Genomic DNA, 60948 nt, shown 5'->3' on the forward strand with positions numbered 1-60948 from the left:
GGATTTTGCTTTAAAAAACAAAGCAAACAAAACAAAACAAAACAAAACAAACAACCCCCTAGAAAACTGAAGAAGATAACCTTTCAGAGTGTTTTGTACAACATGCAGTTTTTCATGTAGCCCTATGTACTTTCTATTTGATGCCTTAATTATTGCTATTAGAAAAGCTATTAGAAGGAAGGAAAAATACTTTGCTTTCTTTTCCAACATAGACTGTGCTAATATTTAGCATTCATCCCACTGTTCTGGTACTGTTATCACATTAACACTTAGAGATCCCAAGCAAGGTCAATGCCTTTGTCTGTCAGCCTTTGTACAGTCAAGAGACAGTCCTTGCCCCAAAGACCTTAAAATATAAATAGATAAGACAGACAAAGGGAGAAAGAAAGGGAACATTTCTATCATCATCACAGATAGGAAACAGGGAGATAAAATGGTTTGCTGGAGGTCAGTGACACAGAGGTGGGGAAAAAACACTCTCAAGTCTCTGTCAAGCGTCTTTAACCATGAAGCTGTCCAAAAAAAGTCTGTATTTCCTCCAGTGTTTCATTTAGGTCCCTGCAGAGATGCCCAGAAAAGGAGGCTGTAAGGAATCAGTGCAGACATTCAGAGAGGTTTAGTTTCCAAGAGGAACTTCTGAAAGGGTTGTGGCAGAAACAGCAGAAATTTCACCAAAGCTGGGTCCCAAAGCAGATACCCAAATTGGCGAGTCTGGACTCCACTACTCAGAACACACAAGTCGAGAAAAGCAGCCCAGAGCTGCTCCTCATTGTCCATATTAACAGAAAAAAATGGGAAGTGGTGGTCAAGACGTCACTCTCCAAGAAATAAGAGCAAGAAAAATGTAGGGCAGGATGAGATGAGGCAAGAGTTTAAATTGATCTGCCTTCAGTGCGCCAATGATAGCACAAGGATATGCCTGGTTTAGTTCCACATTCCCAATAAAGACTGACACATTAAAAAGACAGTGGGACCTATTTTGGGCAGAATTGCAAAAAGAGAAGGACCAAGTTCATGGCTACCCTTTACACTGCTATACAAAGTCAGAGAAAAAAAAAACAAAGGGAGAAAAAAACCCACTAGGCTTTATGGTACAAGACATTCTGTAGAGGATTTGCACTTCAGCTCCATTCAGCGACTGGTGCCTGCCTTGTCATGTGAGATTTCCCATCCTTTATTCATTTTTCTCCTTGTGTCATGATGTCAGAGAAAGAGCCCTCCCCTTTCTCCCTCCCAGCCTTTATTTCCTTGAGAATCTGGGGGCAGCTGGCTCTGTGATTAGCTGTGCACAGGGTGGTGGCTCTTTTCCCTGTCTCTGACATGCCAAGCAGGTAATGTTAGAAGCCTTATGTTGAAACAGAGTTGAAGAGTCTGTTTAGTTAACCTAGGTTAAGTTCTGCTGTTTCTCTCTGCTTTCTCTGCCTTCCTCCCAACATAACTGGTCAAGGGAATTTGCATTTTTGGGGTTTTTTTGTCTTCACAGCGTTGTTGGTGTTAGACTACAGCAGGGACATCTATAGTGACACATAAACTAAGCAGCAGTGCAGGAAAAAACAAGTCACATCTGTTTCACCAAAATCTTTTAGTGTAGGGTTTGTGCTCAGCCTTGTTGCAAGACTCTGTGCAGGCACTGGTTACGGAGATTCATTTTGGCATCAGAGTGCAAGAGAGCCTCCTGCTCCACACAGCTGCAAGAAAAGCTGGTCCCAGCTCGGCTCCGGGTTTTTCTCTGGCTACAACCAGCAGTGCTGGGCTTTGTCTCAGCCTGGATGAGTGAAGGGGTAAGGGCAGGTCTGTGCCAGGCTGTGCCTGTCGGACCACAGGCTGCTCCATGGATGTAACTCTGCCAGTTATTCAGCCCCAGTGAGCCTGCGCTCGGCTTTCCAGGGACACTGCAGAGCCGTGGGCATCCTCTGCTTCCCAGACCCTTCCTGACAAGCACAGGACTGAACACAAGAAAATCTGAGAAATCAGGGGGTTTAGAGAAATAAGCACAGCACCAAAATGAGAAACCCTGCCTGCTCCACACTGCGCACTATCACTTTGCCCATTCCTAATGCAACTCTTAGAATATTTTCTTGTCTTTTCCCCCTCCTTCCTCACATCTATTACTCTCCCCTCCACACTTCCCACAAACAGGAATGTCTTTCAACCCCTCCTCTAATTTTTCTCCACAAACACACAGAGCCTGCTGATCAGGACAGGGAGCAGAGGTTCTTCCTAATTGCACTGGTCAGGAAGATAGTTCATATTGCAGGAGCAGCACTCGCAGGGACCCCTCAGTCCCTGTCCTGCCTGCAGACCCACACCTGTCCTTTGTCACAGCTGGGCCACCCAGATCTGGAATCTAATCCCAGGAGGACTGGAAGGGAGGTTATTTTATCTGTTTTCTCTTCGGAGAAAGGCAAACAGGATGGGCATTCATCGATCTTGAGAAAGAAACATTAGCCAAGTCAAACACACAGTGGGCTCTGAAGAAACAGGATGTCCAGGATGTTATGCCTGGATTCACCTTGGTACCTCCTCTTAAAATAAGGACAGACTTGGAGAAGAAATAATGAGATGTAAGCCCAGCATGAAGAAAATTTCCAAGAAGCATTGGCCACGTCTGTTCTATTTCAATGCAGACTCCCCACAAGAGAAAGGGAGCTGGGACTCACTGCTGGCAGCCACCACCATTAGCCCCAGGAACTCATCATCACCCGTCCTGATGTCCACTCAGCCTGAGTCCCACCTTCACCAGCAGTGCCTGGACCAAATCAGCCATTCACCACAACACCCTTGCAAGGCCCACTGAAAAAAGGTTTTCCTCTTACTTACTCTGTGGTTGTGCCCCTGGGAAGGTGGAGACGTGACTGGAGGAAGAGCCCACACATCTCCAGGTGCAGCCAGACATGGATCAGAGGTAGCCAAGACAAAGACACCTTGGCAGGAGATAGGAGCAGTGGCACAGTGACCTGTCCCCACAGCACACACAATTTTGTGGCAGGAGGGATGTAAGGACGGCACAGGCTCCCCAGAGGAGCTGTGGCTGTCCCAATCCTGGTTCAAGGCCAGGTTGTCTGGGGCTTGGAGACGACAGGGCAATGGAAGGTGTCCCTGCCATGGCAGGGATGGAACGAGGTCCTTCCTATGGCCTTACTATGATTCTATGAAAATGGGGCTGCCAAGAGACAAGCAAAGAGAGCTCCAATGAGCACAGTCAAAAGCCAGGCTCTGTGTTCAAGGTCATTACAGTCTTCTGGCTGGAGGTGTGGCATTTTGAAGTTTCTGTTGCTTCCCAGGTCTAATCAGCGCTGATGGTCCCACAAGGAGCTGTGGTCCTTCACCTTCAGCGAGGTTCTCTTGCCAGAGAACTGTGAAGAACAGAAGTATAATTAAAAAGCATTGGGGAGGCTTTTATGGAAATGGGTGATGGCTCTGTTTGAGCTGAAAGTCAAAGTTTTGTTTGATCTCATTTACCAGTAAGTAAATTTACTAGTTCAGAGAACTGACCACTGGCATGGACCTCACAAATTTATTTCCTTGTCAGTATTCTGGGGCTTGTATTACCTTCTGTAACAATAACACTGTAAAATTTGACCTGCACCAATGCTGAATTGAAGAGATTTCACAAAAGAGAGCGAACAGACCTAACCTGACCATCCAGGAACTGATTAAAATGAACACCCCTGAGATCAGTGTAATAAGATTTGACACTTGCAGGCTTGCCATGAGAGACCTGAGTTTGTGTACCAGCTTTCCTCCTTAAGCCCAGCCCTGCAGACCTCCACCCCCAGTCAGACCCCTCCGGACACTCCGGCAAGTGGGAAGCAACTCACATCCCATGCAGGTTTCCCTTGACCCAATCCACCTCCTGTTTCTGGTTAATATCTTTTAGCAACTACTTTTAATGCCAAAAACAAAGTTTTTCAGCTGATAGGAGATGTGCACATTTCTCGTGGGAAATGAGAATTTCTTTTAGAGTGCTTTTGCTGGAAGAACACATTCACTAAGTGGGGGTCTTCCCATTTCCCACTTTTCCTGAAGAACCAGTTCGTATTTCCTTTGGAAGTTTTTCTTCTCTCTGTAAAATACAGTTTGTTTTTAAGCTGGAAGCTTTAGTTGTTTTGGCTGAAGTGGCACGTTGTTACCTCTGGGGGTTTAACAGTGTAATTTTACTGTTTTGAAAAAGCGTTTGAGAGAAACTTACCTAAATGGGAGCTTTTACCACAGAAGGCCATTAAAAGTTTTGGAAGACTTTTGCCTAAGTAAAAATTGCTCTTAAATAATGCTATAGTCCTGCTCAGATTTAACTTCTCCCTGTTTATTTAATTTAGTTTCTGCAGTATGGTTGCTGGCAGGAAATTGGAGGCAATCCCAACCTCAGATTTATTAACACACCTTTCTTGAACATGCTACTAGAGATTTATGGCTGTCAGCTTTGACTTAGCAACATTTGAATGACAAACTCTTTCAAATGAAAGAGTTTTCAAAAATCTCTATCCAGGATCAGCACCTTGTAAATTTGCCTGTCACAACTAATTCTGTTTGTACTGTTCAAATTTATTCTGATATTCAAGTTTGTACTGAAAATGGAAACTTTATCTAAGCTATTATTGAGAAATATTATTTTAAAACAATGGGAAAAAATAAAGCAGCTTCATGGGGGCATTTCTGATTTTTAAATTTAAATTAAACAAGCCAGATTTGGAGGTTTACAGAAGATAAAAAATTTACACAGGAGATTCTCAGCACAGATCACCTCATAGTGATTTTCTATTTCCCACCAGCTCTAAAAGGCATTCAAACATAGCAGTAAAAAGAAAAGCTGTTTTAACTGAGCCCCCTTGCCCCCTTTTGCATCCCTGAGCATCTGAAGACCGTTGATTCCCAGGCAGAGAGAGCAAGCACAGGAGTCTGTGCTGGAAGACATGCTCTAAGAGGAGGGGCAGGGCAGGAGGCAGGAGTGGTGCTTTCATCCCAGGATGCTGTGGCAGAGGCTGGAGAGGTTCTGGGATACCCATGGAACACTGGCCCTCAAGTGCTGCCGGTGCTCTAATCCAGGGGTATTTGAAATTTCAATTATTTATGTGTTCATGCTGTGGGTTAATGCTGACTGACACTAAAACACTGCCTAGATTTAGCTTCATAAAATTTTTATCCCCACTATGAACTGCAAGTCTTTCTCCAATTTCATTTAAAGGAAACAGAGTATTGAAAAGCCTACTGAGGAATTCATGAGCAACTAACTACAACCTCACTTTTCCTCCTAGTCAAATCCTGGGACTTCATTACCATGGCAACATGTCATAATTTTAATTCCCTCCCTGATTGCCACTGCAGAGAAACCAATACATGTTCTTGCTCTCCTTGCAGCCTGCCATGCACTTTGTAGTGGTTGTAAAGGCTCATGGCATGTGCTTCCCAGGGCTCATGATCCAGAAAAGGATGCTGTGTCCTTTCTTTGGGTTAAACACCCAGAAAAAAATCAATAAAATTCAGCAAACCTGACTCAGGCAACTCAGGCAATGCCTGTGGTGTTCTGACCTCTGGGCATCTCAAACAGTCAGGCACAGCCCAGGGCAGTGGAAGCCTCTGGAAAGAACAAGTTCGCTATATGTTGTGGGGTTTTAGGAATTACACAAGAAGGAAGAGCAGCTTCCACCAGAGAGAACTGGAAAAGGGATGAGAGGTCTTTATGAGGACAAAGGGTCTCCAGCAATCATCAGTCCCTGGTTTGAAGTTTCACCTATTTTGGAAATCATCACACTCCAAAGCACTTACAGGATTATAATCTCCCTGCTGGAATCTGAAACGGGGCCTGAAACACTAACAGACTGATTATTATCTTAATTATTTGCCTAGTTTACATAAAATCACTTTTTTGAGGCTGAAAAGCCCCGTTCAGACTCAGAGCCCAACAGGGAACTCTGGCAGGGGGTCACAGATATTTGGTGCTGCCCCACACACAGAACATTGGTCGGTGAGCCCTGCAGGAATTCAGGTGAGACGGGCCAGGGCTGGACACAGCTGCTCCATCTCTTGGCATGATCCACGAACGCTCTGTCAACCCTCAGAGCTGATGTGCTGCAGCTCCCCAGCCCCTTGCCAGCCCCCTTCTCCTGGGCCGAGCTCCAGGGCTCCCCTCCCAGCGCACCCCAGCAAGGATGGACACAGTGGGTGTCCCTGCAATCGGCATTCCCTGGGAATTAGACCTCCCACGGCAGGAAATTCTGGGGTTTATTCCCACAAGCCTCCTATGTGCACCCGTGAGCAAGCAACCAGAGGGACAGAACCCATGGGTAAGCTTACCCATGCCTTCTAGAAAAAGCTTACCCACGGGTTCTTACCCATCACACAGAGGTAAAGGTACAAAGGATCTTCTGGAGCTTGGACCTGCCCTCTAAACTCACTTCAACTGCATTATTCATGTGTATTTATCATGCGTGTGCACATATCTAATATTCATTATATGTATATGTATTTATAATGCCCAATTTTGTTGCAGACATCTGGAGAGTCACAACTCATTTAAGCACAGAAAAAGCATGGGAGATTCACCTTTCTTTAAGGGCAGGAATAAAGAGATGAGCAGGTTGAAATAGTGGAATATATGCAGCTAAAAGCCAGCCTTTCCCCTCACCTCTAAAAATCCAGCCTTCCTTCTTGCTGAAGGGTTAAAATTTCTGAACAGAAACCACAGTGTTTTCCTTCTTTTTTTTTCTGAGCTTTTTTATTTAGTTACTCTTTCATGATTGTTTTTCTTAATCTAAAAAGTGATCTAAGTAATTATAATCATAAAATGGATGTGAGCAAAATGGGTACTGCGGGGTTTATAAAACACAAATTTCCCTTTTCTGGGAAATTTGGTCTCTCCTGCACTTAAGCCTCTCCAGCTCTGCCCAGACTCCTGAGGTGGCACGAACCCCGCAAGGCCTGTAAGGGCTGGAGAGGAAATCACTCCAATTTCCAGCTCTCCTCAGCAGATGCAGGATTGCTAACACAGCCCTGAGCACTGCCCGGGATGCTGCCCTCACTGCAGTGGGGAGGGATCCTCATCGAGCAGAAACCAATAAATGTCTAAGAAATGAGTTTGGCAGCGCTGAACATGCACAGAAACATCTTTGGTGGGGGAAAATCACTGAGCTGGTCTTGCTCAAAGCTCACCCACGACCACCAGGCTGAGTGTCCAACCTGCAGCAGGTAACACACACCCTGTAGGAATCAGCTCCTCAGCCAGCAATGGACCCCATTAGGTTTAGGCTTTTTAATTTTTTTTTAACTGTTTTCTGAAAACAACCCAAGAAAAACCTTCCTTGATGTTCACTAAGCTGTTACTGGCAAAATACCATGGATGTGAAAACAAGGAATCTTTCTTAAAGGTTGAATGTATCCAAAGTGCTCCAGCCTTTTCTTTTTTGCTATTCCTCTATTCATTTTTAAACTGATAACTACTCTCTGCATTTTAATTTATGCAGAAAAGGGGAATTCCACTGTGATTTAGGAATGGAAAACACCAGCTCTCAATCTGAGAGATCATGTAACCTCCATTAAAAAATAACTTTTATGTCCAAATTACTAGAAAATCCTCAGAGTGTGTCAGGTCTGAATGCTGTGTCCCCTGGCTCCAGAGAAGATTCTCACCCCATTGTGCAGTGGCAGGTAAGAAGCTCAAGCCTGGTTTTATGTTAAAATGTGGCATTACTACTGCAGTGTGTCAGCTCAGCACATGGAATCTGTGTACAGATTCCATGGGAGATGGCAGTGTTGGCAAATTAGGTATCCCAGGTCCTCTAGTGTCTGAAATGAGCTGCAGTACATCCCAAATAATTCAATTCCAGGTTACTCAGGGGTATGGACTAAAATCATCTCTACAGACCCTTCCAGAGCTGTTGTTCTGCCCAGAAAACCAGTGAGGATTTTTTTGAGAAGACTTTGCTTCATAGCTGCTTCCTGTCCACAGAGGGCTGGAGCAGCTCTGCTGGGAGGAGAGGCTGAGAGCATTGGGATTGCTCAGCCTGGAGAAGAGAAGGCTTTGGGGTGGCCTCATTGTGGCCTTCCAGCACCCGAAAGGAACCAACAGCAAAGATGGAGAGAGACTGTTTATAGGGCCAGGACAAGGGGGATGGTTTCACACTGACAGAGAGTAGGATTAGATGGGAAATTGGGAAGACATTTTCCCCTGGCAGGGTGGGCAGGCCCTGGCACAGGTGCCCAGAGCAGCTGGGGCTGCCCCTGGATCCCTGGCAGTGCCCAAGGCCAGGCTGGACACTGGGGCTGGGAGCAGCCTGGGACAGTGGGAGGTGTCCCTGCCATGGCAGGGGTGGCACTGGAGGGGGTTTTAGGTACCTTTCAACCCAAACCCTTCTGGGATTCTGTGGTTCACTGATGCTCAGGACGTGAAGATACAACCTTGAGCTGTCACGCAGCCTCCCCGCCATCAGAGCAGAGAAACAGCCAGCGCCAGAGAATGGTGCAGTTCACACTAAAGCAGAGGCCTGAGGTGGAGAAATTTTCCTCCTCCTAATATACAGAAAGCAGTGATTTAGAATGTACATCTACACAAAACCTCCACCTGCAGCACCAGGCAAGACAAGTCCCACCTTGACCTCATTCCGTTCAAGTTCACCTGCTGGGAAAACCCTGCAGGGTCTCCAGTATGAGTTTGCCTCTGTCCTGGCTCCAGGGCTGAGGATCAGCCTAGTCAGGTGCAGGACAAACAACCTCATCACAGGTGACAGCAGGACCCTCTCAGGAAAGTGTGGAGCTCTGTGGAGCTCTGGGAAGAACACAAGACACAGAGAAGCGCCGGAGCTAACAACAGCATGCCTGACCTCCACAGCAGCCTTATTGATCTTTGCGAAAGGCGTCAATGATCTGATGTTCTCCTCAAGATTTCTTCCCAAATCCATGGCCAGTTGCAGAGTATACAGTCATTTAGACCTTGGTGAAATTCTGGAAAGGCAGAGGCAGTATCAACAGCTCTGTGAAACAACGCGCATTACTGCACTAAATATAATTTTTTTTGATGTGCTGATTTTTTTGGCAACATGTGAAGCAGCAAAGTCAGTCAGAGCTTTCATTTCTCTAACCAGCTTTAAGGGATTTGTAACATTATACTTAGTTATTGGAGAACAGGAGGAAATTGTTTGTCTGATTACAAACCTGTTATTTATTGTGCACTAAGAGCACAATCACCTAATGCAGGATATATTATCCCAGTTTTAGGGAGGTAGAAGTGGAAATCAACAGTCCTGTCCCACCAAATGACATAAACCCACTCTGATCTCAGAAGTCACCTCTTGAATACTAAAGAGCTGGAACAGAAAGGCTTTTAAAGAATATAGTTTCCAATTAGGTCATTGGTTTCAAACAGAGGGTGTACTAAATTAGTAACATTTGGTGGCAAATTTCTTTGAAGTTCTCATTAATCTTGGTCTTGGATTTGAACTTTTCTTGGCAATATTCCTTATAGAATTTGGATCTCAGTTATGTCAAAACAACTGATTAGCCCCACAGTTTGAAGGCAGGAGGGATTAGGTAGGGCGGGTGTTAGATTTCATGAAAGGCCTATTTACCTACTCGTTTAGCATGACCAAATGGGAGGGCAGCCAGCAGGGGAGACGTGTTGGAAAGGTTCCAGCGCTCCTGTCTAATTAGGGATCTCCACAGCAAAGGGTAGCAATGGATTTGTGAGAGCAGCCACTGTTCATATGCAGCTGCCCACTGGGTCTGGGCAAGGGCTCAGGGCTTCCCTTGACCTGTGGTGGCTCTTCTGCATAATTGACTGCCCACTTCCTCAGCTCTTGGGAAAGTAGTGGGAAGGAAGAAATACTTTGAGGAACATCTTTAGGTGGTGTCCTTTCTTCTTGGTGAATGGCCTAAAGCAAACTTCCCCGCAAAATCAATTGAACTCTTTCCATCTATTCTAACACATTCAACACCAGGCTTCTGAATAGCTCAGAATCACCAAAACCAAGAATTCTTCGGAAACTCAATGGGAAGTTCTCATGTAGCCTCTGTCCAAGGTGCAGTAAGTTTGCTTCATACTTAATGAACCAAAGCCCAGAGGAGAAAACACACAGTGAGTGGTGAAACTCGAGAACCTCTCAATAGGACCTGCTACAACGAATCCGACCTGGGCACTCCATGCACATCTCCTTCCTGAGGCACCAATTAGCCAAAACACAAAGGCAGACGCCAGGAGGCCTTTCCTGGAAATCACAACCCAGCAGCAGAGACCTGATAAGGAGAATGCTCAAAATTGCATGAGAAAAAAGTGCTCTGTGTTACTGGAGCATGAGTGAGAGACAGGCTGCTGCCATCCCTGGGCTGCTGTCATCCCTGGGGACAGCTGACCCCAAGCCAGGACAGAGACCCAGCCCTGGAGGTGCAAGGCCAACGTTACTCACAGGTCAGCTGGATGCACCCAGGCTTGGCACAGCTTCAAGCCTCTGGTCACCTCCTGCAGCTGCTGCTCACTTTGAGGGCACCAGGGTGGGCAGGAACAGCATTTCTGGGTGGAAAAGCTGTATGAGGCACGAGCCAGCCTTCCCAGGGCCTGGGGGTTCCCTGGGAGCAGTGCTGCTCCTGCCTGGGCTGGGAAACTGCCCTGGAGAGGAAACTGCAACTGGTGCAGCAGCTGCAACACTTGGTAGGGAGGAATGACAACGCCAGTATAGTGCTCAGTCACAATAACATGCTATAAAAATGTTAAACTCATCTTTTCCTTGACAGGAAAAATCCCCAACCCTCAGGATTCTGCTTTAATTTGAGGAAATGATTGGTTCAGACCTCATTTTATGTAAATGTCTTGCTTCCATCCATAGACAGCCTATCTTAAACATTTCAGCAGTGATCAGAAAGTCTTCTCTTAGAACAAAATGCAGTTAGTATCTGGCCACAGCTTTTGCTCTCACCATCCCTGACATCCAGTTTTCAGCACAGATCCAGCCTCACTGGCTTTAGCAGGAACTCAACATCAATAATGTCTGTACATATGCAGAGGTGTTTGCAGGATCGTGGCCACAACATTAGCACAGAACTAACTTTAATAAGCCTAATTAGGGTCATTCTGCAATAGTGTGAAAAGTAGCACTGATACTTATTGGCTGGGGAGGGAGAAATCACAAGTACTTTCCCACAAATTGGTGACCTCAGGGTAGAACTTCAGAAATCTCTCCAATAAAACTGGAGCCACCGAAAACCAGGTTGGCTGCATTTAGACGAGCCATGGAAATACTTTTAAAAATTTTTTTCCAGCAAAACCTTTTGGCTCTGAACCACTTCTTCCACACTTTGGGGCTCAGTAATGTCCCTCAAATAATAACGTCAAAGCATGAAAGAAAATAACCAAGAGGAGGACAAAAAGTGTTTAAGAGCCATTTTTGAAGGATTAAATTCTAAAGAAGGGAATACTTTTATGGTGTTCAATAAAAGTCGCATAGGTAAAAAAAGAAGTGTCTTGTGGCACTTGTTGTCTTGCCATCTTCAGAAATATAAGCTGGAGGACAGGTGGCACAAATCCAGTTCATTCACCTTCTGGTTTTGGGACCTTGTTTTGCCACCATTAATGAAAGTTTTCTCAACAGAGTAGAGCCATTTCCTCTATTTTTTTCTCTTCCCTCTGGCACAGTGGACCTGCCCCATGATCCCAGAAAAGTCTGAGTATGAAGGGGCCTGCAGGAGCACCTTGTTCCATCCCCCTGTCGTGGCTGGGGATGCCTCCCACTAGACCAGGTTGCTCAATGCCCCTTCCAGGCTGTCCCCAAAACAAAGCAAGCAACCCAAACCCACAAAGTGCTCTGAGCTTTCCAGCACTGCCCTGCCTGGCCCCAGCACATGTCCAAAGCTTCAGCAAGTCCAAAGGCCATGAGCTGTCCCTGAGCACTCCAAGGAGGCACCAGCAGTGATTTGAAAGCTGGATGGTACCTGTGTGTCCTTTCTGGGGGTAGACCAGAACATTCTCTGACCCACGGGATGCTGCCAGTGCTTCCCTCATGTTGAGACAAGGGCCGGCAGCACATGTGCGCTCTGCAGGAGAGAGAAGGTGGGAGTTTTCCAGGGTAAAGCATTTCCTCTGGTTCATGTTCAATTAAAAATCATTTGGTGGCCGACAGCAGCTTCTCATCTGGCATATCGTGAAACCACTATTTTAACACAATTTACTGCCTTTTGGGGAAAGGAGGACTTAGTTATTGAGTAACTTCCCTGCTTGCCCTCAGGAAGGTCAGATCCTTTTGTTGCCTGCCAGAAGAGTGAGAGCTATAAACTACAGGAGGGAGAGAGTGTTGGGAGCTTGTACTTGGAGCAGGGCAGCTGGATAACCCTGCAGACAGCCCTACAGTGCAGGGAGGTCACACACGGAGGAGTGGGATGCTGTGGGACTGAGTCACCAGAGCAGGAACATCCAGCAGGGCAGGAGGGCAGCTCAGGGTGCCACAGCACAAAACCCAGGGGTTGGATGCGCCTTGGCGAGATTTAGATAAAACCTGCAGCTTAAAACCAACAGTTCAGTGGGAGTTCCAGCAGGAGCTGATCCCCATTAATTTCCCCTTGGTAGCCTGGTTTTTTTTCTGTTAAGAGATGGAAAATAGCACAGTAAGGTTCAGGTTTTCTCCCCCACAGCTACTGGCACCTCTGGAGCACAGTGTGGGACCAGCTTTGCTCCCAGGCTGTTGTCAGCAGCTGCCCCAGCTTGCAGGGTACTGTAAAGCTTGTATGGGCTCATAGCACTGCAGAAAACCCTGGGCTAAGCCAGGAAAATGAGATTAACTTAACAAGGAGCTTCCCCCTCCAAGAGAATATTAATTAATAAATTTTGGAATAAAAATTTTTAAAAGTTAGTAATATTATTTGTATGCTGCCTCATGTCCAATGTTTCATAGCTATTTATCTGTTGTTGTTTTTGACACCTCAGGCAGGTTCACGTGACACAGACAGTACAGGGACAGAGAAGCCAGCTGAACGCACCACTAATTGTTATACTGTTTTCCCATGAACCTCATTCAATTTCCAACCACGAGCTTAGGGAATAAAGGTCAAAAAATCCTCCAGGCTCAGAAAATTCACAAGAAAGAGAAGGAAACAACTTCCATTGTTGTTACACATTTGTTAACATTTCATTTCACAAGAAATCAATACAGCCCAAACATTTCTGCCAAAAGCACAAAGGAACAATGGTTCAAGGACTGCAGAACGTGGAGATTTTTTTTTTATCACTTCACCAAGGTATAAAACAAACACTTTCCCTCTGCCTCCCTGTTTATTTTGAAAAAATATTTGTCCAAGAAGAGCAGAAACTTATCTCCAGGAAGTTTGCTGAGGGAAGATAGTGGATGAACAGAGAATCAAGAAAAGCATTTTGAACAGTGCAGGCAGAGATGTCAAAGCAGCAGTTCTTCCCAACATCATCTTCACCTCAGTTTGCTTCCTCAGCCTGATAATCAGCATCTTATTATGCAGCCCCAGCATTTCTCTGCAATTTAAATTTAAACAAGGAGTCAGTAATGGTGTGTGATCTTCAAGGTCACTTCTGGAGAGTTGTCTTTAGCCCAGTGGTCATCAGCTATTTAGGACTAAAAATTACAATTTCACTAAAGCAAATTACATCCTGGATGTATAATACACTGCAGCAAATGCACTGGAAATTATCAGTGGAAGATCCAGCTTGGAATATCTTAGCTGTCATGTGCATGAAGGAGGTTTCTGGGATCAGGAAGCATTCCAGTGCAGGCCTCAGAGAAAGAACAGCCCCTTTTCATTTACCTCCAGGTACACAGATTTAGAATAGTAGCATTCTCTTCCTATTGTATCTGGATACATCAGCCTATTTAGAATGTATTTCCTTGGAGGTTCTTTACCTTGCAAAAAAAGAATTCATCTCTGCCACACAGAGGGGAATATTACATTCTGCACATCAAAAGATCCTTTAACCTGTCCTAAATTTCCATTCTTTCTTTTCCCATGCTCTTATCTGAAGAGAATATTCTCCTTCCTCCATTCAGTAACTGGCTCCTGACTGCTTTAGCCAGTAATTTCCTGGGGCTTTACAGCAATTCCTGTGATGAATAATGAAGTCACCAAGGCCAGGCTTTGACACCACAGAAGAAACAGGGTTTTTTGGGGAACAAATGGATTTATTTAGATTTAATCAATGTTGGTAAATGACACACCATGTGTACTTATGAAACTATCAGGAAGGAATTTCTCACCTCATAGTGAGGCTAACCAAGGTCTGGGAAAAGGAAGAATATTTAGCAATGCATATTGGAGTCAACTTGAAGAGAATGCTTGGAGGAATTGGTGGTCTTACTCCTGGTGGAAAGAAGGTGATCTAGATCTATGGGCCCACTGAAACACAGCAGCAAGATGGGGACAAGACTGTGAATGGAAGAGGAACGTATTTAAATTTAGCTGCCAGCAATTTTCAATGGGCAACTTTTGATGCCTTTCCCCACTTCATAAGGACATCATAAAGAATGACTTGCAAAATTATCATATTCTTAATTCCTATCAAAGTTCATATACTATCAGCTCTGCTTTGCACATAAATCTAACACATCCTAAGGCAGGGCTGTGTCCCTGACTTGACTGGAGGTGGCAGAACCAGCTCTGGAGCAGGGTGTGCTGCTGGGCTGGGTGAGCATCATTCAGGCTCCAGGGAGCCTCACACTGCTGCAGAGAAACCCATGCACAGTGTCTGAGCAGCATTCAGATTCTTGGGGCTTGCATTTATTAACATGCCAATTTCTTGGTTAAGATGAAGGGGGGGAGGAAATCTTTCAAACAAGCTTCTAAATGGGATTTTTTTTTTCCCCTCAGTAGAATGACAGCTTTTGTATGTTAAGTGTATTCCTTCTGGCTACACTGCACACACAAGGAAATTTTGAGCAGCATAATGCCATGTGTACAGGTTGCTGACTTAGAAAATACCTTCCCCCAAAACAAAGTCTACCATCAAGGACAAAACCCAAAACCTGAGCTAGCTGTGGTTAGCAGATTCCTCAGTCTTGCACAGCCTTGCATTTCACCCAGCTCCTCTTGGACTCCAGCAGCATGAACAGCTTGTCCTGTGAGTGTCCATCATGAACACATGGACTAGCAAACTTCAGAGTTACAAAAGGATTTTGTGCTCCCTTGGAGAGGGCGGCCAGGACCACAGTGGCTAGTGGACAGTATTTCTTTAGTTGTTTCTTTTCATATTGAGTACTGGAAGAGTGTAACAGCCACACAAGGCCTCCCTGGCTTCCAGTAGTGGGAAAGCTCCAAGGTTTACCAGCCATTTAAAAAAAAAAGTATCTGTCATTTTTCCAAAAGAGATATCATAACAGTTGGAAACATCACAGCTGCTCCCTCCAGAGAACTTTACCAGTTACACCTAAAACTACCTCAGGACTGAACCCTTGAGAGGCAACTGAGCAGCAGGAAACACACAGTTCAGGCATGTCACAGTGATTTAGACTATCTTGAAATGTCCCTAAATCTTCACGTGTTGCCCAGTTTTATGGTGTCAACTGCTCCAGCACTTCAGAAGACTCCAACACCCCAAGGCTGGGAACTGGACCAATGTGCTGAGAGCTCACAGACATGAGATTAAAACCTAAAACATTAAGACCCTTCTGGGGTTTGAGTTTTCCCCCATTTCCTCTCTCATTGGAATCAGGAAGTGCAAAGAAGCAATTGTGGAAATAAAACTCAGTTTCTTTTCAGAAAGTTACTTGAACTTTCAGAACCTTATGTTCATTCTCATTGAGGGCAAAGATCCAAGATAGTTATTCCTGTACTTAAACCAGGTTCAGTCATCCTTACTAATTAAGGGCACTAGATCAAAAATTAAATTTATTGTACCAGTAGCACAACCACAATGGATCTTCATAAAATTTAACCACACAGAGAAGTGGGTTGCCTGAGATCTGCCATTCAAGCAGGCTTTATTGCATTTAAATATAGAATCATAAAAAATAAATTAGGAATGGGGATGACCCTTTGTCTACCTAGAGGCCCAGGAAAGATGTTTGCCTCTGATACAGTTTGCAAATTAGCATTTTATAGGACCTGGGATGCTGCCTGACACACAAAATACTTTAAAATTCTGTAAATAATGTAAGTAAATTAACAAGAGATAGTGACTGCAATGAATAAAACATAAGTTAAGTACCTTTCCATTTCCTCTAAAGCCTAGAGGAAAAAAGTGACTAGATTCAGCTCTTTGGGGGAAAAAAATTGCAAGTACGTGTAATGTTTGGTAGGAGAACACACAGATAATTCAGAGAAACACTGAAAAGTCAGTCCGAAGCATCTTTCATATAACTGTGGAAAAGCCAGGGGCTTGTGGCAAAGTCCTTGGGTTGAGTTTTAGCCTTGTCCAACCCCCATCAAGAGCTTGGGAAAATCATCAGGGAAGAGTCTTTCACCTCTCTTTCTTCCCCTGCTCCCCCTTCCCTCAGCAGGTTCCTCAGAGGAGGCTGGTCATGGGCATAGCCTCAGGGGCTTTGTCCTTCCAGCATGGGCTACTGAGTCCTGTCAAAACCTACCCTGCTCTTTGCAAAGCAAGGCAGAGCCCAGAGAGCCAAGGAAGAGCAAGGAAGTCCAAGTCCAGAGCTGTGAATTGTGAATGTACATGAAGTGCATGACCCTCACCAGCCCCAAAGCCATTCCCACATCAGCACGGGGCTCTCCCTGCTTCCTTTAGCCCATCTGGAAGCCTAGGCACAGCCAAGATGTCCCAGCATGGCTCTGTCAGCAAGGTGGCATGTGGCTGTCACGTAGATTTGTCTGGGGACAGAAGTGAGCTTGGGCCTCCTTTAGATCAGCCATCATTGCCCAGTTCCTTGCACACCCTTTAAAACAGAGAAAAGTGCCACGAGGATTTGACAGGCCACTGGACAAGGAAATAAGCACATGCCCCAAATGGGAGCTCTGAGGTCAAAGGCATACAGCTGGTGAGGCATTTGGATGATAAATCCTCTATTTTTCTATTTACAGTTTGGAAGTGGCCTCAAAGCCCTAAGCTGACATCCCTGGCTAGGGCAGGGTGGGAATCCTGCAGCAGCATGCCGGCTTGAAGGCAAGAGTCTTATCAGATGGGCTGGGAATATGACAGCAAGAGCCTCTCCCAGGATGTTTTGGCTTGTGATCCAGGATGAACACCTGGAAGCCAAGAGGAGCCTGGAATAGATTAAGTGAGTTGGCCAGACTTTCTCATCTTGTTAACATGCTGCAGGCTTCATTTGTGCTTTGGGCAGGGATTCAGAGTGATTCTTTATTTGATTCAAACCAGATAGTCCATCACAAATCCCAGACTCCTGCTCCTATCAGCATCACCCAGACACTGTCCCTGCAGAAAATGGTCTTTGTGACAAGAACATCTGACAAAGTCAAACAGCACACACAGATTGGGGGTTGGTGGCAGACAAAACCTAGCACAATATCACACTTTGTCTCGCCTTTTCCACCTTTCTTCCCCCCTTTTCACTCCACTACATTCAGTTTCACTGCCCCAGACCACAGGAAGACCCAAACCATGGAAGTTCAGCTGCCAGCTCTAAAGGACAAAAACCACCAGTGCCTCCTTGGAGAGCCCAACCCATGGCCACACCACATGCCATGGCCAGGATGTGCTGGGACATTGTGTCCCACCTCCCCAGACAGCAGCTTCTGTTACTTTTCCTTCTGAGCAGCAATGTTTTTCTCTTAAATGCATGGAATAGACTCCAAGGTCTCAGAGAGGTCATGTTCCTGTAGCCATCTCTTGCCTTTAGGAGACGTGAGGCCAGGACAAGCTGGCCCAGGTGACACCAGTGAGGACACACACACACACACACACACACACACACACACACTGCCACAGCCCTCTCCGTGGACCCACATCCCCGTTTCACCCAGACTCAGAACTTTCTCTCAGGGAATACAGTGTCCCATAAAATTGAAATTAATTAAAATTTAGCTGAGCAGCAATATTAAACTAAGAAAATAGTAACGGGTGGGGACCCATGACAGCAACACCACAGGCATGAAAAAAGGTGTCTCTCTATTCTGTACCTAAACCAAGTGGTTCCTGGCCAGGCAAGTCCCAGTATGACTGTTTGCATTTACAGGTAGCTAATAAAAGTCAAATACTTCAAGAGAAAGGCAGCTTTTGCCCCTGCTCCTGCCACGGACCAAAAATCTCATCAGTCATTTCCACATGGGTCGTGCTGATGCTCCATGCAAGCATGAAATTCCTGACATCAGTTACCAATCCAAGAAAATGGGAGGATTTTATCAAGGACCATTGCTGCCAGGTCTGCCTGTGTGTAAGGCATTCCAGTGATGATAAAAATCAGTAGCTAAATGGTACAAAGTGGGGTGTATGGCTCTGCTGCTAGGAGAGAGTTTGGCTCATAGGTGAAGGAAATAGTTCTGACCTGCTTCCAGGGAAGCCCTCTTGCGCCTCTGCACAGCCAGCTGGAACCAGGAAAAATTAGGGTTCTATCCAAAATGTTGTCATTTATCTGTTTTATGATTTTGGGCAAGGTACAGCCCCATTTTTGCCTCAGTTTCTCTAATTCCATGTGAAAGTGAACCCAGCCAGCTTCTGAGAACTGCTTTAATGTTCATGAGGAAATAAAAGAAAAACACAACAACATTAAACCCTCCCCCAAACAAAAAAGAAAACTAAGCCAAAAAAGTCAAGCACAGGTTTTACAGACTCATCAGTATGAGGAACCAAGAACTCTTTTTTTTTTTTTTTTCCTTTGCAACAGCAGAAATCTATAAAGACGCTCACAGTCACTTGCAGCTGGTAATGGGAACACACAAAAAGTGTAGGTTTTCCTGTTTAATGATTTTGGTCAAAGTTGTCCCTGCCTAGGGGCTTTTCCCTTAGAAGACACAAGGATTTTAAGTTCATTGTTTTACAAGAAGACAGAATGGGTTTGTTGTTGTTAAAATCATTTTCCATTGAGAACTGCCCAAATAATTTCCCCTCTCTATCACCCTTCCCTGTTCCCCAGTCCTTGTACACCAGCACTATCAGTTCAGCTCTAGCTTTGCTTAAATGCCATTGAAAGACAGCAGGAAAACTCTGTCTGTCAGAATTATGTCTGCCAATGTTTTTGGAAAGTCCAGTTTTCTTGTTTTCTGTTGGATCAGGACAGCAGCTCACAGTCCACCAGACCAGGAAACCTGGGGCTGCTCCTGAGTTCTCAGTTCATCACTTGGCAGATGATTTGTATCCAGGGAAGCCTCTGCCATGATCATGATGCTTTTGTGGGAGACAGGGGGACCCAGTCAACCTCAGAGACAGAATCCCAGCGTGGTTTGGGTTGGAAGGGACCGTAATGACCATCTCATTCCACCTCTCTGCCATGAGCAGGGACACCTTCCACTAGACCAGATTGCTAAAATTTATGTGTTAATTGCTGGGCAGTGCTTTGAGGAAAATTGCCATTAAATTCAAACCAGAGCTGACTGTTTCAGGCTCAGGGACACTTGGACACTGGCTGGGCAGCCCAGGGGCTCCAAGGGAGGCAGAGCTCAAGGGGGCTGCTCAGCAAAGTCTTCCATAATTTGCTATTCCTGAGGCAGAGTCAGCCCAGCTTACACCCAGAGCTGCTCCTGGAGGGGATCCTGGCTTCAGAGGTATCTGAGAAGTGCCTGGTGCTGCAGAAGGGCTGCAGGAGCTGTGCTGCAAGCCTCAAGTCCAAGATGGTGCATAGGACAGAATTAATAGGTCTGCTCTGAAGAGGAAATTCTCCATTCTAGGGAAGCAGCTTTGCCTGATGAAAAATTAAAGAACCCCTGGCCTGGTGGTTTCCTCCTGGGGTGAGTTCAAGCAGCAGCCTGAAGAGAGAGGCAAACCTTTCCCCTTACATATTAACAGCAGATACACTGCTCATCTCAGAGAGATTCCTCAACAAACTGCCCTCTTTGTTCCCCTAAAATCCAGGGGATGTTCATCCCTTCCCCTCTCCAGAACAGAAACAACTAAAAGAGGAACAAATCTCAGTTAATTTTCATTTAATATTTTGCTGAGACACAATTCTCAGAGCTACACCACCCCAGACTGAGCCAACCCAGCATCTCCCTGATGCGGCATGAACATTTGCCACTCCGATTTTGGAGGGAAGAATTTAATGTGGGCATTTACTGCTGACTGACCAAGGTTTCTGTGTGGTTACTGAGAAGAGGAAGAGCTCCTTTGGGATTTCACCATTTCCCCAGGCTCAAGGGGATGGGAGCACTGCCCTCTTCATGACTCAGTTCTCCCAGGAGCAGGACAGGGAGGACAGGGACCTTGCCCAGCTGAGGGCACCCCACGAGCCGAGCAGGGGCTGTGCTCCCCAGCCCTCTGTCCCTTCCCAGTGGGAGACCCAGCTGATGTCTCTGCCATCCCAGCATGAGGAGAGGGCAGGGACAGAACTTGGCGCGAGGGTCTGACTGTCCCTGCTCCATTAACCACCACTCAGCCCCCGGGGGAACCCAGTGGGGCTCCAGCAAATGGGGCAGCAGCCACACCTGGGGGACGAGGGGGGCTTCATTCAAACACTGCAGCTCTGCCACCAAACAAAAACAAAGGCACGAGCCTTCCTTTTTCTTCTATTACCCACCTTAAGAAAATAAAACACAACACTGGTCAGCCAGTGCTGGATTCCTGTTTTTATGGAGCCCATCCTGCCATGCTATTGCTCCACAAGGACATTACTAATGCCATTTAGAGATTAGGTTAAAAACAAGCCCCAGCCACTCTGTAGGCAAGGGCTGTGTAGGAGTCATTCCAAAGGTGGTCCCAGCAAAACCTGATTCTGCCTGGCCACATGCTGGTGAGGCCAAAGCAGCAATCACTCTGTATCCTGGCTGTAAAATCAAATTAAATAAAAGATCCCATTTCACCAAGGGCCTAATACTAATTTGTGTAACATTTCCATTATACCGTGCTGCCTACAGAAAACATACACTAAAGCACTTTGACAATTTAACAGGGAACATTCCAATAGGAAACATTATTAGATTTTCCTATTAAGCTGCTTGGGGCACGTGCTCGCTTAATAGACGTTAATTACATTAGCAAGGCTGCAAATGCAGTCCTTGTGGAATCCAAGTGACTTTTACAAAATTGACTCAGTCCTGAAATTTCTGTAGGGACACAAGAAAAAACAAAAAACGGACAGAAAATTGGAACCAAGCCACTATGTCACCACTTTTTCAGCAGTGGCTTTAAAACACTTTAATGTACTGGCATGTTTTGCTTTCACATTTCCAGAGTGGAATTTTCACAAATTTCTCAGCTTGGCAAAATAATTGGAGACAGCTCATGATATTAGAATAGTGGATTTTTTTTTTTCTTGCCAGTGGAAAGAATGGTTGAAACAACAAAAAGGCTGAGTATTTCAGTTCAGTCTTTTTGTGAAAATATTTAATATTTCCTCAGCATGCACTTGTGCCCTATTACGTTCAATGGGGGCTTAAATACACACTTTGAGTTAACAAGGCATATCCTGATTAGCCTAAATCAAGATCAAATTACAGAGGATCGTGTACAAATCATCTCAGACAACATGCAAATGCAAGTGAAAGAGTAAACAGCTTACTCCCAACGGAATTACTCTTTTCGAGATCATTAACTCCGGCCTGAATGCGTCAGGGCCGACATTTAGGGCTCTGCTCCCACAGACAGCTCACCTCAGCCATCGTTTGGGAGCATTCCTAGATTTCTGCTGGCTGGAGCCTAGGGATGGATTTGAGACTCTTGAGGCTATGGACATTTATGTCTGGCTCTGTCATTGGTGTTTTGAAGGTACACAGGACCAGTAAGGACACAAGGGACTTGCTCTGAAGAGTTTTGGTGCAATGAACTCTTCCCACATTTTCCCCTCTCCTGGTTTCCTCCTGAGTTCCTACTTGTGTTGAATCAGGATAGGGGGGCTGCCAGGGAGGGAAGAGGGGAAGGAAGCACCTTCATTAAATACTTCAGTGAATTTGTCAGAGTTGCCAGCAAAGTGTGAAGCTCTGGGGCGTCTGATGTGGAAGTGTTATGCCATGTTTCCTTCCTGTAATTACAATTTCATCATGTAATAATAATAGGTTGTGGTTGCTTGTGAACCTTCACTGCTGCAGGATGTTGGTCATTAGAACGACCTGATTGATCACTGGAGCTGTCATTTGACCATGAAGACCCCTTCCACCAGCTTTTAGAAGGAGAATGAAAGTATTTTTAAAAATAAGCCTATAAAAGATCCCAGGTCACTCTCAGGAGACTCCTAGCCCCTTCCTACCCTCATTGTGCAAGCTAGCAGAGCAGGAGGCTGCTAAACAGATGTCTCAAAAGGCATCATTTGGGTGCTGTAAACCTCCAGAGACCCTTCCTCACCTTAGACTCCCTCCAGGTGGGGAGGCACTGGTGAAGGACAGCAGGGATCTCCCCCTCAAGCTCCACAGGGACGGTTTCAGTTGGTGGCTCTGACACAGGACAGCTTCTCCTCTCTAATCCCTCCCGAGAGCAGGGATCCCGTCCTCAGATGGGATTTGTATCTGCTTAAATGCTTTAAAGAGCTGTGGGCTGAGAGCCAGGAAACCACCTTTGACTGCAGGCACTGCCACAGGCTCCCTGCCTGTCCTTGGGTAAATCCCTTTGCACTCGAGGTGCAGGGATGGAATTTCCCCTTCTGAATGGCAATGCCTCTGGAGACTGGGACTGACCATTCCACAGGGAAGCTGTCCTTCCATCCCAGCGGGATTCAAGGTGACCAAAGACCTCTGGAAACTCCTGCAACAGCCACAAGGACCTCACACTCCAGGCTCCATCTCTCTCCATCCCTGTGGGAAGCTCAGCAGTTTCCCAGGTGACTTTAGGCATTGCTTGATGTCAGTACATTAATAAACAGAGATCTGCTCCCTGACAGGGACACAGCTCTGCACTGTGCCAGAAGTGTTGTCAGGCAGCTATAACTGCCTGTAATTGAGCTCTCAGAACTATCTGCCCTGAGGTAAGCCAAGGAGAAGTTTTACAAATGAAGATAATAGATGTTTATGTCACACACACACATGCACACATACACAGAGCAAGCTACGATCACTCACTTGATAAATACACTTTCAGCAGTGCTTGCAACAGCTTTGTCCTCCACAGCTGAACTGGGGTCTGTGGCAGCATTTATGCCTCAGCAAGCAGGGCTGCTTCTTGCCCTGTGCTGAGCCATGCCTGGAGCAGGTCACAGTAATCCATGTAACAACATCTTTATCCCACAGATATTCATAAATTTCAGCAGATTTCCAGACAGGATTCATTATCTGCAGGCATTCACCAGAACATCTGGAGAAACAGGGCCAGGCACATTGTTAACATCAATCAATTCTGCTCCCTTGAAGTCAGCACAGCTATGCCAGCTTGCCCTTGACAAGAATTAGTCAATCTTTGCTAAACTATAAGCTGTTCCTGAATTTACTGTTTATTCCCAGGTTACATAATTATTTAAAACAGGAGAGTGAAAGTGGTGAACAGCAAAAAAAAGTACGCATGGATCCATCTGAAGTATCCAAGTGCTGCTTCAGAATTAACAATTCAGGATAAGGTATTTTTTGCTGCTGTGTTTTGAGCTTAGAAGCTCCATAAAGGCAGGTCCCACCAGATGCCATAAACCCCACAGGAACCACTAAAATTACTCAGGCAACTTCAGCTGCAGCATGTGAAATGGGGTTGATTTATACCAAACTGAGGATTTGGGCCTCCACATTGGAATTTGATACAAAGGCTTGAAAAATAATACAGTATTGTTCCATGTCCCTGACTGAGGATCACCTGAGCAGACCACAGCCCATGCTGCAGATGGAGATGCAACGTGTAGAATCATGAAAGGGTTTGGATTGGAAGGGACCTCAAAGATCTCCTAGTTCCACATTCCCTGCCATGGGCAGAGACACCTTCCACCGGACCAGCTCGTGCAGAGCCCCATCCAACCTGGCCTTGGACATTTCCAGGGATGGGGCAGCCACAGCTTCTCTGGGCACCCTGTGCCAGGGCCTCACCCCTCTCACAGGGAAGAATTTCATCCTAATGCTTAGTGCAAACTTGCCCTCCTTCACTTTGAAGCCATTCCCCCGTTTCCACATGACTGTGACCCCAGGTTTTGTGCAGCTATCTGCCAAATTCTGCACGGCACTTCATCAGGGATGCCATCCCTGTGCTTTCTTGGTGCTGATGGGAGATTTGTGCTTTGGAGCTTCCCCCTGGCAGTTCAGCTCTTGGCCTGAACTTTACTCTTGCCATCATTCTCCCATCCAAAGAAAGCCAAGGGCTGTCTGACAGTTCTGCAGCCCATCCTGTGTTAGCCCATAACTGAGCAGCACTTCAGGTGGATTTGGATAGAGCCCAGTGGCTTCAGCACATCTCCCTGTGTGCCTGACAGAACTCACCTGCAGGTATCAGCTGGGATATTGGGCTTTTCCCTGCCTTTGCTGCAGACACATCCCTGCACAACCCTGCTGTCAAGGTCCTGACCCCCAGCTCCCCAGTGTCCTATCTGCCTGCCTTCTGCTGGGCCAGAATTAGCACAAGTGTTAGTGCCACTCCATTTTCCAAAGATGTTTTCTTAGTTTTTAACTGCATGGAAGATTCTGCAAAGCAGGTTTTTGTGGGTGAAGTGGATTTTCCATAGGAAATAATGAAAATCTGGGAAGGAGAAATGAGTCAAAAACTCCTTTGGATTTTAGAGGCATTTTCCTTGTTTGGCTTTTTGATTTTCAAGGGGGTTTTCTGGCTTAGGAGGAAGGGAGAAGAGACATAGAGTAGAGCAGCTCTGCATCTCCTACAGCAGGATGTAAACATGGTCTGTCCCTTGCCCTCTGAGATGTGGGATCCTGGACTGAGAGCAGGTTTGCCAGAGCCTCTCCCAGCCCTCAGCAGAGACAGATCATGGAGCAACCAGAGTCCTCCAGCCTTCTGGGCTGCAACCACATGAATTTGATTTACCTGCTCACTTTCCCCTTGTTTCTCCCTGAGCTCAGCTTTAGAAATTCAGCACTGGAGGCTGGTCATCCAGGAAGGCACAGGTGAAAAAAAATACACTTGTTTGTGCTGGGATAGAGTTAATTTTCTTTATAGTAGCCGTTACAGGGCTGTGATTTACATTTGTGCTAGAAACATCATTGATAAGCCCAGGATGTTTCCCCTACTGCTGAGTAGGGCTGGCACAAAGTCAGGGCCTTTTCTGCTGTCCACCCCACTCCATCCTACTGCTGAGGAGGCTGAGGGGGGCACAAAGCTCGCTGCAACCATACAGTCCCTGAAAGATGTTGGTGAAGCACCAGGGAAATGCTGAACTGTGGGTGACTCATCCCAGTTTCACTCCTGGTGTGAGTTCCTCAACCTGTGGCCAGTCAGCCATATTCAACTTCAATTACAGACCTGTTGTCAAGGTGGGCACGACCCACTGAGTTTCAGAAATGCCCTTACCTCATAAGGTACGTCTGAGCAGCCCCAGCCCACGCAGAGGACACACAAGAGCAATGTTTGTCCCTGTGCAGTGCTCCCTTTCCCACTCTCCACACTTCCCTCCAGCCATCTGTTCACTGCCTGCAGCTCCCTGCCAGCTCGCCCTTTGAAGGCAGCAGATCTCTGCCTGCCTGCCATTCCTGGCTGTGCTCCTGCTGCTTTCCCCAGGAGCTGCTGGAGCAGCTCTTGCTGTCAGCCTGGGTCACCTGCTAACCAGGTTCCCTGGCAGCAGCCCAGGCTGGCTGGAAGTGGCAGCTCCTCCCGTGGGAGATGCAGAGCTCTTGGTGGCTGAGGGTAGCAGGCTCTGCTTCTGAAGTGCTTGGAAACGACGGGATTTTTCTGGAGGTCGGGGCAATGTGTGCAAAGCATCCAACACTTTCTTGCCTTTCTAAATCACCTGAGTTACTTTGCTCTGTAGCTGGGACCGGCCCTTTCACACAGAGGTATTTGCTGGTGTCTTTAGGTTATGCTCAAGGGCTACACTGCAAATGAAACCCCAGCAGAGCAGGGACCTCCACATTACAGATTCACCCTGTTCACCCATGAGCAACAGAAACAAAGGTTCATCTCCTTGCCCTTGGAGCTATCTGGGATCAGAGGTGGGGTACTGGATGCAAAAAACAGTCCTGCTTGGGAGCATCCTTGGGGCTTGCTCCAGGGACTTGGAAACAAGCTGAACTTGAAAAAACAAGCCATTAGGAAAAACAAACACAAAAAGCAAAGCAGCAAATCAGGAATACAAATGCTTCCAGTAACCAGGACACACATGCCTGGGACAGAACTGTGCATGATCCAAGTGAAGGAGCCAAATTTTAAACCTCAACAACAGCCTGTACCTATGAGAAGAGCCAGGAATCCTGGGAGAAACTGAAAAGCTAGTAATGCTCAGTGAAAAGCACCTCAAAAAAAATTTTCCTGAGAAGTGCAGGAAAAGGCCTCCTTTTTGACAGACTAAAAGCCCAAACCAGAGCCTGAATATGCAGTGTGATACTAGAAGGAATTTCACAGGGAGCAAGGATAAGCTGAAGTCCTGGGTAAGACCTGGGTTAGAGCCTACCAGAGTTTCTGGGAAGGGAGGCTGGAGTTGTGCCATGAAACCTAAGCTACACTCCCTGCCCCCTTTCAAGGGTGATGCAGAATTATCTAGGGATTCTCTCTTTATTAAAAAGAAAAAAAAAATTCTTTGTTTCAATGCCAAAAAGTTATATAAAAATAATTCATGGCTAGATTAATGACAGAGAGTAAGTCATTAGAAATCAAAAATGAGATAATTCTGTTGTAGACATGAGTGATGGTGAGAAATAAATTATATTTGGCTGACATTACTTAATTAGCTGGAATCATGGAGCTTTCTTAAATTTTCTTTGGTGTAGCTTTTAAGGTTTTGACACATCAATTTCCAGCTAAATAACCTAAATGTCAAAGCAGCCAGTTGAACCTTCCCAGCCAAACCATTTAGCATATTATTTTAAAACTTCATCCCTTTTTTAAGGATTTTGGTGGCTACCAGTGCATGGCCTGCAATTTCTGGCAAAAGACCAATATCCAGATTCTTCCTGAGGTAGCTGGTACTGATATTCTCCCTACAAGTCCCTGGTGGGATGGGGAAAAGATCAAGGCAAGAAAAGTGGTGATGCTTTCACTGCTGTGAGCAGCTCAAATAGCCAGGAACCCTTAGCACTGCTGCAGTGCTGCTCATCAAGCATCTCAGAGGACTTAATGAGCATGAATTAAGCCTCACATTTAGAGCTGACTGTATAAATAGTTGCAAATAACTCTCCAGTTCTTAAGCAAACTGCTCCAGTGAGAGCGGCTGATTCTTGCAATCCTATTTGTGAGACCCTTCTCAGGGGGAAAGAGTAAACTGCAGAAGCAGAAGTCAAGATCTAAAAGTCCTGCAGGACTGAATCATGGTCTGCTGGAAAATCACGGAAAGCAGCAGGAGGAAAAGAGAGTAAACAGCTTGGTGACAAGAGCTCAGAGACAGTGAGACCAGCCAACCTACTGAGTGTTTGGGACCACCTGCTCTCACAGTGAATTGGGCTGTAGGAACCCGAAACATAAATGAATTTTAATCTGTAAATAAAGGGGTGGGGGGAATCCTGATTTACAGGAAGGTCTGAGGACTTGCATCAGCCATATGGTATTGCCCCAGTTGAAGGCACCAGCACTAACATTTGACACAGAAATTCCTCTCTCTTATAAAAGCCATTTAACAAGGTGCTGAACAACTGCCTGGAACAAAAATGTTTGCATGATTTATAACCAATTAGTCACTATTTCTACTTTTCTAAATATATGCATTAGGAAAAGTTTTAACTCCATGATTCTTAACCACAGAGAGAAATTGGAGGGTAATAGCTTCGCTTCAAATAAAGCAATTTACAGACAGATTTAGTGGCTAGGTAACATTTTTAAAGGAGAGGAAAAAATAACAAAAACTGCAATGCCCTGGTGGCTGTGGATCTGGGACTGCCAGCAGCACAAACTCCCAGACATTTCAACACTGGGCACAGGGAAAATACATATATACAATAAAGATATCTTCCTGAAAACAGGCCCCAGTGAAAACCTCAAGCTTCAAGGTGTTTTTAAATGAATCATTTTGGCCCAAAGCTCAATAAATGCAATTCTACCTATGAAATCTATCAACTTTTTCAATGCCTTTGTTAGCATGGACTCAACTCCAAGATTTACCAGCACTTCTTGCCCTCACAGATCCCTCCCCAGATCTTTCCCTAGTGCTAACATGCTTCTCCAGATGATCCTTTGTCATTTCACCCTTCCTTCACCTTCCTCAGGGAGGTCTCAACACTCTCTGAGTGCCACACAGAGATGTTCCTGGCAGCAGCCTGTACCCTTTCAGGTGGATTCCTCCCTGCTCTGGGTATTCTCATCCCTGCAAGGTGATGCTTCTCTGCGATGCTGCCATCAGGCCAAGCATGTCCCCTAGAAATGCCACATTCACTTGCACAACCTGGAGACCTGTTTTGATTGTTAAAGAAATTGTCTCTTACCTTTCTTGTATCAGCCAAGAGAAAAAGTAAATCCACCTTGGCAATCACCATGCTTAGTAGCAGTGTTACAACAGTCTCACCCACCTCTTCATCAATCCATTTGCCTTCAGGAACTTCCTCCTTCAGCTGAGGTTCCAGATCTACAAGGAGACCCTTCAGCCCATCTTCTTGAGAGCAAACCCTTCTCTGTGTCCAGGCCCCCATGAGCCACAGACATCCATATCCTTGTCTTCTGGGTGCTCCTGCCAAAACAGCACCTGAGAATGGTCCCCAAACCAAACTGGGGAATGAATCCACAATATCCACAAGCCCAGGTACAACTGGGAGTCGTTTTCAGGGATATACAGAGGACAGTGCAGGGATATACAGAAGGACTCCAGGAATCCCCTTCCCTTTCCTCTGCAGCACCAACCTACCTGTGAAGGAACAGCACCCGCATGCTTTCCTACCCAGAACTGAGCAGCTCAATAAAATACAGAAATGAGGGACAGGGGTCCGTGAGCTGCTGTAAAATCAGGGTGAACTCAGACCCAGGCTGCCTCCAGGACTGACATCTGCTGGGGCATTCACACCTGGTTTGGAATGAAATCCAGGGGAGGTGAGAATGAGGTAAGGAACAGCTCAGCTCCAGCAAGCTGAGGTCATCCAGCTGTGCTGCTTGAAAGTTACATGGGAATGTTAAAGTAAAATCTACACATTTTAAAAATGAGACACCTATAGAGTTTAAGCAATGCCAGAGTTTGGGAACAGCTAATTACAGCCCTGACCAGCTGGAGGTTTCCAGGTTAAATTCTTCCTAAATGGCTAAATTAAATCTTGTGCTCTGTTCTGACTCCTTCTCTAGGTCTCTGAAAAATGGACAATCTGAAAGAGTACCATCAATTAATCTGCACCAGATGCAAGGCTTGCAAAGAAAAATTAAATTATTTAAATTCATTTTTAGTGGCGTTTGGTACATTATATAAATCTAATTCTTCAGGTGCTGCATTGTATAGCACTGGCCTGGGACTCTTCTGAATTTCGTGGTAGTGAAGACTTATGCTGAAAAATGCTGATGGAACAACAGCAACCACTGGCCCCAGAGGCTGGATCAGCATCACTACTGTGAGAGCAAAGCTTTGCAAAAGTACCTTGGCACTGGAGAGGTTCCCCACTGCAGCTGTGAAGGATTGAGTTTGCCCTGGAGCATCCCCGAGCCCATCCAGTGCTGGCAGCAGGACCGAGGGCAGTGCCCCAGACCCTGAGCTGGTGCTGGGTGCAGCAGAGGATGCTCAGCTGGATGTGTCCAGCAGGGCAGGGCAGCCCCCAGACCCCTGCCTGGGCAGCACTGGGACAGCTCTGCGGGCCCCAGGACAGCCCCTGGCTCCAGGGAGCCCTGGCCCAGGACCGTGTCCCTCTCCCCGGGCTTTGCCCCGGGCCAGCGCAGCTGCACGGGCAGTCCTGGCAGGGGCAGCACATCCAACCCTCCCGAATGAACACAGCCGCGCCTGTCGCTTCGGAAAATAGAGCTTTTATTTGTTCATACAAATAGTATGAATTATCAGAATTTCATTTTCCTAGAAACATCTTTCTCTGTGTAAAATTAATTTGTGTTGTACATACCACAAAATACTCCATATACTTTTTTTAAGATTTTCTTTTTTGTGGCTTTTTTTGTTTGTTTACCTTTCTATTTTGTTCTTTTTTTTTCCTTTTTTTTTACAAACTGGCTACAGGACTATAGAACCATGTTACAGACAACACATCACTAATAGCTATACTGCACTTCTGAATACAGGACTGAATGAAACTCAGCCATAAATTAAAGTTACAATGTGAAAAAGAAAATCAACCAATCAAACTTCTAATCACACCTCCAAGCTTAATTTAAAAAATAAGGGGGAGTATTTAAAAAAAATGCATCGATTCCAATATTAGCAACCAGATAAACACCACAGAGAATTCACCTTCATTGTCATATTTGTTAGGTAAGGCTTTTTTACATTAAAAGTCTAGTGCAGACTTCATTATAAAGGATATTGATAAAATTTGCTCATGGTTAGAAGAGTTATTCCTCACTCTCTGTATTTGCACTCTCCAACAAGTTTGCTCCACTAGAGTTCTTCGCAGCAGGGCTTGATTATACAGATTAAAGCCCACACTCTGCTGTACAGCTGAGGAAGGCATTGGGATATTAAAAATTTGTTTCCAGGAAAGCAAGGAAGGCTTGCAAGGGGATGCAGAACCCTTCAGGCATTGAGCAGCCGGCAGAGACTCCGGAGGGAAGCGCCTGGAAAGGAGCCCATGCCAGCACAGGTCCTGGAGGCTCCACCAGTGAAACACTGGGAGGTGGCACAGCCATGGCTGAGAGCTCACCCAAGGGCCAAGTGGAGAGGTCAAGCTTCTTTCCATGCATTGCATAAGCTGCTAAAAGGAAGACTGAGGTTTTGAGAACCAAAAATCACTTGTTCTTCCACCAGGAAGTATTTTCTTAGTGCCTGCAGCTCCTTCCCCTCAGTCACCCAACAGTGGCAGAGTCTGGGATAAAGCAGACACACTCCTGCACTCATCACCTGTCCTGGCAGCAGGAAACAGAGCCAGGGACCTGGCTGGAAGCCAAACCCCTCAAAAGTGCATAGATCCACCCAGCTGCTCAGGCCCGCAGCTGGATTTTGCAGGACAGAGGGAAAGCAGGGGCTGTCAGCCTGCAGAGCCCAGCAGGTCCCTCATCCCACCTGAACCCTCTGAAGTCAGACTGCATTGGCCCAAAGTGTCATTTCTTCACTAGAAAGGGCTCAGGGCAAGAAGGAGAACTTCCCTGTTTGTGGGAAGATGTGTTTGGAGGCAAACCCCAAGGAGGGATTTAGATCCTGCTCACAGCAGCTTTGCAGGCAGCCCAGCCTGATGCTGTTATGCTTAAAACCTCCTTTTCCTTGAGGTCACTCACATGGATTCCACCTCAAGTGTGAACCCACACATGGTGGTGCGAGTCCCGAAATCCCTTTGGAGGTGTGACACTGCTGAGCAGGCCAAAAGCCCTCAGGTTTAAACAGAGCTCTGAAGGGCAGCTCCCTGGCACTTGCAGCACACCCAGAGTCAAGTCTGCTCTTTGCTCTGTCTGCTGGAGCAGGACTAGCTAGAGACCCAGACAGTGCAGCCCAGGCTCTGAGGAACATTTTCATCACCCAGCAGCCACAGCAGAGAGATAGAAGGGGCAGGCAAGAGTGAGGAGGCTGCAAAAGTAAAACAAACATTTGGGAAACACCAGTGAATGGGCCCTACCACAGCTGGGCACAGCTACAGTGGGCAGCTCTAAGGGGGAGCTACGGGTAAGTATGGAGAGGTGGAGGGCATGGATTTCCATAGGCAATGCATATGAAATTACATGTTCTGCCCATTGGTGCTTTTGTTGTTTCCAGTTTCGCTCACACTGCCTCTAGAAGTGCTCTCACAGCAACATCAGGAGATGCTCAGTGCAGTGCATCATTTCAGGGCTGCAGATGAGGTGTGGGGAGGTCTGCTGCCCAGAGACATCAGAGCTCTCTTTCTGTTAAACATTCAGTGAGAAAATCACTTCTGCTGCCACCTTGCTCTGAAAGTGTTCCAGTCAAGCTGGCAGAACCTCTGACAGCAGTGATAAGGCATTGGACACACACAGTGCTTATCAGGACCTCCTGAGCTCACAGAACACTGGCAGAGCTCTCAGGACAGCCCACCTAACCTGTCCTGGAGTCCCGCAGCAAGTGCTTACACCCGAGGAGAAGGATTTCATTCAGGTTAATGGTTGCATGTTTGGAGCCTCCTGTCCTGCCTGGCTGCTACCCCGGTGCTCAGCCAGGGCACCCAGGGACAGCCAGGAGTACCCCAACCCCAGCATGCCCAGATTTCCCCCTGCCTTGCTACAGATTCACCCTTGTTGGTAAAGCAGCACTTCTCCCTGGCTCTGAGCAAATGATGCTCCTTGGGAGACACCACAGACAGGGTGCTGGACCAAAAACTGATGGGAATTAAGAGGGCTAAGGGTGATGTTCCCCAGCCTCATGCACTGGGAGGTGCTGTGGTGGCCGTGGGGCTGGAGGTAACGGTGTCTGTGCCATGTCCTGGGACATGCTCCATGCTGGGCATGATGCCAGGCTCACACCTGAGGTTTTCCCAGTGGTTCTGCTGGTATCTTTGGTGGGTGGAGGGTGCTCCACGTGCTGCAGGCACTGCCATCTCCCAGCAGTGCCTGGTGTGCATGGGTGCTCCTGGAGCGATGCTTTCTGCAAGTCACTTTGACCAGCACCACATGTCACACACAGACGCAGCATTTTACATTTGTCCTGCAGGAAAGATTTTAAATGCATAGAGGGATTGTGGGAAAGAACCTCCTGGACAAAAAGCAGGAAGGAAAACTGTACTGAGGAGAGCTTTGCCTATGCAACAAGCTCTGCAGCTTCTCTGCTGGAAAAAGAGCACATTGGCCTCCTGGCAATCCTAAGCAGGAGCCCTTGGCTTGGGGTTCCCAGGCTTACAGCCACTGGGAAAAATGCTGCTGCTCAGCAGAGGTATGTGGGGTGCAGGGATGCCCAGCCTTCCTCCCACCCACCCCAGAGAAACACCCCCCAGGGCCATGGAACTAGCCAGAAAACTGTGGGATGAGGGAGCACAACAGCGGAGCAGAGACTGGGACACTGGAATAGGGAAAGCAAGTGTTTATAAAGGCCAGATACCCGTAACAAAAATAAACTTGTGCTTCCCCTCCCTCCCTCCTTTTGATTTTTAAATACAAATTTTGTTTAGGAAAAGTGGAAGCGCTGTCTGTTACAAACCAAACTAAAGAGAAAGAAGAAGGGCAAAAAAATAAGGAAAGGAGAGACATTAGAATTAAACACTGTGGAATGTTAAACAGGTTACAGGCTACCGTTCTAGCCAGTGCAGTTAGGCAGCTTAGTGAATTAATTGCTTAGGAATTAAAAATAAATTATTATAAAATAGATTTCTGTACATTTTACATACATATATATCTCTTTATATAAGCAAACCGTGCTGGGCAAATAACAGGGGACTTTCCCATGCCAGGCTCATTCCCAGCCGAAGTCCTGCCCTGTCATCTGGTAGAACTTCATGTTGAAGGGCCGGTAGAAGTCCCGCAGCCTCCGCACCACCTCCTGGTCGATGTCAGGGTGGGTCCTGCCTTTGGTCTTGCCCAGGCAGTGGGGTTTGCTGCTGCCCTCCGCCTTCTTCAGGCACGGGAAGCCCTTGGTTTTGTTGAAGTAGAAGTGTTTGTCCGTGATGATCCTCTTGAGGCCCAGAAAGTCCTGGACCCTGCCCAGCTCCCCCGCAGGGTCGCGGATCAGCCGCTCCCCGCTGACGAAGAGGATCTGCCCGATGGGGAAGTGCAGCAGCCAGTTCTCCAGGTGCTTGGCGTAGATGCCGATCTGGATGGCGCTCCAGGAGGTGTCAATGAGGCCTGTAGTCCTGTTTTTGAAGGTCAGGCTCTCGAAGGTGGGGATGTCAGGCTTCTTGGAGAGCGTCTGGGTGTAGTCCGAGATGGCTCTGGTGACGGGGTCGCGCACCACCACGATCAGCTTGGTGCCCTTGCACATGGAGGAGATGCGGGCTGGGGCCTCCTTGGTGACAAAGTAGCTGGGGGTCTTCTCCATGGTGATCTGCCCCTCCAGGGTCCTGGGCATCAGCTCCCTGCCAGCAAAACACACAGACATGGGTCAGAAGGACAAGGAAGAGGAACAAAAATATCCATATGCATTTAAATGTATGTTCAAACATAGATACACAAGAATTCTTCTCCCTAAAATGCCTTCACAGGCCATTTGGATCATACAGACAAATCCATTTCCCATTGATTTAGGGATTAGGGGAGGATTATTATTAAAGGCCACTGTATTAGAAATCCAGTTGAGTAATCCCCCAGTTACTCATGAGTGGATTAGCTGAGCTACATTCTGTGCTTGGACCGTGGCTGAATGTATCTAGATTGGTCAGGATGGGTCCTGAGCTGCACCAGGTGACTGTTTTAGCTCATGACAACACCACTGAGACCTCAGCCCCAATCCAGAGCTCCTTTTCCCATGGGAATGAGAGGATGGTACAGCAGAAAAGCAGGAGATCGCAAGAGTACGTCCACCACATTTTCCCTCAGCATTCCAAGTGCAAAATTTTCCCAGTTCAGGCAAGAGGGTGCAATTTTTCTCTGGCTTGCCAACAGCAGGACTTCACTCACAGGTGTCCTCTTGCATGCAGTTTCACCCCCTGCTTTACTATTCCCTATCACTTGTTTCCTCACATGAACTAGAAAGGGCATCAAGAGCTGCCCATGGCATCTTCAGCACATCCCAGTCCCAGAGACAATGAGGAAAACCCCACCCCAGCACTGCCCCACGGGTTACAGCAGGTCAGGATATGGGATACAACCTCAGCACACAGGCAGGACATACCTTCACAAAGTACTTTTAAAACTTAAAACTTCCAGCAATTTCACCTTATTCCTTGCCTATTCCTAATTAACCACATGGGGAAAGAATAGGGAGCTTGCAGAATTGATGGAAGTGGCATGAAGCAGGAAGAGTAATTTTTTCCTATTATTCACTAGGCAAGTTAAAGTATTTTACACCGTTTGCCAGTTCTTTCCCTTTACAGCCCAAACAGACTCATTTGCTCTGGGTTGAGAGACATTTGAAAAGAAAAGGCAAAAGGGGAGTCAAGCACAAAATTAAAGTTATAAAACTTGATTAAGTTTTCAAAGCATCCACACAGCACAGAGAAACAAGCAGCCAGTGTGTGATCTGCAAGCCTGAAGCTGTGATTCCCTCAGCCACAGGACACCACACAGAGGCTGCTCCCAACAGCCATCTCCTCCCCGACTGCTTTTATGCTTCCACAGCAAAGACCACCAGGGCTCTTGCAATTAAAACAGCCACTGATAATTTGTGCTAAAGCCAATGGCTGCCCTTATTAAGGGCAAGGGAACTCAAGGGAAGAAAACTGACCAATCTGTTCTGAGGGCAAATAACAGGGAATCCAGGAATGAGAGGTCTGTTTGCACCGAAAATCATCCCATGTCTATGAAATTTGGTCAGTAGCCTTTTATGCAACTATTGGTGAGCTCACACTGTACTTGGTATTTTACTTCACCAGCCTCTGGCATGACCTTTGTGCAATTTGTTTACTGGCAAGGGGCACCCAGTGGCTGCGCCTCCATCCTCCCCGTGAGCTGTGCCGAGAGGCTGCCCATAAAGCCCCTTCTCCACAGCCCCAAGGTGGGAGACAAACCCTGGGCCAGATCTGCATGGCACTCAGGTAGCAGTGGTAATGGACAAACTGGACCCTGGAGGAAGAGGATATCAGCTTGTGGCCAGAGGTGGTGGCAACCCTGAAGGCTGGGATTTCAAGTCCACACAAGTAGAGTTTCACATGCAGATAAAAATCACACTGGTCTACCAGATACCTGGGATGTGAGAGCTTCTGGAAGGCAGGAGCTAGTATGTGTGCCAAAACCAGCAACCAGAATAAAACTCTGACTAATCCTCCGCCTTTCTGGCCAACTCTGCAACCCCATAATGCTGTGACAGAATAGGGCCAGTCAATAACACTCAGAGCAACTCCTAAATTTGTCGTGGGCTGAGGTAGATTTCAACATTTGCTCATTAAGCAGTGTCCCCTTTTATGACCACATTAAACCCAAGTTCTACATCCTGCACTGGCCACCAACTGCTTTTCAGCTTGATTCAAGAGGTTGTTTTCCACCCATGAAGTCCTTAATGGCCTGGGACCTGGCCTAGAGAGGAGAAGGCTTCCCAAAACACTCTCAGGTTGCCTGTGTTCCACTGAAGCCCTTCAGCTTTAGGTCAGGTTCATTGGATTGCTGGTTGTATGGGGCCCTGCACTTTGGGACTGATTTCTCCTCCAGGACTACTACAGCCAGTATTTATCAGTCTCATGGGAATGATGCAAGGTTTATTTTTCCCCTCCTTGCACAAGAAAGGCATTGGGCAGGGCTGGGCTGTGAAACAAGAGGAAATTGCTGGGGATGGAGTGCCAAGTCAGTTGATTCAGTTGGGAAACACAGGTTCTTAATTGGCATTTCAGCAAATACAGAGGAGCTCATCATAAGTGGAAGAAAGCAGGGAGTAACTCTTACCTAAGAGGCATCCATTGGCCTTGTATCAGCCCCTTTGCAGAGCAGTTCATCTCCTGGACCCACACTGCACTTGTGGCTGAAAGTATTCCGTTCTGGGCAAGCCTAAACCTCCCAGATTGTTATTTTTGGAGAGGGCCTGAATTCTTGGCAATTCAAGAACATTTTGCCGGTGACCCATCACAGCAAGCAAAGCAGAACAAGGCACATTGACACACCTACTGCCCTCAGGTTGGCTAACATGGGCTGAGGTGAGCAGAGGCAGAAACAGAACCTTCACCCCATGTACAAGGCCTGGATTCACCAAAAACAGCCCTTGGGCCCCTGCTCCTGCCCTCCCTTCATTGTACCACATAGGTGCCAGGCATAGCCCAAAACTGCGACTCTCAAGATTGTCTCAGACTCTGCTTTGTTTGTAAAGTGGCGGCATGAAAGAAAGACAGCTGCAAGTGAAGCCAAGTATTGTGGCCCATAGAGGTCGTTTGAACCTCTGACAACACTACATCCAGGAGCAAAGTTTTACTGCATGGGCATGTCAGTTGTGAGGAGCTTTCCCATGGTTTCCATAATCTCCCACAGAGGCACTATCCATCATGCTGGCAGCCAGAGACAGCAGAGCCTCAGGGACAGAAAGAGCTGGTACGTTGGCTGGTCTGAGCTCATAGTGGTGGAAAGAAGAAGAAGAATTTATTTCCATTCAAGCCACAGCTGGAGAAGGGCAGCTTGGCCCAGCAGAGCACTGCAGCTCCAACACAACACACTGGACATACATTTTGGCGGAAGGAGGACCAGATCCAGAGCTGAACATATCTGCTCCTGGGGCTCCAAGACAGCAAGGGCCATGCTAAACTACAGCTGCTGCTTTGGGAGGGGAAAGAGGAGCTGTGATGGTGAGAAGCCACGATGTCCTGGCGGGATGCAGCCCCTTGGAAGACAGGGGTGGGGTCCAGCAGAAACCCCCGTTCAGCTCAGGTGGACACAGATCACCCCTGGCAGCTTGTGACCACCGTGGAGCCTCTGTTTCCACGGAGGATTCTCAGGCACCATGGAGGCATGGGCAGCTCCTGCCAGCACTGCCAGACACAAGGTGAGAAAGGCAGAGGTGCAGCTACCACTGCTGTCCATACAGGAGAGCAGAGGGAGATGACAGAGGGAACCAGGCTGTGGGAAATAGAGAGCTCAGCTGAGTCCCAGGGCTGGATAGAGACACCACTGAGGACCATGGTGGAAACTGTAGTAGAAAATATGGCATGAAAACCTTGGCAAGCCATCCCTCCTGCCTTGTTATCCTCCTGCCTTCTGGCAACCTGGAGTTCAAAGACCTCTGGAGACAGGATCTGCATCCAAATCATCCTATTTCATAGCGACTATGAACTCTCTAATCCTTGCAAACCCACAAATACTTCTGGCCTTGAGAACATCCCACAGCAGAAAGTCCCAGCACCAAAGCACTGCCTCTACCTGTCATTTGGACTCCATCCCCACTTCCCTGCTTGAGAAGGGACGAGGCACCTGCTTATTGGGCATGGAAGAAGGAAATGAGGATGAGGAGCACCAGCAGACTCCCAGCATCCTTTATTCCCCACCCAGCCCAGCCAGAAAGCACTGCTGGGGCTCAGCACTGCTGACTGGGGCAGAGCTGCCAGCAACTGGGTCCCAGCAAGGGGAGGAAGTTGCTGCATGAGCACAGCTAAGAAATTGCACAGCTATGAATTTTGCACAGGCAAAGAGCAAGCCCCTAACCCTGAGCTATTAACATGTCAAGAGGGACAGAGGAAAAGCTTTTCCTTTAATGAACGTTTCCTCGGTGAAGCCTGCACCCTTCGTAGGCGAAGTGATAGGCTTAGTCTAAAGATGGATTGGCCTACTTTACCTATTAACCACTTAAACTAATGTAATAAAGGCTCTCTTCAATCAAACAGCCCTAATCCCCAGCCCCATGCAGCTCTGAAGCCTGGAATAAGGAGGGATACTAAGATGAACTCAGCCAGGCTGTTGCTTGGAAAGGCACTGGAGCAGGGGATTTTGTGAGCGTTTTTAAGCGCAAACTTCTCCAATGTGAAAATCAGACCCAGAGCGAGATAAATTTACAAAGTGGGGATGACAGGTGGCCACATGGTAATCCAATCCTGAAGCCTAATGCCCTTTGTGGCAGCTTTTGTCTGCACAGAGGGGCTCCAGGCTAATCTGCTGTTACTTCTCAAGGAGGAACATGCCGGGGGGTGAGAGGACCCCCACAACCTGTTGCTGCATTATTTGCCACAGGTAGGACAGACGAGTGCAGGGCAGAGCACAGCTGTGGTGTCTGGTTTTATCCCTGGGGACGTCTGTTGGTTCCCCCCATGCACCTCCTGCCACGGCCAACACCTGCTGGGATAAACCCTCTGCTCTGCCAGAGCCCAGGGCAGGGCTAAGCCGGGGTGCAGCCACGACCGCCTGCCCCTGCCAGGCTGCCCAGCCAAGGCCAGCTCACTCAGGTGTCCTGCTGCCCAACAGAAGCTCCAGAGCTGAGAGGATGGGCTTTCCTTTCTGAGGAAGGTTTCATGCTGGGTAGCTTGGTAGTGCTGGTAGGAGCAGCCAGGGGCTGGATGGATTAAAACCACACAGCTGTAGCCCCACACTGGCACCTGACCATGAGCAAGAGCTCAGATGCTCATCAATCAAAACCCCAAAGCATCACCAGCTCAGCTCCTGAGGCCACCACACTGGTCCCCTCCTGACCCTTTGCCTGCATGGCTGATCACAAAACCGCTGAATCCCAGCAATACTCCTTAAAAGCAAGAACCTGACCAGCTCTGGGAAAGACTGTTAAAGTAATATAAAGTAAATAAAACAAAAAAAAAAAAAAAAAAAAGTTTTAATTGCATCACAAACCCTGCCACCAGCACACAGGTCAACTGGCTTCAAAATTACCTGCTTGGCTTTGACTCCGCTTTCTGGTGACAGCAGTGGGAAAGGGCAATGAGGGAGTTGGAGGAAGAGGAAGAAATAGAGAGAAAAGAAGCAATAGCAAATTCCTCTTTGGGGGTGTGAGCGCTTGCTGCTTTATTATTTCATACACCATCTTACCAAAAATTTTCCTTGGCTTCAGCTGCTGTTGCACCACAGACCTATACAGTAGCAGGCAGCCTCTCCTTTTTTTATGACCAGTGGTAAGAGCAACATGTGTGCCTTTGTCTCAAGCAGGAGTCTGTTGTTTGGGTTGGCAAATTATACAACAATAAAAGGGAACGGCTGGGAACCAGCCTCGGCCTTTTTGAAATGGATGTAACCCTATCCAGCTCCACCAAACACTCGCCACGATGATTACACAAACCAGATGATGGGAATTAATGAACTTTGGGCGTGAGGAAGGAGTAGGTGAAGAAGGAGGGAAAGGAGGAAAAAATATGTCGGCCTGAAATTAATGTTTTTCTCATGCTCCTTGCTCCCTGTCCCCAAATCTGCTAGGTGCCCTTCACTTGCTGGGGAATTTTGGGGATTAAAGGAGGGAGAGGACAGTAATTGTGTGGGAAGAGTATCCGTGATGAAGGTGCTCTGGGATTGTGATGGGACCAAAGAGCTGGTGGCCATAGGTGGCATCACCATGTACTCCACAGGAACAGGCTCTGGTCTGGCTGTGGAGTCTAATCCAAGCTCCTTTGATGCTGACAAAAAAACTCCATCAAAGGTCTGGGGAGTGAGGAGGTGCAGGGCAGTGGCAGATGGCCCTTTCGTCCCCACTGCACATGGCACAGCCAGGACACACCAACCAGCCCTGGCAAATCAAAGCAAGAAGTGCCCAAGGAGGGGGCAAAGCACTGCAGCAAATATCATGCTTTAGGATATTTTTTGCATTTAGGTTTTTTTGGGTTTTTTTGTTTTTGTTTTTGTTTTTTAATAAAAGACTTTATTCACCTCTTCAAAAGTCACTGCTTTCAAATCAGATCTGGGAGCCACCACAGAGGCTGGACCCTCTCTATGCTGGACAGCTGGGAGCTAACCCAGCCACAGAGCTGAACAGACAGATTTCAGCAGCATCTGAGCATCCCCCTAGACAAAGCAGGGCCTGATCCATGGAGGGTTTGTGCCTCTGGGAACAGCAATGGGTATAACAAGCTCCACCAGCCTCTGCTGCAAAGGCAGCCTCCCACCCTCTGCCAGACAAAACACATCTCTCACCCACATGCCTCCCCTACTGCATGAGATTAAATGGGTTAATTAGAAGCAGTCTCATAACCAAGATATGACATGCTATCCCTTGCAGGGCTGCTGCCTTCTGTATCAAAGTGCCATATATGGTGTACCATATAGCTGCCACCTACTGAGGAGGAATAACTTAGATCAGCAGAAACACTTGGTGGGACTCTTGTCTGCACAGAACAGGCTTATGCTTTCACCAGGAAGCACAATACAGAAGCCCAGGTTCCACAAGGACTCCTGGGTGATGGGTGATGTCACCATCGCTCCTGGTACATGCTTGTTCCTTGGCAAAGGATGCAAAGGCATAAAGGTGGCCTTGGAGGTGGCTGATTGGAGCAATCCCCCTTCCTACCTGAGCTCATGCTCCATTCAGGGTGGCCTCTGTAAGTGTTCAAGGAGCCAAGACTACCCTGGAAAGCTGAGAGAAGGGCACCCTCCTTGCAGATGCTAACATGAAAGTACCCACAGGGTGCAGTCCTCCCCTTGTGGCCTGGGGATCTCCAGCCCTAGCCAGAGGAGGGCAAGGGAAAGGGCAGAGCAAGAATGGGGCAAGCAGCATGCTGTCCCCTACTGCTTTCTCAGCCTCCATCCAAATTCAGGTACAGAGGCCTTCTTTTGCCTGATGCACTTTGTCCACCTAGCAATCCTCAGTCAATCTCTCTTCCAACTCCTTGTCTAGGTCGCTGCCCCATTCCTGTAAGTGTTCAAGGCCAGGTTGGATGGGGCCCTGAGAAATCTGGTCTAGTGGGTGGTATCCTTGCAGGGCGATGACATGAGGGGATATTCATGGTCCCTTCCAAGCCAGGACATTCTATGATTCCTCCTGAACTCAGCAGGAAATATGACTGAGCATGCACAGCCCATCCAAGGAAAGGCTCCTTGCTTTGCCCATTTTCACCAGCCCCTGCCCTCACACCGTAGCCCCAGTCCTTACACCATCTCACCAGTCCATCCCTCCCTCCATCTCCAGCCTAGCTCCAAGTCTGGCAAGTACCATACCTTCCCCCAAGAAATCTCTCTGCCAGGCTGAGGATGCCCAGGCTACTTGGTCATTCCTCCAACAGAAATTCCTCCAGCTCCACAGAACAAACTCAGGATGTTGCCACTGTCACTGGTTAGGCCATGCACCAACTGAACACAGGCTGCAGGGATGTGGAGCTTCCTTTGGATTAGGAAGAGCTAAATTTCCAATTATTTTTTTACCTCTTCCCCAAATAACAGCGCGAGATGTTACAACTGCTAAGCAAGAACTTTCCCTCCTCCTTTGCTGGACCCAGGCAAGATATTCATCAACGTCCCCAGTTCATTACACAGGCCCTCCTCTTCTCTTTATGTAAACATGGAAGCCTCTTTCTAGTCCCCACCATACTTAAAAGCTCTGAACTTCCACTAAATAATTATCTTCACCGGGGGAGAGGAGCAGCACTTTACATATCAAAGGGCTGCTTTGGAGGGATTTACAATAATTTAAGATGAAATGGTAAATATTCTATTCACTCCAGTTCATCTCCAGTAATAATTATAATCCTATTAGCAAGGTCCCAAGAAAGTGATTTCATTATCATCTAGCGAGCATCTATGTGGATTTCTTGGAGGGGTGGGATGGGGGAGGCCATAGGCAAATAAAGAAGGAAAAGCAACAAAAGATGCAATTGCCAGCATCTCCCTTCCCCCAGCAGGATTTGGGCTCCATTGTCCCGATGCTTCAATAGTGCTTTGCTCTGAAAATAAGAGCTTTTGAGCGCAGTAAGGGGGTGGGGCTGAAATGAGCATCTTATTCCTTTCGGTCACCGCCGCTCCCCTTTCATGGCCGAGGGTCCCCCCTGGTGCCGCTCCGGCGACAAAGAGCGCCCGGTGCTGTTCCGGCAGCCCCGGGCAGGCGGCAGTGCCACAATTAAAAGCTAATTGCTGTTCATGGGTGAGTTCTTTAGAATATTGCCCGGCATCACCGGGCTGTGCTGCCCACCGGTCAAGTCATGTGAGATAACTCTAATCTGTCTCCATTTCCCCCAAAAAGGACAAAAAGACTGGTTTTGTTTAAAAGCAGAGCAGGGAGAGGGAAGTTCTGTGAAACTCGTGATTTAAGGGGGAAAAATCCCCTGAACTCAGCAGGAAATACGACGGAGCTAACTGACAAACTGGGACTAAAGCCCCTTTATCAGCAGATTGCAGCACCAACTGTCTGCACCAAACTGTGTGTTTTATTCCTGCTCCGTGACAGCTCTTCATGCACCCCGTTGGAGTGTTTAACTGGAATTTATCCCTGCAGGAGCACCTCAGTTGCACCAGTGTAATCCTCTTCCCTCTCTTCTGGCACCTGGAGGCCACCAGTGCGAGTCCTCAGCCCTTGCACCAGAAGCAGGCAGCTCAGCTCTGCTCGCTCTGGGAAATCAGCAACTCCTCCAGAGCTGCACCAGTTGCAGGCTTGTAACAAGCCAAGATTACTGTCACAGTGTGCGAGAGTTTATTGCAAAAGTGTAGAAACATTTTTCTCAATAAATTAAAGAGACAACGGCCTGAAAGGGAGGAGAGAGGAAGAATTTTAGGCATCCAGAGATATTTCAGTGCTTACAACTCATTCCTGGTAAAAAATAAATTCTCTGGACTGCCTCTGCCTCTCATTCTTTTGCAACCAGAAAGACCAGCAACTCTTCCTCCCTCCAGATTTTATAGCCTAGAGTAAACATTATGTGTACTAACCTCCTACTATGTAAAGATTTGATAGATCCACTTATTCATTGCAAGACAAAGTTCTGCTCTTGAAGAGTGATGGTTCAACACATCCTTGCACCAGAGACATGAATTCTTGAACTCAGCTTTGCTTAAGCAGTACCAATCCTGCCCTCATGAGAAGCTGAAACCAGCATCTGGGCTGGGTGAGCACCTGCAAGCACAGAATGTCCTTGTCCAGAGAAAAGCCAGCAGAGAGATTCAGGGTCTGGAGCTATTGGCTTAAGTGTGGAGACAAATAAAAAAGACAAAAACCCCACAGCTCTTGCAAGGCTTTTGCTAGCTCAGAGTAGGCCTGTGCAAAGGAAGCCTCCCTTGGAAGAGGCTTAGAAGCAGATGAAGAAATCATAATGATGGGATATCCAAAACACATCCACAGTACCCAGGTGTCAGGAAGGTCTCCTGCAGCAGACGATGTGGGACTAAGACAGTCCACATGAACACAGAGACTCTGATCTCGGGGGTTTGGCTTCAACTCCATCAGGAGAATAACTGGGCTGTTCCCACAGTCCCAGCCAAAGCCTACACCTCGCTGTCAGCTTTCTTGCCCCACAACAGCCACTCAGACACGTCCAAGAGGCACCAAGGCCCAATGCTCACACCACAGCTTCTTCCCTCTCACCCCTTCCCTGCCATCAAGGCTCAGGCACAAACTCCCAGTGTGGCAGGAGCACCAGCAGTGGTGGCACATTCAGGCATCGAGTCCACAGCCCCAAACAGCACTGACCAATTCGCTCTCTTAATTGTAGCAACAGGACTAATCCTCTCAAGGACGTTAAACCACCCGGGGCACTGCTCCTTACAGGTCTTCAAGACATCTCTCTTCCTCCTAGGTCTTGGGAAAATGCTTCCTTGCAGCTAAAGGAGCAATATAATCAGGTTAAGCCCCAGAGATGTGAGGATCTGGGATCTGGGGGAGGCAGAAGTGGGTACTGAGACACACGGAGGTGGCACTACAGAAAGAGTACAGCCTGTTTGCATCCTGCCACTGTCCCAGGACCACCAGGTGTTTCAGGAATTAGATGCCCAAACCAAGTGGCACCAGAACTCATCCAAGGGTGAAACTACCCACCACTGCACATGGAAGAGAACATCCTCCTGGCTCATTCCACCTGTGACACCAGAGCCCCCTGAGGCTCCTGCCCCTGGCTAGGACACTAGGAGGTATTCCCAATCCAGGTAGCCCCCAGGAGGTTATCCCACCAGCCTCATCCCTACAGTACCTCCTCTTCCAGGCCCTGTTCCAGTGAGTCGTTTTGCTGTATGCTGGAGGTGGGGAGTCCCACAAGCAGGGTACACCTCGATGTGGACCCAGAGAGCACATCTGGTGTAATCAATGCAGGGGAGATGGTCACATCTCGTACCCCCCAGTCATCTGTATGGCAGCAACACACTCCCACGCTGTTTCTGTAGCTGTGCTGCAATAGGCAACTTCGCCAGTTTCCCAGAAAAGGAGCTGGTTCAACAGAAAAAACCTCGGGTTGGGGCCATTCTAGGGTGCGGGTCCATGCCAGTTATATGGATATAGATTTCTATGGCACACACTCATAAATCAACTTTCTGGTTAAGTAACCCTGTAGTGACCATGGCAGCAGCCTCTCTCCAGCCCCCAAAAAGCAGCTGAATGTGAGTGGCCAACCCTGGTCCACCCCCACTGACACTCAGAAAGACCTGACAAATTTCTACCCAGGAGAGCACTACAAGGAGATGAACTTCCCAGGCTTTGCCTCTCCTCTGGGGCACTGCCAAGCCACCACATTTCACCTGCTCCAACTCTGCTAGAAATAGGGAAAAAAACCTCAACCCACATAGCAAAGAGCCAACTCCAAAAGGAAATACAAGTCAACAGCCACTCCAGCAAGATACAGGTATGACCATGCTCCCCTAATGCAATGCTCATAAATCACAGCCCTGCTGAGAGGTCTTTTGTATTTTCCCCCGCCACGGAAACAAATGCCCTAATCTGTGTGCCTGCACGGGCAGGTAATGAGTTACCCTGATAATGTCGCCTTTTGTAAAACACCTGCACGAGTGGCCCAGCATTTGCACAGGGAGCACTTTGTTTGCCACCTTGACACACATCTCTCCTAATTAAGCCCAGCCTTCCTGCTCTGGGTCTTCACAGCCATGATTAGAGAAAAAAGCCTCCTGCTAGACTTTGGAGACCTGAGTGATACCCCAGCTCTCACCCTTCAGATCATAACTCATGCTGGGAGAGTATTCCCCACGATTTGCCTACCCTTGCAGTAAGACATGCCAAAGTCAGGCTTGAAACACTGTGCTGAGTTAGAGCCCCAAAAAGGGACTGGTGGCAGCTCTGCTCTGGATCCTCTTCCTCACCATGGACATAACAAAGCAGGGAGGGGGAAACAGGGACACTTCATTCACCCAGCAGCACTTTCCTCTGTGCATTGACATGCCCTGGAACATCTTCTCTGTCACATCTGAACCAGAGACCACTAGCTCTTCCACAGCATGTGGGGAGGGATTTCACAGGGTGGCCAGGGCCAGACCAGGCTTGAAACAAATCTTGAGACACATTTACATCTACAGTTTTTCAAAAAAGCCATGCAGGATCTCCAGGAATCCACTTTCTGCACCAAAAGTAATCCAACGGCATCCAGCACCACCTGAACAGCAAAGACCTTCAAAACAACAGTGCAGAAAACAGTCAGCCTTCCATTTTCATTATGAAGAAAGAAAGTTATGTTTTTTCCTGCCCTTTCTGATCATGTACATATGTTCCACAGGCCAAGTAATGCCAACAGGGTGCTGTCAAACCTCAGCTGCACGATTCCACCTGCCTCTTCAGCAGCACCCAAACCAGCCTTGAAACTGTGCAGCACTGAGGCTTCTCCTCAGCTATGACAGACAGAAGGGGATGCCCCTCCGACCGCCAGAGGACCTTTCTTGTGGCCAGTAACAGCAGGGAAGAACAAATCCATCAGAGGAAAACCGGGAGGGTGTTCAACCAACCAAGCATGTCCTGTATCACCAACTGCTCACTACCCTTAGCATCTCATTGAGTGGGTCAAGAATTTAAAATTGGTTTAGACTTTATTCTCAGCTGAAACACCTAATAACTTCTGAAAGTCTGCTGCTTTCTTCTCAGAAGGGAGGGGTGGCACCAACCCCAACCATCACTAATCTGGGCACTGGCCAGGTCAGTGTGACCCCCATTGGGATGAGCTAATTTTGCCACCCACTGGAACAAAAGGCCTGGCAAATTAATACACCGGTGATCCTCTCAGTACTGATCCCTAAATGCATTTTAACACAAATGGGATTGTCACCTCAACTCATTTGTAAATGGATTTGTGATTCGCTCTCATAAAGGAGTAGTGCTGGAAATCAAGATCTCTCTGTGGCAAACAGACCAGGGCAGTGAGACATCTGTCCAGAATGAGATTTTTTTCCACCAACATCTCTAGTCAGGCTAGGATGAACCTCCTGACTCTTCCCTCCCTTTGACACCTCACATCAAGAATCCAAGAGAGAAAATACAAATCATTTCCAGGACTAAAACCCAGCATGCCCACTGAGGCAATCAGGCTGCAGGTTTGTGGTGCCACCACATCCCTGCGTCCCCAGTGACACTGCAGGACTCGGGGTAAACCAGAAGGAACCAAACCAGCCTTGGGAAGGAGAGAAATTCCCAGTGAAGAAGGGAGACAGGTGCCAATTAGGGAAACATGAAGGAGCAGGTCTGTCTGCAGACTGCCTTTCTGCCCAGTCATTACCTGGGATCTTGGCGTGGTCATAAACAGTCAATGACACCCAGCCAAGAGCTCTTTAAAGAGCAGGCTCAGCTGGTGGAGATGCTCTGCTGCAAGTACAACAGATGCAAAGCACTGCTTCTCATTAAAAAGGTATTCACATAATTAGAGACTTCACATGGCCATACCAATGATTTGATCTAGTCCAGAGCACTCAGGCACTATTTAAGAGGGCCTGCTTGTCATTTCTTATGGCTTGGGTAGTCTTTGTGTGTAACCCTGCCATCACTTCACACCCCATGCACTGTGATGGCAGGTCCATGGCTATGGTGACAACCAGGAAGGACTTTATGAGTAAAACTACACGTGCCAAAGCCCTCTAGCAACCTCCAGCATCCCACCCTGCTTTTATTCAGAGCCAATTTACTTCCAGAGCCAGCTATGGGGCTGAATTATCCACAAGTCCTTCAAGGCCTTGTACATAAAGAGCACCGTGGACCAGTCTGCCAAGGCCTTAGAGCACAACCCAAGTGAAATGACTTTTCCCTGAACACTGAGGACTCTGAATGACAGCTATTATTATTCAGATGAAACCAAGTGTCAGATTAACAAATCAATGGGCATAAGAGATATAAAATGGGTGACTATTGAAGCTTTTCAAATACCCAAACATATGGATGAACCAAATGTGAATTGTAATTGACTCACCCACACCTTTGATCTCTACACCCTTGGGTTCTTAAAGAGACAGCACAACCCCCTCTGACCCGGCTGAACCGCTCTGGGATTCCATTGTGAGCTCCACAAAGTCCTTTCTCTCTGCCTCCATCCCCCGGATATAGATGCAGCCTGGTGCTTGAAAAGTGAGAGAAGTCAGCTCTGCCTTGGAGAGCCAGGGAGGTGGAGATGGGCAATCTACACTACCAAAACACAGCCACTCACATGGAGCCCATCACCCTGGGCATCTCCTCCACCAGTCCTCACCCCCAGTGGTGGCCCTCAGTCTAGATGTGCATGAGGAAATGCCTTAGGAAGCAGTAGAAGAGGGTCCAGAGCAAACATGGGCAGTGACGATGCTCATTGCCCGACTCCTGGAGCCAGACGTGGGGGCCTCTTTGGTTTTCAAGGATTTCTCTGTGCAAAACCAAGGCTCAGACTTTGCTGATGGGTTCAGGGCATGTATATGCCTCTGCTGTAAAACCTGGGCTGGTCTGGAAGAGCTGGAAGCTGCTCTGCCCTTCTCCAACTGCCTTGACAGCACATAATCACTAATGCTTGATTAAGAAATCTGATTTTTAATTTTCGCTAAGATGTTTCTGCAGCTACATTGAAAATAACACGGAGCTTAAATAAATGTTATCCCTAAATTTTTACATTTGGAGTTTGGAGAGACCTTCAACCAGTTTTAGATCAATACATGAGAAAATGAATAGAAGAGCATTATCAATTTTGATACCATATAAGCCTCAGCTCCCCAGGAGTCACAAGGCTAGCAAATGTTTGGGTCGAGTTTCTAGCCTCGTTACAAACTTAGATTTTCATAGCTCTTCCAGGAAACCTAGCCCAGCTTATTCTTTCCCTCCATTCTGCAAATACCGCACGAACATGCCTTCGGGGAAGTTTTGAACCCCACACTGTAGCTTCCCCATGTTCCCCATGATGGAGAACAAGCTGTCCAGCCTAGCTCTTACTGTACTGAGTCTCAAAGCAAGAGGAGCTTTGGAATGCCTGTTATTGGAGGCAAATGCCAGCAGCTATTCCCAGCTCGGGGCTCTTCCCCATCAGGCACCACCACTGAGTAAAGCGATTCACTCTGGGAAGGCAGAGACTTGGCATATGCCCTGTCCTCCCACCCCCTCCAGCAGTGGGTTTGACAGGGGAACTGGGTGAGGCAGAGCAGGCATTGCTCTGCTTCTATCATTTCTGGGCTCCAACCCAGCTGTGCAGCTGCTAAACCCAACTGGTGAGCCCTGCAGGAACAGCCGAGCCTGCGACAACTGCTGGGCTCACCCGCAGAGGAGCCCCAGAAGAGGGAGACTGTGGGGAGGAAGGCGGAGAAGAGGAAACCCACGGGTTCTTAAGCTACTTTAGGACCACATGAGCTTTCTGTTTATATATAGCCCAATTAATTATTACACTGCATTGAGCAGTTTGACCTTGGAATCATCTCCAGGGGGAGGCAGCAGTGGCGGTGCAGCCAGGGCAGCTGGCCAAGGCTCTGGTGTGTGCCCGGTGGCTCCTCTGTAATTACCGGGGCACACAGCAGCTCCTGGCCCCTCTCGGCTTGCAGCAAACCCTGGCTGAAACCCTAACCGGCTATTCCACTTCTGCTTTGGCAAGGCTGATATCTCCTCTCAAGGCTTCCTTCCCTGCTCAACACTCTGTATTAGCTATTCCCTCTGCTTTTCTAAATGCCATGTAGACAGCCCAAGGCTCATTAGTTACCAGACTAGCTCAAGAGGGAAATTAAAAGGGGAGGAAAAGAAGGTGTTACAAGCTTTGTGTGAAGTTGCAGCAAGTCAGTGCATTGCACTGGGGAAGGGAAGTTGGGCTTTGCTAAGCATGTCCTCAACAAGGGGCAATGCCCAGGCTGCCTGGCTTTTTGTAGCTCTCTTTGGTTGGTCCAGCCATAATAAAGTCAGAGCAGGAGCCCAGGGATGCTCAGAGCCACAGAGACATCTACCACTGCCCCACTGGTCACAGGTGAGACCTTCATGAGCTTGCCCCATTCCGACCCACTTGTGGAGGATGGAACCCCCTAGTACTCGGGACGCTGGCTCTGACCTGGCACAATTCACTAAATGTGGCACCTGAGGTGCGCGCAGGGGCTCAGAGCAGAGGCACAGCACCTCAGTGGCGGGCAGCACATTTGTTCCCACACGCAGAGACACAGGGCACAGCACAGTCACGGGGTCCCTCTGCAATTCACGTTTAGCAACAGCATTCATGGCCCTGTGTACAAACAGCAGAGGACTGTGTACAGCCACTCCAGGACTGAAGGGCTGGGACACACCTCCTGTTTACTCCAACACCTCCTGATTGCCTTCCAAGTCTAATGCATCTTTAGGAAAACAAACAGAAGGCATGCCAAAGCTGCAGGCCTTGCCAGGTTTTTTTAAAAAATATTTCATAGCTCAGTGAAGAAGCAAAGCACTTTATTAGGAAGACGCTGGGGTTTCACCCTCCCCCTAGTGACAGGAGGATCCATGCTCTGAGCCTGCTCAGCCTCTGGACCCCATTCCAAATCAAAAATACTACTGGAGCGTAACCCCAGCTCAATGGCCCTTTCACTAAATGAGCACTTTTCCAAAGATTTCCTATGCCTCCCTGTGCCATTCACCCACATATGAAGTTTTGAGTTTACAAGTTTCAAGACTTTCAAGCTTTAATGGAACTTTGCATTTGATAAAAACGCAAAAGAGGCTGAAAGCTTGAGGCTTTAATATAAAGCTTGTCAAGATGCTTTATTGAAGTTAATAATTGTAACATATTTTGGTTTCTGTGGGGATATTTTCTGCACAGTCACATGGATGCACACTGAGGGTCTGACCTTGGAGCCCATCCCTAGGCAGAGTTCTGGACTGCGTTAGACACAGTCATGTTTGGGGACCTGGTTCAGTCTCTGTCACCACATGCTGCTGAAGACTCGTCTCCTCATCAGAGCCAACTTCCCACATGAAAAAGTGTATTTTTAAATGGAATTAGTGTAGCAGAATACAGTCATACTCAGTACTGTTGGACCATGTTTGTGGCAATGCAGGATTTGGCCTTGTGCTCACTTTTAGGAAGGATCTGTCAAATACACACATCCACCTATAATATTGTACGTTGGCATATAAAATGAAAGCCTCTGCACAATAACTCTCCCTTTCTTCTGGAAGAGCTGCCTGCTGCATTGACGAGAATGCAAAGTCTGTGTCAGTTCCAGGGAAAGGTTACAACTGCTCATTTTTATTACAAACCAACCACTTTGGTGTATTCATAGAAATCCCCTGTACCAGCAGAGAAGACCGGTCAAATTACAGCTCTGACCTATGGAATTTTATTAGCACAACACTCACAAGAAGACCAGGACAAGGGAGGATGACACCCACCAGCACAGGGATAGCAAAGCCAGGCTCCCAGTGTGACACAAGCCACATCGAGGGCAGGGTCAGCCACGCCACTCTGCATCCCAGACAGGCTGCAAATTAAACTCTGGGTCAGACCTGCTGCCAAACAGAGCCATGACTCCCTTGATGCCAGGGCTAGGTCACACCATCCCTCTAGAGAGTTCTTCCTCCCTCCCTTTTCTGTACAGGGAGAACAAAACTGCTGCAGAAGCAGGCTAGTTCCAGGGCGTCTCCAAGGAGGTTAACACAGATGTAAAGCATTTAGCAGAACCTGGAATTATTTTTCTTTAAATAAAGTTTCCCTAGCCACCACGTGGTAAGGCATTGCCATGCTCACATATCTTGACAGAAAGATTTTAAAAATGGAATTATTCATTTACCAGAAATCAGTGTGAGATCTGCCAGCAGCACCTGTACACCTATTTTTCTCTAACATTCCCACCACCATCATCTAAAGTCCCAAACACCAAAGCTTCTGGTCTTGTCTGAATGATTCTTGAGGCCACAGGGCCAGGACGAAAGGTCAGGCAGCCAAGCAAGCCAGCTCCCAAAAGTCCCTCCTCACCTCTGGACCTTCCCAGTACAAGGGCACCGCATGACAAATCATCATCACTAAGTTAATTTCCTCCTCCTTCATGGCTATTCCTAGGAGGAAAACCACCACAGGGAACGCTCAAAGCCAGCGTGGCACCAGGAGAGACAGTCCACTCCTAACAGTGATCCAATAGGGACAAAGTTACACCACACATCTCAGCCAAGCAGACCCTGCTCTCCGTAGGTGGAGACAGAGGGACTGTTCTCCTGACCTCCATTTCTTCCCTTCATCTGACCCATGGCACAATGTGATGCCCTTCCCCACTTGTCTCTGCACCCCTTCCCACCACCTTCAGACTGGGAGCAACTCCTTGAAGGCAAAGTTACACCACCACAAACGCCTGTCCTGAATTCACCCCTCCTTTCCTCTCAGCCTGCTGATAATCAATATGTTCTGTCACAGGACCCCTTGTTTCCATTAAAAAAGCTAAGATAAGGTCCATTTACTCTGTTGCCTTCTGCCTGCTGCTGGGCTGAGTACCTTTAAAAAGTACCTGGTGTTTCTGGAAAGCTAATTAAATATACAGCAAGCTGCTGAAAGACCTGGAATTGCAATGGTTAGGGCAAGCCCCAGTACAGTCATCAGCAGCAAGTCAGGACCCAGCACAGCACTTAGTCATTTCCCACAAACCAAGGAAGAAGCCCGTCTTCACGCACCACATGGTGACAACAGGTAGTAGCTGATAGCCCCTGACCCACTAATTACACCATTGAGACAACGTGCCCCAGTATTTGTTGTTCTTTGAACCCATATGTTACCCATCCCACATGGCCTGGCCCGTTCATTATCACCTGAACCGATTGGTGACCCATGGTCATACCACCAGGAGACATGAATCCTGTGTTGAATGGTCACTAAATTAGAGTTCTTCCTAGTTGGGATGGGTAAATAGCCCCAAACCCAGGCTCAAGTGAACAGAACGCAGCAATAAAGGCCCAAATACAGGACATTGTTATCATCAGGCAGATTGGAAATACAGCTCCAAAGAACAATAGTTTGGGTAGAGTTTCTATAGCCACTGCACGCAGGGCTTGCTGGATGCTTTTAAAAACAAAGCCTTGCCTGGAAGTGCCTTGAGATATCCAACGCTCGGTGTGTGTTACAGACACCTGCCATGGCCCACTTGAAAAGAAAAAAGTAATAAATCCCAAACTCAGAGCCGAGCCCGTGGGTTTTCATTCCCATCATTTTCATGCCAAGGAGCACAATGCTCCCGGCAGGCCACGGGGTCCTGCGCTAACACGATTAGCCAGGCAGATCCACCATCCGCATCCGTCACCCCCAACGCTTGGTCAACTTTGAAAAGTTCAGCAGCTCAACAGGTGAGGCCATGAAACCCGATCACAACAGACAATGTCATCCCCCCCAGCGTCGTGCTGGGAAGAACTTGTCACGTGCGTCATATCGGGCAACATGCTTGAAACAGAGCAGTGCACTGAAACCCCAGCAACACGAATAATCTTTGCCATCTGTTTGAACAACTCAACCCTCCTCAGATCTAAAGGAATGATCCCATGCAAACACAAGGGCCTTGCTGACTGATTATAGCAGCCCAGACCTTCTTTTGGGGGGCCATTTTCCTCCCAACATTACACAGCAGCTCAGGGAGCGTCGTAGGGAGCCGCTGCAGCAGCCAAGGCGGCACTGAACTCCCTGCACATTCTGAGGGGACCCTTAACAGTCCCCACTTGCTTAAGCACAACACAATGCAAGGTCAATAGTTGAGTCTCAAATTTTTTTTCACATCAAGAAAAGAAAATCTCAATACCAAAATTGTTTGGCAAAACCTTCCCAGAGAACACATCTGTCCTTTAGGAGATGCTTGTTCTGACCCAGCACAACTCACAGGAATATAGTGGAGGAACCAGTCTTTGCTGAGATGCAGTCATTTGCACCCAAAGTCCAGTTGGGAGTATCAGGACTGTTCCCAAACCTCCTGGGGCCAATAAACCATGTGACACTCAGTGAAAACCAACCACAATTCTGCCGGTGCTGCTAGGTCTATGCATCACTGGGAAGGCAATTAAGCAGCAGGTATTAAACCTTCATTAAAGCAGAGATTATAGACAATAGCTAAACACAGGGGAAAAAAATTCTGCCTTGCTCAAGATTTGGTTCATCAGGGCTTTCACCCCAAACTTTTAACCTTATTCTTCCCTTGCTCACAACCTGGCCAATTGCAAGCACCGGCTTGTACCCCCACACATTCCTTGGGGGGAAAAAAAAGGAGGCTCATGGGGAAAAATATAAAAAATAAGGAAGTTTCTCCCAATTCATGAATTTTTTTCAAGCAGTACTTTGCACCCTAAAGTCCAAGCAATTTCAGAGTCTAAGAAATGCATATTTGAAACAGTTTATCACACACCACCAGATGACAGGGCCTGATCCTGCTGATCCAAATCACCCAGTCTCAGCAAGGACAATGAATTAAGGCAACCTAGGAGTAGCGGGAAGACAAAGCACCAGCATTTTAAGAATTTTCTATAAGGAAAAAGAAGGAAAAAGGACAAAAGGTCTCCCTGGTGTACTGCTAGAGGCAGAGGAGCTCAGCCTAGTCCTGCGATCGCAGTTACAGCTGGCACAGCCACGGCACAGGGGTTCCTAGCAGAGAGCGACAGACTTGAAATATAAATCAGTGATGCTGAGTAGGGCTGACAACAGCCAGCCCAAGGCAGGAGGGACTGGGCATTACAGCCCACTGGGCTGAAAATAACAACAAAAAAAGAAAAAATCCAAAACATATAACACTAATGACAATCATTTTTTCTTACAATAATTATAGGACAACAGGCTTTCAAGTCCATAGGACATTTCAAAATTCATTATTGTTGAATCAAATGAAGAAAATCATAAAAGAAATTCAACAACTGATTTTCTATGCTTGGAAGAAATATTTCGTTCCTTGCCACCAAGGTCTACAGTAAACCCCAAAGAGAGCAACGACATCCCTGAGGCTGCTCAGCCAAACACATGCACACAGGCTGTGGAGCTGAACTCCCTACTGCCACAAAGAGGGAACTTCTCTACTATCCAAAAATTCAAGGCACTTCATAAAATTAGTTTGCAATAGTGGCTGGATCCCATTCCTCCCCTGTCACAATATATATTTTCACTAGAAACAGGTAACATGCTGTATTCATTACAGGGGAGGAGAGAGGGGGGAGAAAACCCTGCAATGTGCATACAGAAGTTATTTCCACCAAATTTTAGTTATCTCACAATCAAAAAAAAACCATTTAATTTGTCTTGTTTCTCCCCTGCTTATCAGGAATGATACTCAGCACCACTTGATGGTGTTCTTCATTCCACACTATGGAAACAAACCAGCAGATTTCATTTCACTTGACAGAAAATGGAGCAAGGAACAAGTTTGTGTTTCCTCTTTCTAAAGTTATTTTCAATAGATGAAAACTTCAGGCAGAAATAAGTAGTTAAACAGGATTAATCGCAATCACGTCCAAAAATAAGAATTCATCAAGCTAAACAAGTAAATCTCATTGCCCTTCCATCTTGAAAATCTGAAAAAGATTTTGGATGGCAGGAACAACTTAAACAAACAAAAACTCCTAACAAACATAAACAGATTTAGCCAATTAGCTAAAATACATTTCAAATGAGACACGGGTCAAAAATTCTATCTTCGTCTTTTGAAAGCCAGGCAATCGGATTTACACTGCACTCTGGGTGCTGAGGACACAGTAACTCCCCCAGTTCCAAAGTTCAGTAGATTTGAGCAAAAGCACCTGAAAAATAAAGACGAGGCTTGCCCAGCTCACTGCACCATACAGACACCACACAACTTTTACAGCATCTTTAATCCAACTGTACTGAAATGCTAACAATAAAATATAAACACATCTCCTTATTGATACTAATATAATAAATAAAAGCCTCATTAGGTCTGGGAGAAATAAATGTGTTCTTGAGGAGTGCTAGGAAGCCAAGATTCACTGAAGTCAGCAAGAGCTTGGAGTTACTACTCTATAAGATCTGACTTCTAATGACTAAATTTATAGGAACAAACTTATGCATCTAATTCTAATTAAGTTAGAAATAATGCACAATATATAACAACTTGTCTGCTGGTTTTCATCCTCTCCAAAGTATTTTGCATTAATTAGTTCCCCCCTCAGTTGACCCAGATCCCAGTCCCACAGACAGCCAGACACACTCCCATCTCCGGGGTGAATCACACACAACTGATTTCAAGACTTCCAGCATCTCTTGCTGCTTGAGAGTATCACCATTCAGACCTCAACATTTGTCAGATCTCAGCTTAAAGAGCTAAAACATCTTTTGCAAAGATACTAATTAAAAACTACAGTGTATTTGCAGGGATAGGGCCCATGCTGCTTAAAATTCAGCAGCAGATAAGGTGAAGTTTTAGAAGTTACACACAATACCTGTTCTCCAAATTTAAAAATAATGTATATCCTTTAAATATTGGCTTTCACCCACTACATCTGGGATAACAGATGAACTCAATCATAAGCATTATTCTCTCCTTCTCCCCTTCCACCTCCTACTTGTAAAAGATTAATCAACCATTTTATGGTCTAATTTAGGTGCCTAATTAAAAACAGAGTTCAACACATACAACACCATTTTGCTGATAAATCCTGACAGGTTTTCTGCTCTGTTATACGCAAGTTCTTCAAAATGTGAGATTTTTAAACTCAGCTGAATTTACAAATCTTTCATTTGGGCTGCTGTGGGACAACACATTACAGCCTCCACCGAGATGACAGAATTTCCTAAAATGAAAAGGCTTTCAAAAATTACTTCCTCTTCATCAGATCTTATCCTACACTCATTTCACTAACTGCTGGGAGATGGCAACATTAAAAAAAAAGAGACATAAACCTAATCGGACTTGTCGGGTGGGAGTTTCAAGACTACAAAGAGGTTACAATTCGTAACTCCACAGCTCCCATCTAGCTTCAAAGTTTCCATCTCGGCTTCTTTAGCATTCCTGTAAACACTCAGTAGAAAGACATATTCAAAACACCCCTGATAAAGGATCTTCAATCGGAAAAGGGTGAGAAAGGCACCGAAACGGGGGTCGCCCCGCGTTCGGTATCCGATCGCACTTCTCCTCCGCACCCACCGCCGCCCTCTCCGCCGAGCCAACCCGCACACAGACATCCCGGACCGGGCTGCTCCTCGCAAAATCGCTTACAATTACATCCATCCTTACAGGATGCAAGCCACAAATTTATAATTTTCTCCCAGTGCAAAGGGTTCATCCAGTTCCCGACGCGCCCGTTACCCGCTACACCGCACACGGTTCCCGCAGTCCAGCGCCGGGCTGGCGATCGCGACTTCGGGCTCCACAGATGATTACGGGGAAGCAGAAAGTTAACGGAGACTGAATGCAGGCAGCGAGTGAGGAAGTTTTAACTGGAACGTGGAGCTGCCGCCTGCCAGTCCCAGGCAGCGCTCCCGGAACGGGTCAAATCCCCTCCAAACGGGCAAAAAAATTCCCATACGGGTAAATCCTCCCCACCTCGCCTCCCCCACACGAAAAGGGGAAAAAGAGAAAACCCATGGGTACAAAAAAACCCCCCAAAACCAAGAAACCAAACCCAAACGGGTCAAAAACCCCTCGAACACGCGGTCGCTGAGCGCACCGCCCGCCAGCCCGTGCAGACCCGGGAGGCACACCAGTCATCCCTCAGCAACACCCCGAGCTGGAGGAAAAGTACGCTCCAGCAAAAGACCGGGAAGTACAGCGGAATAAGAGTGTTTAAAAATATTAAATTAATATGTAACCTTTAAAAAAAATTAAATACGGTTTGGCTCGCGGAAAACCCGCAGACGCTCCGCCGCCGCCTGGGCTAACGGGGACCGCAAGTTGCTCTCTGGGTTTATTATATTTTTAGGGGTGTTTTTTCGGGGGAAAGCATTTAGCGGAGCATTTACTCTTCGCCCCGGGCGCTCCCCAGTCTGCTCCGAAGCCCGGGGCGGCCGCATACCCGCATCGGAGCGGCGAGCGCAGGACGGCTGGGACCCCGCTCAGCCCCGTCCCGCCGCGGGGCCCCTGCCCGGCCCGGCCCGTACCTGTACCAGGCGAGTCCCCGCTCGTAGTTGCGGTCGAAGAAGTGGGGCTCGGCGCCGACGGCGCGCACGTCGGGGTGCACCCGCAGGAACTCCAGCAGCGCCCGCGTCCCGCCCTTCTTCACGCCGATGATGATGGCCTGCGGCAGCCGCTTGGTACCGGAGCCGTTGAAGAAGCTAGAGATGGGGCTGCCGGCGTCGGGCGCTGCCCGCTGCTCCTCCAGGCTGCTCTCCTCGCCCGGCTCTCCCGGCAGCGGCGGGGCGGTGCGGGGCGGCGCGGGGGACCCGCGGGTCGTCAGCCCGGCGCAGGAGCCGGCGCACGAGTAGAACATATAGAGCCAGAGGAAGAGCATGATGAAGAGCAGCAGCAGCCTCCGCCTCAGCGGCGGCAACGCAACGGGAACATCGAGGCAGCGGTTCAAGCGCTGCCCCATGTGCCCGCGGGCGCACCGGGATGCATGGCTGGAGCCCGGCCGGCTCGGCTCGGCTCTGCCTGGCGCCTCATGGGCACCCGCGGAGCCTCAGCACAGCCCCATCGCCATCGCCATCGCCGCCGCCACCGCCCGGCGCTGCCGCCCGGCCCGCTCCACGCCCGCCGCCGGTAGCGCAGGCAGAGCAGCGGGGGCGGGGCGCGGGCCCGGGGGACGGGCGGCCCCCTCAGCCAATCACAGCTGCAGGTTCTCGCATAATAAGAAGGGGCGGGGCGAGGGGAGCGGAGGACGCGTTGATTGGCTGGCGGCGGGAGGGGCCGCACCGTCGGGGCCGCGAGTTGCCGCGGGCCCGTTCGGCGCTCCCGGGGCGGCTCCCGTGGGCTCCGTGCGCTGCACACTCACTTCCAGGCTGGGAATTCCCATGCCTTGTCCCCCCACGGCTGCAGGGAGACGCCAGCTGGGGGCCAGGCACTGGGGTCATTATGGTGTTGAGGGCATCTCAGTCATTTTTTTCTCCTCTTTATCCGCAGATACGGGGATAGCAAGGTTTCCACGGAGACTTTATTGCGGTCTTTCAGTATCTAAGGGGTGATTACAAAAAAGGTGGTGACAAACCTTTTAGCCCAGTCAAGGGATAATGGTTTTAAACTGACAGAGGGCAGGGTTAGATTAGATATTAGGGAGAATTTTTTTACAATGAGGGGGATAGAACACTGTCTGAGGTTGCCCAGAAAAGCTGTGGATGGCCCATCCTTGCAAACATTCAAGGCCAGGGTGGACAGGGCTTGGAGTAACCTGGTCTAGTGGAAAGTGTCTCTGCCTATGGCAGGGGGCTGGACTATATCACCTTTAATGGTCCCTTCCAACCCAAGCTATTCTGTGATACTACGATTTGCCTTTTTTGTTGATGAGCTGGCTTTTCAACCTGCTGCACATTCTGTTGGGCTGTATTTTCTGAAATCCCAGCCCATAAAAATTCCTGGTCAGATTTGCCACAGTCCACATTATGGGAGTAACACACAGAAACAAAACCCAACACAACAGGTCCTGCAAGGCAGACTAAGAGAATCTGTCTGAGGAGATCCTTGCCACAATTCCATTAGCTGTGGGACCCTCCTTTCCAGGACCAAATTGCTCCAGCATTCTCCAGGGATGGGGATTTTGCACATTCCATGGAAGTGCTTTAGCCAGCATTCTCCCACCAATCACATAGCTTACAGCTCCAATGCATTTGGGCAGCTTTTCTATTCTATTTTTATTAAAAGATGCATAACTATAACCTGTAGAGGTGCAGCTTGCAGTGAGTGTTCTTGGATCAGGATTGCTGGACCAGCAGGCAGTGGCCATCCCAGATGGGGGAGACAGGCCATGGGTGACTGTGGGTACCACCACTGGGACTCAAAACACCTCAGCTACTGGCAAGGCAAGTGCCCAGGGCTTTATGCAACCTATCTGCTCCCAAGCCCAAGTGCCACATAATGCCTTGGAGCCCTCAGCTGTGGCCTGGTAACACCACCACGGAGCAGGGACATCCCAGGAACAGCCTAGGGAGACCCCAGGGACATCGTTGCCTCTCATAGTGTCCCGCTGTGTTGTCCTGGGCAGGCTCCCACCAGGGCCATGGGCAGCACTGCTATACAGATGTAAGAGGAGATCTTGTTTCTCTTAACCTGAAACCATTTCCTTTCCCCCACTGCCCTCCCTCCCCTTGCTCCCTAATTCATCCCTGGGGTTTTAATATCTATTTCTCCAAGTGCCATAAGCCAAATTTACTACTCACATAACTGCACTGACTTCAATGGAGAAGAGCATTTAGGGTGCTCCAAGGAGGCATAAGTAGGAGTGATGTGATGGAATTGAGTAAAGGAAAATATAGTCTGACTGTCAAGAAGAGTTTCCTACCAGTGAAATCTATAGACTGTGGAAGTTTCCCATGGGAACGGGCAGAAACCAAGTTGCTGAAGTCATTTTAAACCAGCACAAGAGAAGAGGAAATCAGCCCAGTAACTGGCCAGAAGGAAGGAGGGATGACATCATGCTATTTCTCCATCTCTAATTTCTGTGGCTGCATTGCTTTGTCCATGAAATTATTTAAAGCAACTGGATTTCGCCTTCTTTTGGGTGATGTGATGGCCCTTGCTGCTTTGGAGAAGTTTCAGTTCCTTTGCCCTGTATTAAAGCAATACCCACTGCAGCCCCCATTAGTCTTTCTCTTATTCTGCTGCTTGTAAACCCCTTCTGGGGTCTTCTCAGGCTTTTTCCCCTTCTTCCCTGACTTACCTGAGCCTCTGGCTCCAGTCCTGTACTTATTGAGCTGTACAGAGTGGACCAACCATTGGGAATAGTGGGAGGGCTCATCCAGGCCAACAATGCCATGTGAGGCCATGGAAGGTACCAGACATGGAGCTTTAACTCCATGTTACTGCCAAGCAGGAGAGACCCTACGGATGGAAATTCTTCTGCCTTCGTGGATTCTTCAGGTAAATTCCTTGTAGATAATTTGCTGGAAAATCATCAAGGAATGATTTTCATCACTATA

The 60948-nt window shown here is 47.7% G+C and overlaps 1 protein-coding gene across 1 annotated transcript; it reads right to left on the bottom strand.

Moving 5' to 3' along the window:
• Positions 1–33198: 33198 nt before the first annotated feature.
• On the bottom strand, positions 33199–58525 carry LOC311161028 (heparan sulfate glucosamine 3-O-sulfotransferase 3B1-like). Its single transcript, XM_084218287.1, has 2 exons — positions 57982–58525; positions 33199–34131 (listed from the first exon to the last, which is right to left on the bottom strand). Exons 1-2 carry the CDS (start codon positions 58410–58412, stop codon positions 33513–33515), a joined length of 1050 nt encoding a protein of 349 aa, XP_084074413.1. The 5' UTR covers positions 58413–58525; the 3' UTR covers positions 33199–33512.
• Between the last annotated feature and the right edge of the window lie 2423 nt (positions 58526–60948).

This window comes from Fringilla coelebs, assembly GCF_963513975.1.
Source record: "Fringilla coelebs genome assembly, chromosome: 19".
In the NCBI taxonomy this organism is placed as follows: domain Eukaryota; kingdom Metazoa; phylum Chordata; class Aves; order Passeriformes; family Fringillidae; genus Fringilla; species Fringilla coelebs.

Coding starts and splice junctions, on each gene's coding strand:
- LOC311161028 (XM_084218287.1), bottom strand. CDS start 58,412: ATGGGGCAGCGCTTGAACCGCTGCCTCGATGTTCCCGTTGCGTTGCCG. Junction 34,132..57,981: donor CGGGGACTCGCCTGGTACAG/GTACGGGCCGGG, acceptor TTTTGCTGGCAG/GGAGCTGATGCCCAGGACCC.